At 35.9% G+C, this 72,089-nt stretch overlaps 2 protein-coding genes and 1 non-coding gene across 7 annotated transcripts; 2 read left to right on the forward strand and 1 right to left on the reverse strand.

Annotated features, from left to right (window-relative positions):
- Nucleotides 1-19,473: 19,473 nt before the first annotated feature.
- On the reverse strand, nucleotides 19,474-19,576 carry LOC145110054 (U6 spliceosomal RNA). Its single transcript, XR_013709440.1, has one exon. It is a non-coding gene; the product is annotated as a U6 spliceosomal RNA (small nuclear RNA).
- An 831-nt stretch (nucleotides 19,577-20,407) lies between these two features.
- LOC145106584 (uncharacterized) lies at nucleotides 20,408-21,100 on the forward strand. The gene has a single exon (XM_079043549.1). The coding sequence runs from the start codon at nucleotides 20,408-20,410 to the stop codon at nucleotides 21,098-21,100; it is 693 nt and encodes a 230-aa protein (XP_078899675.1).
- Nucleotides 21,101-31,164: 10,064 nt separating this feature from the next.
- On the forward strand, nucleotides 31,165-55,453 carry LOC145109000 (G-type lectin S-receptor-like serine/threonine-protein kinase LECRK3). 5 transcript variants are annotated; one of them, XR_013708695.1, is made up of 2 exons: nucleotides 31,165-32,912; nucleotides 33,014-34,041. XR_013708695.1 is itself a non-coding variant. In XM_079046101.1 (2 exons), exons 1-2 carry the CDS (start codon nucleotides 31,394-31,396, stop codon nucleotides 55,390-55,392), a joined length of 924 nt encoding a protein of 307 aa, XP_078902227.1. In that variant the 5' UTR covers nucleotides 31,165-31,393; the 3' UTR covers nucleotides 55,393-55,453. The 5 variants fall into 5 exon arrangements, 4 of the variants coding, with proteins under 4 accessions (XP_078902227.1, XP_078902224.1, XP_078902226.1 ...); XM_079046101.1 differs by lacking the exon at nucleotides 33,014-34,041 and adding an exon at nucleotides 55,382-55,453 and having other exon boundaries at nucleotides 31,165-32,306; XM_079046098.1 differs by having other exon boundaries at nucleotides 31,165-33,518; nucleotides 33,873-34,041.
- Nucleotides 55,454-72,089: the final 16,636 nt, after the last annotated feature.

A 72,089-nucleotide genomic window follows, 5' to 3' on the forward strand; every position in this document is an offset into this window, starting at 1 on the left:
TCTGTCAGAATGATAGAATTTTAACCATAAACTAGTAAATATATTTTTCGATTTTATTCTGTCAGAATGACAGAATGTCAACCATAAACTAGTAAATATATTCTGAAAGAATACACAAAATCGATTCTTGAACTAATAATATATCAAATAATTACATTGTATGATTGTGATTCATTGAATAATAACAAACATTCTGAAAGAATAACAAGTATAATTCTTAAAAAATAACAACATTCTTAAACAATGAGTGTGATCATTATTTAATTCATTCTTCAAGTCTTTCCCATCAGGTCTTCAAGCCATTCTTCAAGCCATTTCTATCAGAAATTCATTGCCAAGTAATTTGTAGTGATACACTTGTGTTTGCATTCTGATATGAAAAAAAATAAAGAATAAAATTCGAGTTCATTCTAAGAGAACAGACATTGTAAAATAATAAAATTAAAGCTTCCCTGCCTTTTTTGGTTGTCTAGGTCTGATCAATTTGCAGGATTACATGTGAAGAATATTTCCCTTCTTCATTCTGAAAGAATAGTAGCCTTCTTCAAACTAAAGCCCTCTTTATTCTAAAAGAATATTGCCCTCATTCTGAAAGAATTTTTAGGTTAACATTCATTTGGTAAAGCAAACAAGTTATATTACTGTAGGTGAAAATCAAAAATTATAAAGTTTGAAACCATTTAAAGCTAAAGTTTGCAAACCTTTAAGTATTACTCAATTAACTAAAATATTAAAAAAAAAAAAAAAGAGCATGGAAGGGATTTGCTGCCATATCAGCCAAGCTGATGATGATATTCACATGCAAACAAATAATAAATCATCACAAATCAAGGAATGTGAATGGAATGGAATGGAATGGAATGGAATGGAAATATGGAATGGAGTCAGTCATTACCTTGAAAAGGTGTAGTAACATAATAAGCAAGACCACCAACTGGAACAGATTGACCAGAGTATTCAGATTCCTTCCATTTTCCCAACATATTAAACAAGAAATTCCCACTGTACTTTCTGTGCAACAACTGAAAAGGAACAACAACAACAATATAAGTAATTATTCAATTCAACAAGTAAAGAAATAAAGAATAGATAAAAGTTTACAGGTCAAAACATCAGTAGTAGTTTATTCCTCCTGTGAAACCAATTTGCTCGAACTTTTTGGTGAAATAATCAACATCTTCTTCGGATAACCATGATGGCAAGATGACAGGAGTATCATACAAAGCTCCAAAGGGCTTATCTTTAGGGAAATAAAACGGATCAGGATCACGATGTGTCAAGAATTTCTCAAAAACTTTCTTGGTTCCAAGACTCGCAAACACAACTTCTATTTCCCCTGGTTCCTACAACAAAGTTAAACGGGGAAGAAAAAATCGACCCTTTTGTGTCAATTTATATATATTATACCATGGAAATACTAAATGAAAGCTATTTTAAATATTCTTCGCGCTTGGGTTCATGAATTATACACCAAGATATAGTTCTTAAAATTTCGGTAAGAGTCTTACAGCAGAAATGTTACCTGAAATCGGCAAATGTAGTGATCATCTCTGTATGCAACACGAAAAATCTCTACAATTTTCTGGTGAGGGTTTCTTGGGGCAAAGTGAACGCTCAAATTGACCAAGGCTTTAACTTTGTCAGGTCTAAACAAACAAAGGCTCTAAGCAATCATGGCGCCCCAGTCATGCCCAACCACAAACACCTTATCTACACCAAGAGCGGCGATGAGTGCCACCACGTCGCCGACAACGTGAAGTGTAGTGAACTTGGTAGGATCGTCAATAGGTGCTCCGGTGGTTTCTCCGTAGCCAAGGGGGTCAGGAGCGACTGCTCGGTACCCGTGGGCGGCGAGGTAGAGGATCTGATGGCGCCAGGAGTACCAGAGCTCAGGGAAGCCGTGGAGTAGCAGTACAATTGGGACATGACCCATCTCTGCATTCCTTCTCTCTCTTTTCTTTCTACAATTTTAACAACCATACACATATCATTCGTTTCGTCAATCGATTTAGGGCTTGAATATGGAACAAATAGAGAAGACAGAGAGAAATGGTGAAATCGATCTACAGGGGTGGTGGGAAGCGGTGAAATCGATTTAGGGCTAATGTTATATATTTATCTTTGCTTCTTGCGTGATATAAGGAATTGTTGTTGATCTACCATAATTAACTATGCAAAGATTACTATAATACCCTTAAATGATTTATTTAATTATTTATTTTTTCTTAATTTCCTATTGGTGCATTCATGCACACAATAGTTGCTAGAAACATTTGAACCTAGCTCTCTCTCTCTCTCTCTCTCTCTGTATATATATATATATATATATATATATATATATATATATATATATATATATAATCTTAATTATTTTGAAACAATAATATTCATTGAAATCAACCCACATTCCTCATTAATAGAATTAAATATAATATTATATTTAGTATTATTTTTAACAATTATTATGATTGATCAATTATATTTTTACTTATGCGATCATTTTTTAATTTCAATAATGATGTTCATTTAAAATACAATTTAGTTGTAGCTAAATGTAATTTATAATTTGATGTTATTATCATTTAAAATTATTATTCATTAATTTTAAACCACTTATTATTAATAATAAGTTAAAGAAGACTTTTACGAAACACTTAATATTATTATTAAAATGTGTAACTATACACTAAATAATAAAGTGATAAGATAGACAATCTGCATTTTAAAAGAGACTTGCATGGATAATATGACATATCCATGATTTTTATAATTTGATTTCATTATTTATAATTATTATTCTTTAATTTTAAAACTATTTATTATTATTAATAAGTGAAAGAAACTTTTAAAAATCACTTATTATTATAATAAAATGTTAAACATATACCAAAATATAAAGTGATAAGATAGACAATTTTAATTTTAAAAGAGACTTACATAGATAATATGAATAATATAACATATTCATGATTTTTAATTAATTATTGCTTTGAAGCAACATGAACATACAAACAAATATACGATAGTTAATTAAATATTATATATATCACCTTCCATAACATATGATCGATAACATGAATCTAATCTAATTTATATTAAAATTCCAACCACAATATACAATGATATTCTTAAAAGAATAACTAAACCAAGAAAATATAAAAAATAATTAGTATATAACAAACTTACAAATTAAAAACTTCAACATAACAACATGGCTCGAAAAATGGTTCAAAGCCCTCAACCCAACACAAAAAACTTAAAACTTGTTTTCTTTGTGAATTTTGTATATGATTTGTATTTGTGTGTCTACTCAAAGAGATTGACATTTTTATACTAGAGTGTCCATTAATTGTTTATTAAATATATTATATAAGTTATAAAATCTTTGAATTGTTAATCATTATTAAGAGACTTTTGAGTGGTATTCATTAAAATAGGAAGTTTCAAATGCATGAGGTGTTTGCAAATTTTTGTGGGGGTTTCAAATGCATGAGGTTTAAGGAAAAATGTCTTCTTTATAAGTATAGTATGATAGTATGATAGTATCATAGCATGATAGTATGATATCATATAGATATAGATATAGATATATAGAAAGGAAGCATTTTTTCTTTCACCACATTCATTTGAAACTCCAAACTCTTCATATTTCCATATAATATACTTAATTTATTAACTTAAATATGTTTTTAATTGTAAACATTATCATAAATGAAAGACTTTGTGACATATCAATATGATATATTTAATTTGTTAACTTCAATATATCGTTAAATAAATAATCTATATTAATATATCAAATAAGATTAAAAAATTAGTGTAAAATTTAAAACCTAAAGTAAAATATCAAATAATGTTTAAAAAAATTCAATATATATTTTTTAAACATAATTAAAAGGAAAACATTAAATATAATAAATATAAAACAACCTAAATCTATGAATCGAATTAACTAAAAGGTGTCTGAAAACTATATTTTATAATAACTAAAATTCAATTCAGATGTTTTTAAATTAATTTATAATAATAATAGTTAAAAATAATAGAAACTTAGAAATTAAATTATGTTAGATTACAAACGGTTGTTGATAAATTAAATATTCATCATGATGAAACTAAATACCGTCAATTATTTTTTAAATTAATAAATTCAATTCAGATGTTTTTAAATTAATTTATAATAATAATAATAGTTAAAAATAATATAAACTTAGAAATTAAATTATGTTAGATTACAAACAGATGTTGATAAATTAAATAATCATCATGATGAAACTAAAATACCGTCAATTATTTTTTAAATTAATAAATCATAACAGTAGTAAATTAGTTGACAAATATAACTAAGCGTTATTTGTCAAATACACACATAAAACATGAGTAGAGACCATTAAATGATTTGATTTTAATAAGTGTTATTTTATCTGTTGTTCAAATTAATTATGATTTTATATAAACTAAATGTAATAGTTATTATTTTATAGTTAATATAAATGACATAAATATTTTCAATAACATAAGATTACCAAAAGTTCTAATTTTATTCTGCGCAACGCGCGTATTATATAAAAAATTATAATGATATCTTTAAAAACAAAAACAATGTTCGTTGTCTTAAATAATTGCAATCAAAGAAAATAAAATATTCATCAAATGAATTTTAAAAAGGTTAAAATTTTGAAACCAAATTAAAATAATTGAGTGTTTCCAAATATATTATTTAAAATAACTTACAACAGTAATAATTAAAAGTAAAATTATATATAAAATATATATTGTTATCTTTAAAAACAAAAATAATGTTTGATGTTTTAAATAATTACAAAGATAGATATTAAAATCTTACAAAGATAAACCTTTTAAAATTAATTAATCATAACAATAACTATAAATATTATTACACCATACATTATATTTAATTTTATTCATGAGTAACCTGCAGGTAGAGGTCATTGAGACAATTGTGATTATAGTATTTTTAATGATGTCTATATTATCATATAATTCAAAACAAACAATGTTTATACAAACTCATTATAAGATTTATTACATAAGAGCTAACAACAACGTCATTGATATATTTAAAAAACATATATTTGTAAAGATTTCAAATACAATATTGTATTTCGCGCAATGCCCACGCATTGCGCAGAAAAACCTATATAGTTGAAGTCTTTACAAATATATGTTTTTTAAGATGACAATAACGTTGTTGTTAAATTTGATATAATAGAATACTAAATTGATATAATATATTGATTATTTTGAATTATATATATATATATATATATATATATGTGTGTGTGTATATATATATATATATATATATATATATATATATATATATGTGTGTATATATATATATATATATATATATATATATATATATATGTATATATATATATATATACATTTATATACATCTATTATAACTATATAATTCCGATCGTTTGAATGATTTCTACATATGAGTTACATATGAATAAAATTAAATATAATATATGGTTTAATGTTATTTATAGGTTTTGTTATTGTTGATTAACTTTTTAAAATTATTTGCTTAATGTTTTAATTTCTATCATTATAATTATTTAAAACATCAAACATTGTTTTTTGATTTAAAGGTAACAATATAATTAGTTATATAGACTTTTAATAAATCATAACGGTAGTAAATTAAAATACTTGACAAATATAACTAATGTTATACACATATAAAACATGAGTAGAGACCATTAAATGATTTGATTTTAATAAGCGTTATTTTATGTGTTGTTCAAATTAATTATGATTTTATATAAACTAAATGTAATAGTTATTATTTTATCGTTACTATAAATGACATAAATATTTTCAATATTTACCAAAAGTTTTAATTTTATTTTGCATAACGCGTGTATTATATAAAAAATTATAACGATATCTTTAAAAACAAAAACAATGTTTATTGTTTTAAATAATTACAATCAAAGAAACCAAATGAATTTTAAAAAGGTTGGAATTTTGAAACAAAATTAAAATAATTAAGTGTTTCCGAATATGTTATTTAAAATAACTTAGAACAATAATAGCTAAAATTTAAATTAGATAAAAAATATATATATTGTTATCTTTAAAAACAAAAACAATGTTTGATGTTTTAAATAATTACAATGATAGATATTAAAATCTTAAAAAGATAAACCTTTTAAAATTAATTAATCATAACAATAACTATAAATATTATTAGACCATACATTATATTTAATTTTATTCACGAGTAACCTGCAGGTAGTGGTCATTGAGACAATTGTGATTATAGAATTTTAAATGATGTATATATTATCATATAATTCAAAACAAACAATGTTTATACAAACTCATTATAAGATTTATTATATAAGAGCTAACAACAATGTCATTGATATATTTAAAAAACATATATTTGTAAAGATTTCAAATACACTGTTGTATTGCGCGCAACGCCCACGCGTTGCGCAGAAACACCTATATAGTTGAAGTCTATACAAATATATGTTTTTTTTAAGATGACAATAACGTTGTTGTTAAATTTGATATAATAGTATACTAAATTGATATAATATATTTGATTATTTTGAATTATATTTATGATAATATATACATATATTATAACTGCAAAATCTCGATCGTTTGAATGACTTCTACCTGCGAGTTACATATGAATAAAAGTTAATATAATATATGTTTTAATGTTATTTATATTTGTTGTTATTGTTAATTAATTTTTTTAAAATTATTTGCTTAATGTTTTAATTTCTATAATTATAATTATTTAAAACATCAAACATTATTTTTTTTTATTTAAAGGTAACAATATAATCATTTATATAGAGTTATTTTAACTATTGTTATTATAAATTCTGTTAAGCTACTTATTTGAATTTTTTTAATGATTATAAAAATATATTTAGGAAATATTTTAGTTAAATTGAGATTACAATTTAGTTTTTGCATTTATCACTATAATTTATCACTTTTAACTATTTACAAAATATTCTTTGATTTTTTAAGTGGAACTAAAATTTATATTTAAGTAGACACTATAATGTTATATTTAAATTAACAATTTAAATATTTTGTTCAAACTGTTCAAAAATTATAGCTTTAAACTGATAAGAGTTTACATACGACAACACTTTAAATCTAGTAAGTTAAGTATAATATATTAAAATTTAAAGACATAACTTTATAAGTAGAAGTAAAGATATTATTTTAAAATTGAAATTTAGTTTATTTATGATTACACTTTAGGTTTGATATTTATTTAACTTTATTAACCAACTTATAATCATTATTAGAAATACACTACAGTTTTATCACTTTTAACTATTACAAAATATTTTTTGGGTTGTTTAAGTTAAACTAAAATTTATACTTAAGTTGACCATGTAACGTTATATTCAAATTAGTAATTTAAGTGTTTTATACAAATTGTTCCAAAATTGTATCTTTAAAATGATAATGGTTTACATCCAACAATATATTAAAGACAAAATTGCAAAATGGTCCCTGTGGTATGCAAATTTTTGGGGTTTTAGTCCAAACCTCGAGCTTTTTGGATTCATGGTCCTTTTGGAGTGGTTGGTATGTGAAAGTAGTCCCTCCAAAAATTGAAATGACTATAATACCCTTGGGGTATTTATTTTTCATTTTTCTTTCATTTTTTTTAATTTAATATTTATTTATTCATTTTAACAATTAAAAAAATAACAGAGGACCCACCTCTCTCTCTCTCTCTCTCTCTCGATTTTATAAAAAATACATTGACTCGTCTACTGCAATATCCAGAAGCCTAGACAAGAATCCAATTAAAACAAACACCCGAAAATTTAGAACCGATACTGAATAAAATCATGATCAAGAATCTAGGATAATCCAGATAAGAGAATTATCGGCAATAAGTAGAAGATTGAGTTGATTTAGAGAGCCAATTAACGGAGGAATTGGACCGAAGACTAAGCTAGACATAAGGTCGAACACCTGGAGTGCATGAAGATTTTGTCCTAACCAATCAGGTATTCGCCATGGAAGAGAAAATCCTAAAGAGGTAGCCAATTGAGTACATTTCACCCAAGAATCAATAGAAAAATATGGGAAATACGTCCAACAGGAGTTTGTTGCAAACATCATCTTCTTCCTCTCTTCATAGTCTAACCAACACCACCACCCATCTCCGCCTCCGTCGATAGTTGGGTGCTCTAGAACCCTAGATTTGAGATAATTTGACACGATGTTGTTGAGCCCTTACTACTTGAAGTCGATCATATCTATCACCTTTCTTACTCTGCTTCCCTGTTAATTACAAACATAATCCAGTCAATACAATCAGATTGGAGCACGCTTCTTGCTAACAAGCACCAGTGAGGAGATAAGTTGAAGAATGAGGGAGATGGCGGTGAAGATTGACGTCGCTGCTAAAATGACAGTGGCGTTGGAGGTGGGTTTAAACAAGAAAAGTGGGGGCGGAGCAAGAGAACCACGATGGAGGTGGGGGCTAAGAGTTTCTTGTGGGTTTTTTCTTTGTATGATTCTAAAGAAACGTAATCAACACAAAATTTTCCCAACATCATCATTTCATTCACTATGAAACAGATGGTTTACATCAACAGATTATAACTCAATACTCTCTACAAATCACTCACACTCATATTTCTAAAACTATCACAGATTATACAAGAATATAATGTATGAACAAACCCTAAGATAGAAACCCTAATCTGAAACAGAGAGAAAACTAGTCATACATCTGAAAAATATCTCGACTCTATCTCAAATGACCACATCTAACACAATATATATCTCGGGTCTCTTAGCCATTGGGGTTGATCCGATAACCCGCGTGTTTATCCGATAACCTGCAAACTTATTCACAACACACCCCTACATATATACAGAAATACACATTTTATACAATAATCTATAAATTAATGTTTAAGTTTGTAATAATCAATAATTCTTTTTAACATGGCCCCTCAAACTAAACATTAATTTGAGAGAACATATACTTACTTAATTTTGTTTAAAACATCAATCATATTAAGACGACTCACAATATATTCATGTTGACTACTTCCAAGAGATTTAGTAAGTATATCTGCATTTTGATTTGAAGACAAAATTTTATTTACTTTTAAAACACCATTTTCAATTTTTTCCCTAACAAAATGAAGATCAACTTCAAAATGTTTTGTCTTTTCATGAAATACATGATTTAAAGCTAATTTGATTGCAGATTCATTATCACAAAATACATCCATAGGCAAATTAGGTTTTATTCCCAAATCATGAAGTAATTTTCAAATCCATATTATTTCACATGTTATACTCCCCAATGCTCTGTATTCAGACTCAATGGAGGAGCGAGAAACAATACTCTGTTTCTTGGTCTTCCAAGACACAAGTGAACCTCCCAAGTAAACAAGATAACCAGTTACAGACCTTCGACTAATCAAACAGGTAGCCCAGTCTGCATCAACAAACCCAACCAAACTAAAAGAACTAGATTTAGTCAAATGAACCCCCATACCTGGATTATTTTTCAAATACCTCAACAACCTGAAAGCAATATTAACATGTGACTTATATGGTTTATGCATGTATTGACTCAACAACTAAACAGCATAAGAAATATCAGGTTGTATGACAGTTAGATAAATCAGTTTACCAATAAGTTTCTGATATTCAGTTATATTAACTAAATAATCAGATTTTTCCAAATCATATTCTCTTTTAATGACCAAATTAGGTTCAAGTGGAGTTTTAACAGGCTTACATGCAAGCATTCCAAAATCATGCAACAATTTCATACAATACTTCCTTTGATTAAGACATATGCTTTTTTCAGTTTTTAACACTTCAATACCAAAAAAATATTTTAAATCACCTAAGTCCTTGATTAAAAACTGAGTCTTAAGAAATGCTTTAACATTATTTAATTCAGTTTCATTATCTCCAGTTAAGATAATATCATCCACATAGACAAGAAGCACAACAAAAGTATTTTGAAAATCTCTAACAAATAAGGAATAATCATTGATACTCTGTTTAAACCCAAAACTGGAAAGAGAAGAGCACAATTTCTCATTCCATTTTATTGGGGCATGTTTAAGGCCATAAAGAGACTTTAACAACCTACAAACCCTGATATCATCCTTAGCATGATGTCCTTCAGGTTGACTCATATATACACATTCAGACAAATCCCCATATAAAAAGCATTATTAATGTCCAATTGATAAAGGGGCCAAGAATTATAAACAGCTAAAGAAACAACAATACGAACTGTTACTATTTTAGCAACTAGAGAAAAAGTCTCCTCATAATCTATACCTTCCCTTTGGTTATAACCCTTAGCCACAAGCCTGGCTTTATATCTTTCTATATCACCATTAGATTTATATTTGATTTTATAAATCCAACGACATCCTATGGCTTTTCTTCCTTTAGGAAGATTAGTAATTTCCCAGGTATTGTTCCTATAGAGGGCTTCCATTTCCTCATTCATGGCTTTGATCCAATTTGGATCCAAAGCTGCATCACTATAAGTTTTTGGTTCAACGGATTTATTAAGACTAGAAACAAAACAAAAAGCATCCTTATTAAGAGCTGAATAGTTTACTGTTCTTTCAATTCCATATTTATGTTTACCCTCTACAATATAATCACTAAATCTAATTGGCATGTGAACACTGCGTCCAGATCTAGTAACCCTAGTTGACAAGCTATCAGAAGGATTAGTATTAATTGAATCATTTTCCTCAGTCACAGTAGAAGAACTTGGAAGCATCTCACCAGAAGGAGGCACATATACCTCACCAATCCGGTTGCTGACATTAGAAGGACAAGTCTCATCCAGGTCATGGTCTGCATTAGCACCATCCAACTGATGGTCACTTCTCAAGTTTTCTAACCTAGTGTTATCTAGAACAATACTAGTGTTTAATGACTCATCATAGGAAAACAGGTCATTTGAATCCACAGTGACAGCTGATTTATCAGTCAAAGATGAAGTTTTAAGCTTGAAAGGAAACACTGACTCATAAATTTTACATCCCTGGAAACAAAAATAAGATTGGAATCAAGACTAAGAACCTTATAACCCTTTTTATCAGAAGAATAACCAAGAAAAATACATTTATCAGCTCTTTCAGAAAACTTATCAGAATTATTCAACTTAGTGGCAAAACACAAACACCCAAACACCCTAAGTTTATCAAAAACAGGTGTACTATTATAAACAAGTTCATAGGGAGAAGCACCATTTAAGACTGAAGTAGGAGTTCTATTAATCAGGAACACTGAAGTTAAAATTGCATCTCCCCAGTACTTGATTGGTATACCAGACTGCAACATTAAAGACCTAGCAACATTTAAAATATGTCTGTGTTTTCTCTCCACAACTTCATTCTGTTGTGGAGTATGAACACAAGATGTTTGATGTAAAATTCCTTTTGACTCAATCAAATGTCTCATTTTATTATTCACAAATTCAGTACCATTATCAGATCTAACTACTTTAATTTTAACACAAAACTGATTGAGTAGAATATTAAAGAAAACAAGAACACAATCATAAACTTCATATTTGGACTTTAACCGATAAACCCAAGTTGCCCTTGTATAATCATCCACAATAGTCAAAAAATATCTAAATCCTTCTGTAGTTGTCACTCTATAAGGACCCCAGACATCTAAATGAACTAACTCACCAAGTTTAGAAGTAGTATGTTGACTAACATGAAAGGGTTCTCTGGTTTGTTTAGCTTTATGAAAAATTTCACATGGTGGAAGAGTTTCATTTCCAATTTTAAGTTTATTTTTTAAGGAACTCAAAGCTTGATCAGAAGGATGACCATGTCTATTGTGCCAAGTTAGTTTAGACACACAACAAACAGAAGAAGAAATAGAAGAATTAGACAGATTACCTGAAGGTACACTATTTATATAATAGAGACCTCCAGACTCTCTACCATTCCCCACCATCACCTTTGACTATAAATCCTGAATTTTGCAGTTATGTTCATTAAAAACAACTTCACAATTACTATCTTTGCAAACCTTATGAACAGATAACAAATTAACATTGAAATCAAGAATAGCAAATACATCAAATAGAGTTAAGGAATTAGACAAATTCACATTACCAATTTTTTCAATTTTAGCTGATGTACCATTAGGATGACTAACAAGTAAATCTAATTTAGACACATCTACAGTGTCATGAAGTAATGACTCAGAAGCAATCATATGTTGATTTGCTCCTGAATCAACTATCCATTTTTGACAATTTACAGAAGCATTAAAGGCTTTAAACAAAACAAGTACCTGCCATATTTGCACTAACTGCAGCTTCTTCATTGACTTGCTTATCACCAATAAGTTGTAAAAATTTGATATATTTATCCTTAGTAAGTTGATGAAACTCAGAATCCCCAATAGAATCAGAAAAATTATTACTACTAGTACTTCCAGAGGAAGTGGTAGTTGAGTTTGCAGAAAAGTTTCTAACAAAGGTATTTGAATTATTAGATTCATTTCTTGACTTAAAATCCTTAGGATATCCAATTATTTTGTAACATTTTTCTATGGTATGACCTTTAATACCACAGTTCTTACATTGAACAATTTGATTCTTATTCTTATTACCATTGGGCCTGTTATTAAATCTGCTATTAAAAGCAGAGGACTGAGACTTAGTCACAGATTGAGATGACTGAAGAGAAGACAAAGAACCATTTCTTTGAAGAGATTCTTCTCTTGACACAATAGAAAATGCAGTTTTCACATTAGGTAAGGGATCCATTAACAAAATGTGACTTTTGACTTGACTATATGAGTCATCAAGCCCAGACAAAAACTGCATAAGTTTCATGAGATTAGAGTGATCCTTCAGTTTAATAGAAGCATCACAGGTACATTCAGTTAAGCTAGTAAGACCATCAAACTCTTTCCATAAGGAATCAAGCTTATTGAAGTAATCTGACAGAGAAATACCATTTTGTTTAAAAGAATTAATCTGTTGGTGGATGTTAAAAACAACAGAACCATCAGACTTATTGTAAGTTTCAAAAAGATTCACCCAAATATCCTCTGCAACTTCAGAATAAGCTTGACTCTGATAAATGGATTCAGAAATAGAAGACAACAGCCAAGAACAAACAACAACATTAGCCCTATCCCATTTAGTTTTCTTTGACTCATCAACACTACTCTTTTTGAAAGTACCATCATCAAAAGCTAATTTATTTCTTGCTTTAAGAGCCCTAGAAATGGAACTTCTCCATAACCTAAAATTTTCATTACCAGTTAACTTGGTTGTAATAATAAAGGTAACAACATTATCATAAGGGTGAATGTAGAGAGGATCATCAAAATTGATCTGATCATCCTTCCCACTTCCTCCAGGTGGATCAGTAGAGCCACCCGTCATGAGAAGCAAACGAAAACAATCAAAAACAATAAAAAAAACTAACCAATAAACTTTCCCTTGTACTGATATTTTGTCCAGATGGTCACCACGTATGTTGGGGCCCAAGACAATCATCACAAAGGAAATACAGAACAATATAATCCCAAGAAAACAGATGTACACAAAGACCCCCAGAAAACAATATAATAGCAAGAAACAATAATTGATGTTCACAATACACCAGGATCTCTCAGAACAAATATAGAAGATAAAAGATAAAGGAACAAGAAGATCCTCACAAAGATTTTGAGACGAAACAGAAGGAATCGACTCTCTTTGTCCGTTCCCTACTAGGGTTTACTGGTGATGAAATCCGACCCCTAGAGAGTTATTTCAGACTTAGGAGATTAATCGATTAGGTTTTCAACTGACGAGATTGTACCGCAATCGACTAAATCACCACAGCAGAAACCTGCAAGATCACACACAATCTCGCAGTACCAGGATCTAAAGAAACAAATACAGATATTCGATTTGATTTACAAAAGAAAGAACCCTAAATCGAATCGAACATCCAAGAGAACACAAATTATGAGGAAAGAAATCGGAGTTCAGAAGAACCCTTAGATTACTTCAACAACTGTGTTAATCAAATCAAAAGGAGAAAAAAAACGGGAAGGAAACAGAAGATACCTGAACGATCATGAGACGAACAGAACTCAGCGAACGTCACAAGAACAACAAGGAGCCTAAGCTTTGATACCATCTAAAGAAACGTAATCAATACAAAATCTTCCCAACGTCATCATTTCATTCACTATGAAACAGATGGTTTACATCAACAGATTACAACTCAAAACTCTTTACAAATCACTCACACTCATATTTCTAAAACTATCACACATTATACAAGAACATGATGTATGAACAAACCCTAAGATAGAAACCCTAATCTGAAACAGAGAGAAAACTAGTCATACATCTGAAAAATATCTCGAATCTATCTCAAATGACCACATCTAACACAATATATATCTCGGGTCTCTTAGCCATCGGGTATGATATGGTAACCCGCGTGTTTATCTGATAACCTGCAAACTTATTCACACCACACCCCTACATATATACAGAAATACACATTTTATACAATAATATATAAATTAATGTTTAAGTTTGTAATAATCAATAATTCTTTTTAACAATGGTTTTCCCTATTTGTTCTAAATGGAGATTCAGCATCAAATTCATGGTAAAATTGATTTTGACTTTATAAAATCGAGAGAGAGAGAGAGAGAGAGAGAGAGAGAGGTGGTTCCTTTGTTATTTTTTTAATTGTTAAAATGAATAAATAAATATTAAAGTTTAAAAAAATAAAGAAAAATGAAAAATAAATACCCTAAGGGTACTATAGTCATTTCAATTTTCGGAGGGACTATTTTCACATATAAACCACTCCAAAAGGACCATAGATCCAAAAAACTCGAGTTTTGGATTAAAACCCCAAAAATTTGCATATCACATAGACCATTTTTGCAATTTTGTCTATATTAAAACTAATAAATTAAGTATAATATGTTAAAAGTTAAAAAAACATAAATTTATAAATAGAAGTAAAGATATTATTTTAATATTGAAATTTAGTTTATATATTATTACACTTTAGGTTTGATATTTATTTAACCTTATTAACCAACTTATAATTATTATTAGAAAGAATTGAAAAGTCATGAGAGTTTCAAATGAATGTGGTGACAGAAAAAATACATGGGAGTTTCAAATGAATGTGGTCAAATGAAAAATGTTTCATTTATAAGTATACTAGGCGAATCCTCGCGCGTTGCGCAAGAATAGAATTATATAGTTAAAATAATAACTTTTACCAAATTATTATTTAATATTTCTTATTTGAAACAAAATGTTAGTAGTAAAGCAAACATATAGTTAACATATTAGTTTTATTAAATATTATAGTTTATTTTTTTAGTCATTATGATATATACAATTATTTGATAATTTTATAAACCGTTTAAAATTGTGTAAATTATATATCAAATGAATGATAATATAACGGGTAACAAAACGTATGAACAAAAATATGAACTGCAACTTTTAGTAACATAAAAATAGAAAAACATCTATTATAACATTTGTATTAAAAAAGATATATATACAACGAATAATAAAAAATATGAAAAATAAACACTATAACTTCTAATAACATAAAAACACTAAAACATCTATTATAACATTTATATTAATCTTCATATTTAAATCACAAATTTCTTCAAATACATTAATGTTTTTAATAAGCAAAACTTTACAACCTTATAAAAGAAAGGAAAATAAAAAGTTATTAGTGATTACTAATTAATAATCATAAGTTAAAAACTCTTGAGTTGTAACTAATAAATATACATAAATTAGAAAACTCTTGAGTTGTAGTGTGAGTTTCAAATGAATGCGGTACTTGGAAATGTGTATTTATTATTACTATTATTATTATTATTATTATTATTATTATATCCGTCTAAATAATTGGTTTTGATGCATCATTTTAATCCTTTCAATTATTAAACATAAATATATTTAATTATAAATTTATAACATACATAGGTGCATATACATGTTAAACAAATCACATATAATATATATATGTATATATATATATATATATATATATATATATATATATATTCGTAAATGGCATATGTAATTCTTGTCGTAGTAATATGGATAAATTACTTTCATATGAAGAACATATCATGATAAGTCTATCATAATTACATATCAAATGTTAAAAATTATGTTATCTTTTAAAAATTGACTTTTAAATATGTTGTATAGGATAACCCAACAAAAAAATAATAGAAAATAAACATAATAAAAATAGAAAAACTACAATCAAACAAATAAGAGCATGGGGTGGTTGAATATACAAATAAAGATGTTACATAAACATACATTTAAATCAAAAGAAAAAACTAACATTCGTCAATTTTGCTCAAACAAAAAAATCTATATCCGTTTTCTGAATCTTCTTTCTTCATTTAACACCATTCAACCATAAAAACTTGAGGACAATTCTTCACTAACCTGCAATCAAAATATTTTTCTTGAAAAAGAAGAATCAAAAAGATATTTCAAGCAAAACATTGATGTTTGTAGAGTCACATTCAAGATTGAGTAATACACACAAATCACATATAAATATTAAATGGGAAACTGAATATAAAAAAAGAATAGAAAAGCTTTATTTGTTTTGGTTGAAAGAAAAAATATATTACAATTACCATCGATGTGACATAATCAATTTCTTCAAATCATCATATTTGGATCGTGAATGCTTCAACTATATGAAAACTTTTGAATCACAATATCTTGAACCACATGACGACTTTTTGTAAGAAAAATGTACTAATATAACTACATATATAATAAGAGAATGCAAAAAAATTATTGGAAATTTATAAATACTATAAATGGTTTTAATTAAGGAATATAAAAAGTTATGTAGGTTTCAAATCAATATGGATTGAGAAAACAAAATATATCTAAACATATGATTTTGAATGGTATGGTTTGAGAAAACAAAATATCTCTAAACATATGATTTTGATTGGTCTTATTTATATTACTGGAAAAAAAATATAACACGATCAAATTATGAGTAAAAAATGATACATTCATCCACAACCTTGACTTGTAGCGCTCTTTTAGGGACTTCATCACTGCAAATACGTTCTAAAAGAATTGTGCCTATTGAAATTTTTTTTTTCATTTTCTTATGAAATCCTTCTACATGTAAGATTTTATATAACACAAAAGACACAAAAGATTGGCCTTTTTATAGTAAACTTTTCACTAAATGCTAATTAAACATAATATAAGTTATAAAACTTTTGAGTGTTAAATCATAATTAAGAAAACTTTTGAGTTGCAAAAAAGGGGGTTTCAAATGAATGTGGTTTGAGTAAGTTAAAAAAGGGGGTTTCAAATGCATGAGATTCAAGAAAAAATGCTAGCTTTATAAGTATGTATGATATAAATATATAGATATAGATATAAATGTTATCCTAATGTTTCATTTGATATCTACTTTAAGTTTCACATCGATTCAAGTATCAAAATATACTTCAACTTCATGTTTATATAATAACACTTGAGGTTAGCTAAGGATTCGATTAATGTTTGAGATTTAAACCGAAACCGAACCAGAGAACCCCAAGTACCCTGGAAAAAAAATTGGACTATTCTAAAAAAAAATTAGGATAGCTTACTCCACCACTTAGGGGTGAGCGCGGTGCGGTTCGGTGTGATTATTGGCCAAAACCTCACTACTAACCGCAAATGCGGTTAATCCATTTTCAAAACCGCTTGGTGCGGTTATTTTTGCGGCGCGGTTTTGTTTTTTGTGTTTCGGTTATTAACCGCATGGATTTGGTGCGGTTATTTTTTGTGGTTTTTAACCGCAGTTTAGAGTTCAAACGGTTTTAAGAGTTCAAACATATTACTTGTAATAATAAAAAATCATATGGTATAAGAGAATTAACTTAAATCACAAAAGACTAATATCTTAAAACATCAAATCACTAGTAATTAACAATAAACATTTTAAAATTGTCAAATTTCACCATTTTCCAAAGTTAAACATAACACAAAATCAACACTTTTGTCTCCTAGAATTTTATCCTTATTTCATCCATGAAACTTATCTTATTTTTAATATTTAATATATTAATAATTTATAAAGAAAAAATTAGACAATATATGCGGTGCGGTGCGTTTTTTTTTTGTGGTTTTTAAAAACTAATAACCGCACCGCATCATAAATTTGCGGTTTTTGAAAAACAGAAAACCTCACCATCGGTTTTTATTGCGATTGTGGTTTATCGGTTGCGGTTTATGCTGTTTTTGCGGTTAATTTTAATTGTGGTGCGGTTTTTGCTCACCCCTGCCTCCACTTGCTCAATTACTCGTTCAAAACCGAAAATAAAAATTATTTTTCATCTATTAAATGGATCCTAATTTTTTTTAAAAACATCAGTCGGAGAATCTGAACACATCGATAGATATAGATGGTGATGACATGGATGTGTTGTTTACCAAAGGGATAATGACTTAGGAGGGTAATTAGGTTTCCAGTTTGTCCGTATTAGGTCACTAAGGTTTTTTTTGTACGTATTAGACCAATATGGTTGTTATTACCGTTTAAAATAGTCCTTTTTACCGGTTTCTTCATGTTTAACCGGTAAAAAAGACTATTTCTAAACGGTAATAACAACCATATTGGTCTAATACGCACAAAAAAAACCGTAGTGACCTAATACGGACAAACTGGAAACCTAATTACTCTCCTAGGTCATTAACCCTAATTATTTAGAAAACATGCTTACTAATCAATGTGACTGACTTGTTTGACTGAAAATAGTTGCTTCCATTTAAACTTATCACACAACCCTTCCAGAATTTCCAAGTCCAAAAACTCATATGATTGATGATCTTCATTACATAAATATGCAACATTTTATCAATAACTTTTTTTGTCATTTAAATGTTTACATGAACACATCCATGTGTACAAAAACAATCTCACTTTGATACCTCCCATCAATGTCTACATTTGATAACGAATGGAAATGTAAAACCAATAGGGACTTGCAAATGATGCCTATTATCAATTAATTTATAAACAGCAAAACCACAACATGAACTAAGAAACTGAAGTTGCAAAATGAATAAAAAATAAGCACATAAACAAACACATACATACTATATACAACACATAAACGGAAGTTTATAAAGTATGAAACTTAATGACAGGAAAAGTAAAAAACTTAAAGGAGACTTTATAGAAAGAAAGATCACCCTTACTTGCCACAAATGGTTGAAAACATCAACAAGAAGATCAATCTGACCATGGAATCCACATGTTGTCTGATCATGACTTCAGTAGTTCATCTACTGAAACGTAAGAATTGCAATTGAACTCTATTAGCATTTGAAAAGGGAATTAGGGTTTCAGAGAAGACGACGAAGGGTTTAAAAAAAAATTGGATCATTTCTCGATTTGTGTGTGTCATCCTTGCGCATGGGCTATGTTAATCTTCTCTGTATCGTTCCAAATTTATCGGATGTCCCCGAAGGGGCGACTATAGATGAAGCGCTTCGCCATATAGAAGAGTAGCGGGTTCTTCTTCTCGTCGATATGGGACGACGCGAGTTCTAAACGAACTAGTTTACTGTTGATGGTCATATATTTTCAATGTCTTTAAAATTAGGGTTAATGACTTAGGAGGGTAATTAGGTTTCCAGTTTGTCTGTATTAGGTCACTAAGGTTTTTTTTTGTGCGTATTAGACCAATATGGTTGTTATTACCGTTTAGAAATAGTCATTTTTACCCGTTAAACAGGAAGAAACCGGTAAAAATGACTATTTCTAAACGGTAATAATAACCGTCGACTAAATCATTACCCCTTTACCAAAATAACAAAAACCGTCGACTCCCTTGCCAAATAAAGAAAAAACCGTCACGTCACCAATATAAAAATTGTTAATATGCAAATAAAGGTAAATGATAGAACAACTTAAGATTGAAGATTTTAGTTGAAAAAACAAATGTATTTTTCAATAAACTAGTCAAGAATTAACCCTAATTTTATTATAAACTTATTCGATTTTGGAAATACAATAATTTAAACACTTTGACTCGTTTTTGTGTGCAAATTGACTATATATTTTTCTATATCTTGCGAGTCATCCCTCCCACGTCTCTAAATTCGTACAGACACGAAGAAGTTGGTTGGTTACTTCTTAAAAGGAAGAGCTCTGTTTTCTTCATTATCAAGTGACATAACACCAACCCATCACCCTAAATACTCGATTCATTCGCTCAGAATCTTCTTCATGTTCTCTGATTTTGAAGATCAATCCCTGTAATTTCATCCTCATTAGCAATTCATCAAAAAAGCTTTTTTGAAATGGCGGTAGATCTCTACTCTGATAATTCCGGTGCTACAACGACGAGTCCTCGAATTTCTTTCTCCTATGATCTCTCACAATCTGATACTGTTCCAGTTGAACAGCTTTTCCGATCGTTTTCATCTGCTAGCGTCGATTTCAATTTCTGCGTTCAGGAAAACTCCGACAACCACCACGCGTCAATGGCGGACGAGCTTTTCTCCGACGGGAAAATCCTCCCAGCGCAAATTAAACCAAACACCGACATAAACAAACGTACGCCACCTCCACCGCGTCCGGAAACCCAAAAGCCACGATCTCTTCCGCTGCCTCCGCCGGAAGACGAGGAGTTAAATTTAAAACAACAAAATTCGAAATCGTTTTGGGGGTTTAAGAGGAGTAGCAGTTGCGGGAGTGGATACGCTCGGAGTTTATGTCCAATTACTCTGCTATCTCGAAGCCATTCAACGGGATCTTCAACTAGTTCGAAGCGATCATCGTCTTCAAAAGAAGGGTTTAATCAAAAGCACCAACGAAATATCCAGAAACCTTTGATTGCTCAGAAACCTCCATTGAGGAAAACGAGTTACGGGTATGGAATTGGAAGCAATTCCACCAGTACCACTACCAGCAATGGAATTCGGGTCAGTCCAGTTCTGAATCTGGGATTTGGATCGTTCTTCTCATCTAACAAGAACAAAAACAAGAAGTGACGTCAGATATGATCAATGAAGATGTAGAGGTTAGAACTTTTTGGATTACTGATTTGATTTGATTAGTTAATTAATTGATTAATGATGGAGCATAAAGAAAGGTGTTCGGATTTGAGGGTGGGTAGGGTGGGGTTGTTGTTGAAGAAGAAGATAATACAAAGCACATGCGATTGAGGGCTTTGTAAACAACATGCAACATCGCTTTCATGGTGTTGTCCCTGTTCCATTTTGCTTTACTTTTAGGTACCCTTTTTCCCATGTTAAAAGTTTTCAAACTCAAATCAATATTATAAATCTTTAGGATTTATATATTGTTAATGTCATTGTGTAAGGATTTGTTTGTAATCATCAAACATGGTGTTGTAAAATATATGTTTTGGATGATTTGACTATATAAAACGTACTTTCTTAAAGTTTTCTACATGAATGATTGATAGGTATTTAACCAATTGTGTATAGTTATGATGAAACATGCTCTTGCTTTATGTATCCATTGAGATAGATTTGATTTTCTAATTGATGGTGACGTTTAATTATTCGTGGAAGTATTGTATGAAATTGAATGAGTGTTATATATGTGCTTGTTTGCCTATCATTCTCTATAAATCATAATGTATTTAAAATTTGACGAAATATGAATGTGTTCATAAGACAAATACATTATATATTAATGAAAGTTTATTAAGAGAAAATAATATATAATAAATAACAAATAAGATTCTTTTACCTACAAATAAAAGTGTTATTCGCCAAAATGACATTATTCTAGGTGGTATATCTTATGAAACCAGTTTTTCGGACTTCAATAAATGTGTTATTGTACAATGCTAAATTATATTTGTTATATAGTCACAATTATTTTTTTCTAGTCCATAAGCTTAATATCCTCGGGTACCTCCTAATATTTAGGATGTGGTTCTTTGTTAACATACGAATTCTTATAAAGAATAAACATCATAAAGGCTGTAGAATTCTAATCCACTGTTGTGGGATCATATTTCGCCATTATTAACAATATGTTTGTGAGTTGTAGCGCTTTGTTTATTGGTCAGGGACGGAATGTAATAGGGGCCTTGAGGTCCATGGTATCCCTGTTTTTTTTTGGGATCTAAGGAGAGTTGATCCATACCTTGATCAATTTTTGGTTATTGTCTTATCGAAAATAAGTAGTAATTAGAAAACATAGAAAAATGAAATCAATTTGGGCTAAATGAGAATTGTCATCGCCATGCTTCTCCCTCCTCTCCACAATCCTCACAATGTTGACCCAAGAAGACCAAAAGCGAGCCAAGATATAAACTTCATCGGTTTGTTTAAGTGTTTATTTTTTTGGCTAATGCTATAAGTATTCCCTCTTTTTTTTTTTTTTTCCAATTCCACCGCTCTTAATGTTATTTTATGTTTTTTGTCTTTTGTTTTTTTTGCTATTTTCCCTATTTTGTCTTTTTGTTGTTTTTAATTATTTTTTATTTTTTATTTTAACTTATTATTATTATTATTATTATTATTATTATTGTAAATTTTGATAATCGTATAAAATTCGGACAATATTTTAAAATTTGGATGACATTTTAAAATTCGAACGTTAATGAATTAATTAAAGTATCCCAATCTCTTAAAAATGAATTTCACTCAGCATCTGTTTTGTAACGTCCTCAGCAAGTAGTAAATATATTTTGAGATATGTGTCATCTACAAAGTATGTAAATGGCCGATGAGAATACTTTTTCACATTCATTCATCAATGTTATCTCTTTGTCGGTAACGATCACGCATGGGCTATCATATGTGTCGATTATGGACTTAAGACAATTTTAAGCCCAAATGTAATTGAACTCTTTTTCTTTATCCATGAACCTAAAACCAATGGAAAATTTCGTGTTTGTTGAAGTAACACCAACAATCTCCAAAAAATACATGTTAAACCTATTAATAAAAGAAAAATAATTAGTATAACAAAACATAAAAGGCATGTTACGCCTATTAGTAAATACAAAACGATTAAAAATAAAATATCCGTACTTGTTAGCCTTGTAGGTGGCATCCATCACCATAACATGTAGAAATGCACGCCATATCTCCAATGATGTTGGGTGAACAAATAATAGATCTTCCAAGGCATTAGTTGTATCATTTGCACGATGGTTAAGTATATATCCTTTTGAATGCAAAAATTCGAAGACAACTTGCATTTGACTTCGGTCTCCACACTCATCCATTCGAAATTTGTAACACTGTAACATCCATAAAATTCGAGCCAATTTAAAACTTTTTAAATCATTTAAAACCATTCAGTTATTACAATTTGTTTTCAAAATAGTTTAAACATCAGAATTCCTAGAAATCAAAATTATCAATCGAGGAAGTGTACGGTCACGTCTTCGCCTACCCGTGGCCATCCGCTGAACCTGAAAAAATAAACTTAAACTGTAAGCCCGAAAGCTTAGTGAGTTACCCCCAAAATACCAACCTCATATAACCATAATCATATCATATAAACAAATACAGAACAGCCATGCATCTCGAGTCTACAGTACGACTGGTCCGCCCTCAACGGGCCTTCAGTCCACCTGGTCCGCCCTCTGAGTCTACAGTCTGACTGGACCGCCCACGCCGGGCCTTCAGTCTATCTGGCCCACTCTCCGAGCATCGGCACGTCTGGACCGCCCTCTTGGGGCCTTCAGCCTATCCGGACCGCTCGTCGGGCCTTCGGCCTGACTATGTGCCCTCCCGAGTCTGCAGTCTATCCGGTCCGCCCTGGGTATGTTGGCCTACAACACAAAGCAGGACCCGCCTCAACCCAACCCCAAATCAACAACCATGTGCACATATAACAGATAATCACATAATAGTTTATAGACAAACAAACCGATCTAACAGATCATATAGCATAGCAACATCTTATAACCAGGATACCGACCTAACCGGTCACTAGCATAGCATCATACTAAATACCAGGATACCGACCTAAACCAGGTCACTAAACATAATACCGTCCTAACTACCAGGACACAGATCTAACAGATCAGTAAACATATCATGCAATTACCCGGATATAAATCCGATAAAGAGTCGGCCTTGGTGTCGTAGGCCCTGTTGATATAGTGAGGATAACTCACCTCGCAACTAACACACTGAAGTGATAAGCTCCACTCTCGGATCACAATCACAAACTCCACCACCTATATTCATCATAGAACCATACTCATAATTTCCAATCTCCCAAAATGCTCCCAGAAGTCAACTGGTCAACCCTTGGTCAAAGTCAAAGTCAAAGGTCGAGGTCAACAATCCATGTTGACCTCAACTCATCGAGTACCCTTAGCTACTCGCCGAGTTTCTTGCCTAACTAGTCAACTCACCGAGTCACTCATCTGACTCGTCGAGCCCACGACAATCTTCATCGGACTCGCCGAGTTGACCATGCAACTCGCCGAGTCTCTTCAGTCCTTCATCAATACAGATGCTTTTTAAGCCATGCTAAGGTTCCATGTGGCAGATCCAGCTTCCGAATACCTGTTTATCAAGTAAAGTTGCAAACTTTACGTGCATGCAAAGCTCTAAAGCCTTAAAATGACAAAACCAAGCTTTCAAAGAAGTCTCACATTAGAGGGAAGGTTCATGCTTGCCAAAGCTGAAACTTTATGGACTTAGAGACCAAGGAAAGTCCAGATCTGAAGTTACAACTTCAGATCTTAGCTTATACCCATGAATGGCTTCTTATTATACTAGAAAAGCCCTAAAATCCACCCAAAAGATCTAGAATGAAATGGGGGGTTAAGATAACAGCTTAATACCTTCCCAAAAGATGCCAACCGAAGTAGATCTTGATTCCCACGAGTTCCTTGCTTCAATCCACTTGTTTTCCCCAAGCTCTTCTCACCAAGAATCCTCTTCCAAAGCTTAAAACACACAATGGGGCACACACACACATGTATTAGGGTTTTGCTAAGCTCTCAAGAGACTGTAAAGAGGTTGAAGGAGGCTTATGATTCTTTAAATAGGGTGCAAAACCCTGGAAATTAGGGTTTCATCCTCCAACTCCTACTCGTCGAGTCCCTTCTTGGACTCGGCGAGTAGGTCACTTAAACACGTGGACCAACCCACAGCTACTCGACGAGTCAGGCAACCAACTCGTCGAGTAGAACTTGAAATCATGAAAATTTATAACCATAAATTGATACTCGAGAATCGGGGTGTTACAATTCTCCCCCACTTGAACTAGACTTCGTCCTCGAAGTCTGCTGTGGTGAACATCCTCGGATAGTGCTCCCGCATCTCTGCCTCCGGCTCCCACGTCCACTCGGACCCTTTTTGGTGCACCCACTATACCTTTACCAAAGGTACATCCTTGTTCCGCAGAACCTTCAACCTTCTTCAGAATGGCCACATGCCTCTCAACATAATTCAGGCGCTCACCGACCTGAATGTCATCTAACGATACTACCGCCTCCTGATTCATGACGCACTTTCGCAACTGCGAAACGTGAAAGGTGATGTGAATCCCAATCGAACCTTTTCACAAGGTCTATCCTTCATGCCACTTAGCCAACTTGACAAAATCCTGATGATCCAGAGTATCGGAAATCTGAATTTTCCTCTTCCTAAAGCGAACCCCTTTTGTGCTGACAGGATATTTGTCCCAAAGATATCATACCAAATCGATCCACTAAAACACGAACACACATGCCTGGCCCAATCAGCCTCGGGCTGGAATACCAAACATATCAGGTCCAATCAATCATAGGGTTCGCTCATCCTCATGATGGAATACCCTAGATAGAAATACCTCTATGAACATAACTCGGGTCTACTCATAACTTGACATCCAAGGATCTATCCTTGCGTCTCATCCACCATCCTCAGATTCGTCACAACCGAGTGCAACTCCTCCGAATCTTCAACAATACATCCAATCCGAACGCGCTCCTACGACAGACATAACCAACACAATCTCTATGCCCACAGCCTATGAATGGAATACCCTTACGTGGTCCTTAGCATAGGTCTGGATTGCCTCCGAGCCCACCGCATGAGTCTGGTATGCCCCTTCCAGCCCTCAGCTAATGACTGGAATGCTCCTGATGACCGATCGACACTATTGTCGTCACTTCAGTTGCCCAACACTCCGGCCCTATTGATATCCACCTTCCTCCGCCGCTTGAAGGGCCTAGTCGACGCTCCTCTCATCAACGAACAACATAACGATACAAAAACTACTACTACACATGAATCCCAAGTCATAAACCCATTTCAACTCTTCTTGCTACCATATGACGTTTCTCAAGCGAAGTCGAAACCTCCTTGGTCCCAACTTGTCTGCCCACTACCCGAACATCGGACACCTCACCGATTACTGAACCAAAAGACACACACAAACAGTAGTCCCACGCGTCTCTCGAAAAGAAACCGACTGGCTGGACTTGCTTCCACGCCCTGCCACCAACTCCTGCCAACATAATGAACGTTACATGACCCACGTCAGCCTCACATCCTACCTGGTCTTCAATGACCCATCTTCTCCTTACTTCATACACGTTATGGCCCTTTCGTAGATGAAACCAACCCAAGACACATCACAATAACTCAAACCATCATCACCATACCTACCACTACCGGCCAACCAGCACGACACTCATATCTAACCCATATCACCCCCTTCGGGTTGGAATACCAACATGTCTAATCAATTCAAATATCGAGTTGAAATCCTCAGGATTTGTTGGCCTACTGCCTCAACCCTACCGTTCCCCTTGAGCCTCTGTGCCTACGACTTTCAGTCGGCCCACACCGGGTATCTTGGCCGACCGCATAAAGCAGGACCGCCTCAACCCTATCCAAATGCCATAGACAATCATGAAAAAGATCTAACCCGGTTCCCAGAACCAGAATGACAGGATATTCTAATCCCAAGCCTTCCTAAGGCTGGCGAATACCCAATCGGATCTACTTCCCAGTCCCCAACTGGAGTATTACCCGATCCAAGAAGATTAATCCTTTGAGGCACTCCGAACCAATGAGATCACCAAGATCCTCTGTACTCCATCCGATCTCTAATAACATCTTCCGATCAAACCCAAAAATACACCGGAGTCCTCAGCCTCCTCCAACAACATGCTCAATACCTGGGGACAGACCTGTTGATTGCTATAGCATAGCAGCATACTCAATACTCGCACATAGATCTTCAAACACATACAAAGTCTTCAGCATGTCTGGATCGTTCTATACTGTTGAGCATCTCCCTGGACCACCCCTCCTGGTGATCCTTCCCATACAGATTGTTCTCACCCCACTTGGGGTTCCGAACTCCTGATCTAATCCGTTGACTCTAACCCCGGCCTAACCCTAGGCCTCATGTCGATCGTCCACCTCCTCGGAAATCTGTGGCCTGTTCCCTGACCCGCGTGTCTACCACATACACTAAATCTGTAACATCCCAAATTTCAAGCCCGAAAATTTATTATTTAATTAAGTAACTCACAACATAGTTTACCAAAACATTTCCCATGCCATGTCATTTGTAAAAAGAAACTTAACAATGTGTCTGAAAATCATATCGTTAAAAGTAAAATAAATCAGAATACATGTGACACCAGTCAAATTTTGGTCAAAAATTAATTGATCAATAATCGTAATTAGGATGAACCAAGTGGTAGAGTTTATAACAAGGTTTCCAAAAACATAAAAAACACTGAAATCCGAGTTATAACGAAGAAGTTATGACCAATCGAAAATCCGCGGTAAAACCGGCAAAACACTGTTCAGTGTAAAGCGAATTTTCGATAAAAGGATTTTTAGCCTTAACAATCTAAATGAAACTTGTAGAATATGTTAAACCGAGAATGTTCATAAAAAGAACGTGAAAATCCGACTTCGTATGAGGAAGTTATGATTTTTCGAAGTTTCGGTTTAGCAGTAGACAGCTAAAAATTCGAAATATAAATCGATCAATATTTAGCCGACGCAACTTAAATAAGAATCGAAGGTCTCGTCAAAAGTAGCACAACGGTAAAAAGACAGACGAAAACGGACGTCGGATGAAGAAGTTATGAATTTTTAACGGATTCCCGTCCCGGTCTGTTTAAAATAATAATATTAAAAATAAAATCAAAACCAGCCGACGAAGTCTAAACGAAAGTCGTAGAGTATGATTTTACCTACGCGTGCATATAAAGAACGTCAAAAACGGAGCTCGTATGCGAAAGTTATGATTTTCGCAAGTTTTTGGCACAAAAATCAAGAAAATCTTGAAAACCGGGAAATTTCGCATGTCACCCTTCGGACACGTCATCATCACGTACGAACCTCCACGTGTCATCTTCTGGTTGGACCGCGGTACACGTGTTACCTCCTGAGTGGACCGCAGCCGAGGTCCAATGAGCTTCGGACAGCCTCGCATCGGACACCCCAGAGACACCCCCTTCGCATACGTGTCAGTCTTCTATTGAACCGAAGTCCGGTCCAATCCGAGCCTCCCATCTGCGAGCCTGCGGTCCGAAGTAAGCCAGAAACCTCGCCACCTGTCCGACACGTGTCACCTTCGCACAGCTTCGGGTCCGAACCTTCGGACTATATATAGCATGCGAGGGCTTCCGAAGAAACCCCATTTTTCACCCCAAAATTTCCCCTTTTTCACATTTTAGCCCCGGAAACTTTCTCACGACCCCCGAAGGCCCCGGTATCACGTCTAAAGCCCGAAGCAAGCCCCAGAGCCCCGGAATTCTCAAGAATTCATCTTCTCTCCTATCGAAACTCTGCCCGGTTTGAGCCGGTTTCTCGTTAAATAAACTCTTTACGGGAAACGAAACGCTGCCAAATCACCGCTTATCAAAGTGAGTTCATACCCCTATAATATACCTTTTTAAATGGTTTTATATGCTTTTTAGGGGGGGAATACAAGTTTAACACAATATTAAATTGTATTAATAACTTTATGTGATAATAATCACACAAAGAATTTCCGTATGCTTTTAAGAATTACCAAATACTTTCAAAATAACGTGAAACCATGTTAAATCCTTAAAGTCATGTAAAAACTCCGTTAAATTCTTTGAAAAATGTTTTATAAACTATTTCAAATTATAAATGCCAAAATCATGTTTATATATGTATAAATATATAAATAAGATTTGAAGGGCTTAGGACTAATGAATTATCCTATATCCTTTTCCTTGTTTGGATGTGGAATTAGGGTTGTATTATTTGTCCGAATGTCGTTTCCTTCTTAATTATATATATGTTATACATATATGAGTACAAAAGGTTACTCCTTTTGGTATTACCACCTTTGTATCAGGCTGAGCAAAGGTGTTCATCCATGAGAAACCATGCTAATCAGATAGAACATATAAATTATAATAGGTATAATTTATCATTCAAAACTAAAGATACAAGTATGATTTACAACTGTATACTTTCCAAGGAAATTACCAAAATTCATTCAACTATACCAAGATATGTATAATACCTTTAATATACGAACAACATATTAAAGAAGTAAAGATACATCATACCTAGTTTGCATTAACAAAGGTACGATACAGAGTACCAGGGTTAGCAAACACGTGGTAATGTCGGGTTTGCATTAACAAAGGTACGATATACAGAGTACCAGAGTTAGCAATCAGGGGTAATAATACATCATACCGGGTTTGCATTAACAAAGGTACGATATACAGAGTACCAGAGTTAGCAATCACGGGTAATAATACATTCTGCCGGGTTGGCATTAGCAAAGGTACTATACAGAGTACCCGAGTTAGCAAACTCGAGGTAATAATACATCTTACCGGGTTTGCATTAACCAAGGGTACGATACAAAGTACCAGAGTTAGCATTCATCGGGTAATAATAATAATACATCGGAAATCTCGTTGAAACAATAAATTTATGAGACCCTTCACGGTGTACTTATCTAAGTACGACCTTTTTAAGTCCTGAACTATTAGCCAGAATCTCTTGTAGGGAGAGCGTGAATTTGTGTATAGATCTATATGGGATTGACAATCCCGCACCTTTACTGTTCGCTACAGTTTGGCCGGCAGGCCTAGGGTGTCAAATATCATATCGTTCCGACGCCTGAAGAACGTCGTTGCAGGCATTTCCGTCATATTAGTATGGTTAATTGGACTCACATAGTTAAAACAACGAGTGAATTACAAAGTAATATATTTCTCTTATAACAGTAAGAAAAGTTAATTACATCCCAACCAGACATACCTTCAGTAGCTTTTACTTACAGTAAGAGCTATATATCATGAAATCAAGTATTGTACTTCTGGTTTTGAACATTTAAAACCACAAGGCAGTATTATGGATAATAGAATACTCTCCATGATTAATACTAAGGTTGTTACTGTAGAACAGATATAACTAAGAACACTTTTACCAATGAAACGGTTTATGGGATTAAACGACTTTTACAAATGAAATGGTTTATGGGATTAAACCACTTATACAAAGGAAACGGTTTATGGAATTAAACCACTTATCAAATGAAACTTAGTCACTCAATCTTTGTAAACTAGTATAACATAAAAGACCTTTAATGGTTAATTCTATAATTCCTTAATTATTACATCAGAGTCGTACATAAGTAATGTCCGATTGACAGTGAAATGTGTGACTTCCGCCTTACTTCCTGTTCCTTGTTTGGTTGTGGGCTTATGGCAGATACACACATTTAACTATCAATTCAATATTATGTTATGTATAATCAGTATAAACTAAGTAATTACAGAGGGAAACTATTGAGGTTATCAGTTAATCACCTCAGGAGATATAAGATTTCCTGGAGAAACCAGTGAACTCATTCAAAGAACTTAGGGTATACTTAACAGAACAAAAATACTTATGAACTCATCAGCTTAAATGCTGATCTACTCTTTTCAAATAACTTGTATTCTGATAGGAAATGAGTATTGTTGGACTCAAATACCATTTAAGCAAGAATTTTATAGGTTTTGTCTAGAAGGCCCCGTAAAGGGCAAAACAGGAAATTCACCTAAGTGGGCTAGGATTATAATAAATAGAGAGAAAGGTCACAGTAGAGGGATGTCTAGAAAAGGGATGTCTAGAAATTTGATAGTGTAATACGTTTGTATTGGCTCTTAAGCTTTCTGCTTAAAGAGAGGGAGATTCCCTGGGCAATCTTTTAGATTGTGTTATCATTTAATCAATTAGTATATTTCATCATCTTCTTTCTTTCATTCTGTTTTATCATATTTCATCAAACCCTAATTTCTGTTCTTCATCATTGGTCCGACCTGCCAGGACCTGCCTTTGTTCACCATGTTCGATATCAATGAGTTTCACACAATGATGGCTCGTGAACGGGAAGAAGAAATAGCATTCCGAAAAGCGATGTTTACTTGGATGAAGCAACAGGATTCTGATTTTTTCTCGGATATTAGCAATTTTCCAGATTCGATCGTGCAGTTACTAGAACCGGTGGTTGATGATGCTTCTAGGGATACACATGGCAAGGTTAGCGGTTTACAATCTGAGATTGACAATCTGATGTGTTATATTGGTGCTACTCCTCCCTCACGTGATGTTCCAGTTGCACCAATGGTCATCCCACCTTCAATTGAGGGATTCTCGACTCCAAGGGGGATTTCTGACCAGGGAACGTCGTCGATTGGTGAGCAATTAGAAACCATAAAGCAAACCTATTCACGATCTGATTCTCTAGATGAACTTGCCAATAGCGTAGAGGAAACGTTCCGTCCATCGTCCGACAGTCTATCCCAGACTTATTTCCGTCCTCAGCAAAGTATTGGGCTAAGCCCAGTTGGTGATTCAGATCAGGAACCATCTATGTTGGACAAGATGGACAGTAATGGGTCGAAGGTGTCTAGGCCCGTTGATATGAATCAGGCAATACAAGTCAAGTTGCCCAAATCTTACCCTAATCAATGTTTCTCTGGGTTTCCTTCATCAAAAACTTCTCTAGTATTTCAGCGAGATCGAGGGGTACGCCCGCATACCAGAACGGAATGGGAAGAGAGACATAAAAAGGAAATATGTCGTTGGTGTGGGAATGAGACGACTCACAATTGCTTGGAAGGAATATGTCATGTGTTATTACTGGGGAATGTTGCGGAGGAGGATGAACATTGTCCGATGAAAGAAGACCGTTGTCCTACTAAGACATGTGCTGCTTTGGAATTCTGTGGGGTTTCCACTGAGATCACTTTGAGAGGTAAAATGCTAAACCTAGAAGCACGAATCATTGATATTTCAAAAGTCATAGTCGAAGATAGAGATGTTATTTTTTAATTTCATGTCTCAACAACTGGTGAATTCTCTTTCATTCTGTTTGGTGTTGATGCCGTTGAAGCTGAGGGCAATAAATGGTTGTATTCATGCAAATTTTGTTAAGGGTGCTCAAGTGGAGCATCCATATCCTACAAAGTTATGTATAGCCTTGGAATTGGTTGGGGTGACATTTGATTCATCTTTAGGGGGAATGATTTCAAAGGCGGAGGGAGTAATTTCAGATACACCTGAGATCTTTGACATCAACAGTAAAATGGGTAAGGGTTACAACCATTTTAGCAAGATAATAATAGGAGTAGGCACTTCGGAATTCAGGATTGAAGGGTTGATCTTTGATACGGGTCAGTTGGACATAACAGTGAAGGTGATAGGGTTCAAGTTGTTAGGCATAGTGATTCACTATTGGGACACGTTGGAAAGGCAATTCGTATACAATGGGGAAAAAAGAAAATTTCAAGGGGTGCATACTCTTCTGATGTCTCCGACCTCTATCCCTAATTGGTTATCCTTATTAGACAAATACCGATCAGTAAGCTCTTCCTTATTCTTGATTAATATAGAAAATGCTAGGGAGTTCTCTTTGAAACAATATAAATTCCTATCATTGGTTGCTGACATTAGGCTCTTCAGCCTGCTCACTGAACAAGAAACATATAATGAGGAAGAGCGAGTCATTGGAATTTCAGGGTATCTAGCACCAGGATACTTCAATGGAGAACCAATAACAGAAAAGGTTGACATATATGCTTTTGGGTTAGTATTGCTGGAGCTAATCACATGTATAAGAATCACGGAACTACAATGTTACAAGGCACGTGAATTTTGGCTTGATATTTGTGCATCACAAGAAATGGAATTGGTACATCTTTTATTGCTTAAAAAGGAAAGAAGTTTTTTCTTTGAACAGTTTTTACCCTCAGATTGGATATGGACTACTTCAGATTGGAGGATTCCAATTGCTGTACTTGTTATCTGTTCAATCTTTAATCATTCGATTTTCGATCATTTGGAACAAGTTAAGTGGTGGTTAATCAGGTGGAAAAAAGCGAATGACAAAGCAGCTACAAGAGAGGAAGCATGGGCAATTCAGATCCAATTTCTTGAAACAAGTCTTGAGGACAAGACTTTTTGGAAGGCAAGAGTAATGATAGGAAATGAGTATTGTTGGACCCAAATACCATTTAAGCAAGAATTTTATAGGTTTTGTCTAGAAGGCCCAGTAAAGGCAAAACAGGAAATTCACCTAGGTGGGCTAGGATTATAATAAATAGAGAGAAAGGTTACAGTAGAGGGATGTCTAGAAATTTGATAGTGTAATACGTTTGTATTGGCTCTTAAGCTTTCTGCTTAGAGAGAGGGAGATTCCCTAGGCAATCTTTTAGATTGTGTTATCATTTAATCAATTAGTCTATTTCATCATCTTCTTTCTTTCATTCTGTTTGATCATATTTCATCAAACCCTAATTTCTGTTCTTCATCATATTCTCAGGAATCCAGTAGACAGGTACACTCCAGAAGCTTTTGAGAAGACTACCTAGTACCGTACCGCGACTCTTGTCTTCTATTGTACCTACTTTAGTGTTTGAATATGTAATGTTTAAACACTTATGTAAAACTTATACTTATTAATGCAATGGTTGTTTGTACTTTGATTACTATATTGCATGTGTTGTGATACTTACCTAAAAGTACTCCACCCCCGAACGTTTCCGCCGTTCTGGTTTGGGGGTGCGACAGATTGGTATCAGAGTAGTGTTTATAGTGAACTCAGTATATCAGTCATAAAAGATATACAACTATAAACCCATTGGGATAAAAACACTCTGACCAAGATTTATACTTTAAAAATATATCAATATTTTATAAAAGTATAAGTACATGCAGAGTATATATACCAGAATGAGTATCACAAGAAGAACAAAACTAAAGTATTTGGATGTAGAGTATATATACCAGAATGAGTATCACAAGAAGAACAAAACTAAAGTATTTGGATGTTGGACATTGCAGTTAAACCTAGACAATGACGTAATCATATCTGGGATCAATATAGCCTGATCAACTATATTCATCCGAGATATGACCAAAATGTGTTTGGGAAGTGATTGTAGTGTTGCAACTGGTCTAAAACTTACCTAAGCACCAGAAGAATTCTAGAACCAAAGACTAAAATACTATGGGAGTATTTTAGGATGCTATAACAAGGAAACTGAAAACTTGTTAAGTTCTTGTATCTAGAAGTCCAGGAATCAAACACATAACTAAAATAACATGGAGGTATGTTACATACCTTTGGGATAATGTTAAAAAGATCTTTTCTGATAGGTCTATAATTACTAAGTAGATACGTTAAGGTTATATATAACCGAGATTTTATAGACTTAGAATATGTGATTTTCACTCTACTTCCTTTTCCTTGTTTGGATGTGGTTTTAGAGTAGGATTACTTATTCAAATGTCTATTTGATCTGGATTATATATAATCGGTACACACCATGTGATTATAGAAGGACCAGAAAGAATCACCTTCGTAAAGATTTTCTCATAGATTCTTTAGACATTCCCATTCTCGTATAAACCCGTTAGATAAACATAGTTACTCCAGCAATCAATAGAAGAGTCAAGGAGGATCCAACAAAATTTCATTAAGAGAATCCCAAGAAGATACATAGGAGAAGTAAACGAACTATAGAAATCATTTAGTGCCTTTACCCTATTAAGGACACTAATGAGAGATTCACATGAACTTCCAAGATTCAAAATCTTCATTACAAAGTAATGGGGATCGGTGTCAGAATCGGAAGTAAGACAGCCCGGGAATTCAATATACCTACAGAGGAGAAGGACACCCTATAGATACCAGGAGAGAACAAATCATTACCACCCAGAATAGAACAAAGGGAAACCACACATGATTCATGTGAAGTGTTCGAGCACCTTTTCATCTAAGTAATAACTAGTAAATCGGTTCAACCTAGTGAGTTAGTGATTTCATTACTCAGATTAGGTTTGGAGCTTATCCTCTTTTCCTGTCACGGCTAATAACAATAAATCAGATCACGGAATCTTAATTGATAGTGATTACTTCTCAAGTTCATAAGTCTATTTTATGTAGACACTGTTATGAATTATTTTCGAATATTTTCGAAAATTGGGAAACGATATCCACCAAACAAAGGTAACTTAGTTTGGATAATACTCGGTTCCTAACCATTCTAGAAACTTAACTATGTTCCTTACCAGGACTGCATCATAGGGATGCAGGTCGAATCATTAAGAACAATATAACAAAACGAAAGATTAATACATAGATACAAATGGTTAGAATACATCTAAAGACACGATAGTCGCTCACGAACTCATTTTCTTATCATGTAACAGAATCATGCCTCCAAAGAAGTGTAACCAACCCACCAGCGAAACACCAATCCTTCAGATAGATGCAGCTACGTTTCAAGCTGCGGTCACAGCAGCTGTAGCAGCTGTCATGACACACCTTAATGCTAACAATGCAAATGTTAGTAGTAATGCTATCGGTAACCCCGATCGTGGTGATGGCCAAGTACAGCAACAAGCACCTACCTGTAAGAACACCTCGAACCTTAAGCCTAATATCCTTAAACGAAAGTTCGAGAACAAGGAAGGGAGTTGTTCAACTCAAGAACCTAGCAGAGGGCAACGAACTGGGGCAGTCGATACCCCCATCAGCCCTGTTATTCTAGCACCAACCAAGCCGTACTTAGGAAACCTCCCACACTGCAGCAAGTGCAACTACCATCATCATGGAGTTTGCCGAGAGCTGCATTGCAATAGATGCAACATGAACGGGCATACCGCCCGCATCTGTAGAACTCCGGTCGAGTTCATCACTTCAACTGCCAATGTTGGAACCATTCCCATATGTCACCTTTGTGGCGAAATAGGACATTATAAGAGGGACTGTCCAACAGAGAAGAACGACGGGGGAGCAGGAGGATTTTAATCCCAATACATGGGAAAGCATCAAAGAACCCTACTATATTTTGGTACGCTTCCAAACCCCGATAATTATCTATAATTATGATTACTCTTCCGTTTAAATTAAATCACAACCATTATATAAAATTTGAAACCGTAACAGGTAAGCTATGATGACTTAGTGTATACATAAGGGTCATTTATAATTAAGATTTGTAGACTTAGAGTGAGTAATCCCGCCTCAATTCCTGTTCCTTGTTTAGTTGTGGATTTAGGGCAGGGTTGCTCAGTCAAAGGTCTTACCAATCTTAATTATACATGACTTGTATACACCAAGCGATTATAGAGAGACCTAGTAAGGATCGTTTCATGAAAGTTCATAATTTCAAATTATCAGGACCCTCGTATTGGTAGTACCCGCCAAATTCGAATCAAAAGGGGTTCGTAGTGATAATAACAGAATAAAACCAGAAGCACGGAAAACTTAGGTATATAGGATATCACTGTGACATCCCCATTTTCACGGCCAGAAAAGACCGATTTTTGTTTATGCTTTATAAAAATCAGAGTACTTCTTTTAATAAAAATGTTGCGGAATTTGTTCCCAGTAAAACATGAAAAATACGTTATCAAAGCATTTCCGAAGAAATGTATTTTTATTCAGTTAAAACATTTGGGATGTCATCGTCAATACAGAAACATAAGCATAAACAGAACTTACATTCATTTACACTAGTGATCTACATCTCTTTTAAATCTCTCAGTGCAAAGTAGCTTCGTATCGACACCTGTGATACAAATAAGCTGGAGTGGGTCAGGTTGGGAAACCTGGTGAGTACATAGGGTTTTCAACCCACAATAATATAATTATTATATTTAAACATCAAACAATCAACCCGATTACCCATCCCCGTTATCTTCTTTAATATTCCTTAAAGAATTATCTTAAGGGTCATCTCCTATATCATATTTACCTCTCATCTTTCTACCTCACATTTCCTTATATGCTCGTTCCTAAGGCATGAATACGTAGTTACAACGTCGCATGAACTCGTAATTCATAGTAAGGGTTAGAGTATCATCGCATGAATATACAGTCACCACACCACCTGGACTCGTAATTCATCACCTACAGGTTATAAGTCTGCTGGTGTTTCCACGGGTTGTCTAGAATATTCCGTGGTCGCCATCTATACTCTAGTAGATGACTACATCTCCAAATTGTCGAACAAGGTTATAGTATCTTTCATCCTACATCACCGATTCATCATCACCTATCCATCACCTAATTATCATCACCTTCCTATCATCACCTATCTCTCATCATTTTATTTCATCACACACCAACTATTTCATCTACCCATGTTTTATCCCAACGTATTTGTAGATATAAAATAAATATATATTTAAATCATTTAAAACATGTATAAAATCATTCATCCATCATAGACAGCAAGTATTCAGATAATATGCACACATAGCACGTAATTTATATAAAATACTTCATATCTATGTGTAAGATGAAAGGGACCATGCACTCACCTGTTAAAGTGATGATTCCAAACTCAGACAGCGCTTCGTTATTCTTAAAACAATTTCCTTCGATAAAACCTAGTATCAATACCACTAGGGTTTAGTCTAACGTTAACCGCGACTAATTAATAGTCTAGCTATTATTATTATTATTATTATTATTATATAAGCGTTAAACAACACTCTTATATAACTCATAATAATATCCCAAATAAGTGTTTTAAGGTCCTAATAATGTTACTATAATTAATTAGAAGTGATATTAAAAATAGCGTAGGCGTAGCTCACTTACAGCGAGTTTTTATTAAAAACCAGGCTTCGCTGGAGCAGCGTTTCCGAGCCGAAAGCTTTTCTTCTCGGAGCCGTCGGGCGCTCCGGGGCTTTCTTCTCGTGCTAGGGAGATTCCCTAGACTTGGGAGGGGTTTAGGGAGGTTAGAGAGAAGTTAGAGAGAGAAAGAAAGGTTTGAAGGTGTGAGGAAATTATGAAGAGTTCATCTCTTATTTATAGGAATTGTATAGTAAAGTAGTCTCCAAGCTTCGTCCGTAACTTTCGCATACGAGCTTTGTTTTTGTCTGTCTTTTTACCGTTGAGTTCCTATTAATGAGATCTTCAACTCTCATTTAGACCTCGTTGGCTAATGCTCATTCTATCTCGGATTTACAAAACTGTATCGAATTCGTCGCGCTCGAAAAGTAGAGACTAAGCTTCGTCCATAACTTTCGCATACAAGCTCCGTTTTTGTCTGTCTTTTTACCGTTGAGTTCCTATTAATGAGATCTTCAACTCTCATTTAGATCGCGTATGCCAAAAACCGCTCGAACTAAAATTCGAGTTTCGGGCTGTACACTGCTAAGCTGAAACTTCGAAAAATCATAACTTCCGCATACGAAGTCAGATTTGGGCGTTCTTCTTATGGACGCTCTCGGTTTAACGTTTTCTACGAATTTTGTTTAGATCACTAAGGCTAAAAGTCGCTCCATCGTAAATTCACTATTTACGCTTCCTGGTGTCGTGCCGGTTTTGCCGTAAAACTTCGACGGGCCATAACTTCTTCGTTATAACTCGGATTTCGGAGTTCTTTATATGTACGGAAACCTTGAGAAATATTCTACAACTTGGTTAATATTATTTATTATAAATAATCTTTTGCCGAAAATTCGTTTTCGACACTCATTGCCTCTAAATTGACTAGCCCGGATCTACGGGCGTTACAATTATCTCCCCCTTAGGATGATTACGTCCCGGAATCATCAACGAAACAGGGTTGTATAATGACTCCATACGTTATCTCTTCATCCTAGGTATTAATCGTAACTTCTATGTTCCTTCAAATGTGTATCTAACTCTTGGTCTTCTTGACTGCAAGCGGTGCTCGAACTTGCACCTGCTCGTTAGACTCCAAACTATGACATTCGAGTCACAATCTCGATCCTTGATGGAGACTCCTTCTTCTTCTTAGAAAGCTTAAGATAAGCTCCTCTGTTACTACAACATACCGATGTGTCATATTCTAATGACCTCTCATCGTGTGCTTAAACTCAAATCTCTTAGAGTTAAATTCCAGAACAGACTATACCTTCCTTCATGTTCTAATGTGCCATAATCACATCTTAAAACTTAGTATCTCTAGCTACAAGCCTTTTTAGCGACAATCGCAATACTTCTATTGATCGCTTTGATTTCAATCTTTTGGTTTAAGTCGGACGCTACATCAAACTTGGTTCTCTGAACCACGTAACCTACTTATCGTAGTCGAACTCAATTTGATATGACCACTAGGGTCGGAATAACAATCATCTTCGATGGTAACGACATACTCGAATAAAACGAAATCAATTACTAGCTTCTTGGTAACCTTGTTACTTTCCCTGATCCAAGCGTGAGTCCTGTGCTTCCGGTAGTATAGGCCTCTACTACCATTCACACCTACTCATACTCGTCCCAAGTATTGTCTCGCAGCTTTCCAAGTTACTATCACAAAAACAATTTAACACATAAAAATGTGTCCAAACAATCATAAAATTTCCCATAGACTCTACTATGACTTCTTCCATGCGTATCTTCAATCATCAATTCTGCTTCAACTCAGTTGGTGATGGAAATGTCACACGATGGGATAACTTCATGGATTATACAAAAAATATTTCTTTCTGCTAATCGAAAGTGTACTTCTCCCGTACTAGACGTATTATTTCTTAGACGCGTTCTAAAGGCAAGCTATCTTTCTTACGATATCTTCTGATAGGTACCACTCAGTATCGTAAGCCTTCTCATTTCCTCCATTTACTCAATTCACTACGAGTCTTCACCATGATGTTTTGCACACCAAAGCAGTCGTTTGGTGTATCGAGATGAGAATATAGATAGAGGAAGGTTTATACGCGTATTCCTCCTTATTACTTCAAAAAAAATTATATGTCAGTTCTAATATCGTAATTAAACGTTTAGAAATCTGAACACATAAAATTTCCAGATCCGGTCGGCAACAGACCATAGATCCGATCAAACGATAGCATAAAGCATCACAAATTATTAAGCACATAAAAGCAATTTAGACATCTTCCCTAAATGAGCTAGTGCCCGTGTCTATTCAGGTGTACTTCCTAAAATATATTAGACACACTCCTCACGATCATCACTTAGCATTCTAAGTTTAAGTCTAGAAATAAATCCTTATTCCTAGTTCGCTTAAACTAATGCTCTGATACCAACTGTGACATCCCCATTTTCACGGCCAGAAAAGACCGATTTTTGTTTATGCTTTATAAAAATCAGAGTACTTCTTTTAATAAAAATGTTGCGGAATTTGTTCCCAGTAAAACATGAAAAATACGTTATCAAAGCATTTCCGAAGAAATGTATTTTTATTCAGTTAAAACATTTGGGATGTCATCGTCAATACAGAAACATAAGCATAAACAGAACTTACATTCATTTACACTAGTGATCTACATCTCTTTTAAATCTCTCAGTGCAAAGTAGCTTCGTATCGACACCTGTGATACAAATAAGCTGGAGTGGGTCAGGTTGGGAAACCTGGTGAGTACATAGGGTTTTCAACCCACAATAATATAATTATTATATTTAAACATCAAACAATCAACCCGATTACCCATCCCCGTTATCTTCTTTAATATTCCTTAAAGAATTATCTTAAGGGTCATCTCCTATATCATATTTACCTCTCATCTTTCTACCTCACATTTCCTTATATGCTCGTTCCTAAGGCATGAATACATAGTTACAACGTCGCCTGAACTCGTAATTCATAGTAAGGGTTAGAGTATCATCGCATGAATATACAGTCACCACACCACCTGGACTCGTAATTCATCACCTACAGGTTATAAGTCTGCTGGTGTTTCCACGGGTTGTCTAGAATATTCCGTGGTCGCCATCTATACTCTAGTAGATGACTACATCTCCAAATTGTCGAACAAGGTTATAGTATCTTTCATCCTACATCACCGATTCATCATCACCTATCCATCACCTAATTATCATCACCTATCTCTCATCATTTTATTTCATCACACACCAACTATTTCATCTACCCATGTTTTATCCCAATGTATTTGTAGATATAAAATAAATACATATTTAAATCATTTAAAACATGTATAAAATCATTCATCCATCATAGACAGCAAGTATTCAGATAATATGCACACATAGCACGTAATTTATATAAAATACTTCATATCTATGTGTAAGATGAAAGGGACCATGCACTCACCTGTTAAAGTGATGATTCCAAACTCAGACAGCGCTTCGTTACTCTTAAAACAATTTCCTTCGACAAAACCTAGTATCAATACCACTAGGGTTTAGTCTAACGTTAACCGCGACTAATTAATAGTCTAGCTATTATTATTATTATTATTATTATTATATAAGCGTTAAACAACACTCTTATATAACTCATAATAATATCCCAAATAAGTGTTTTAAGGTCCTAATAATGTTACTATAATTAATTAGAAGTGATATTAAAAATAGCGTAGGCGTAGCTCACTTACAGCGAGTTTTTATTAAAAACCAGGCTTCGCTGGAGCAGCGTTTCCGAGCCGAAAGCTTTTCTTCTCGGAGCCGTCGGGCGCTCCGGGGCTTTCTTCTCGTGCTAGGGAGATTCCCTAGACTTGGGAGGGGTTTAGGGAGGTTAGAGAGAAGTTAGAGAGAGAAAGAAAGGTTTGAAGGTGTGAGGAAATTATGAAGAGTTCATCTCTTATTTATAGGAATTGTATAGTAAAGTAGCCTCCAAGCTTCGTCCGTAACTTTCGCATACGAGCTCTGTTTTTGTCTGTCTTTTTACCGTTGAGTTCCTATTAATGAGATCTTCAACTCTCATTTAGATCTCGTTGGCTAATTCTCATTCTATCTCGGATTTACAAAACTGTATCGAATTCGCCGCGCTCGAAAAGTAGAGACTAAGCTTCGTCCATAACTTTCGCATACATGCTCCGTTTTTGTCTGTCTTTTTACCGTTGAGTTCCTATTAATGATATCTTCAACTCTCATTTAGATCGCGTATGCCAAAAACCGCTCGAACTAAAATTCAAGTTTCGGGTTGTACACTGCTAAGCCGAAACTTCGAAAAATCATAACTTCCGCATACGAAGTCAGATTTGGGCGTTCTTCTTATGGACGCTCTCGGTTTAACGTTTTCTATGACTTTTGTTTAGATCACTAAGGCTAAAAGTCGCTCCATCGTAAATTCACTATTTACGCTTCCCGGTGTCGTGCCGGTTTTGCCGTAAAACTTCGACGAGCCATAACTTCTTCGTTATAACTCGGATTTCGGAGTTCTTTATAAGTACGGAAACCTTGAGAAATATTCTACAACTTGGTTAAGATTATTTATTATAAATAATCTTTTGCCGAAAATTCGTTTTCGACACTCATTGCCTCTAAATTGACTAGCCCGGATCTACGGGCATTACAATCACCCTAGTAATCATTCCTCCCATAACGACTTAATATCTATTTCATCAAGAAAATTCTGACATCCTCGTTCTGTTGGATTAATGTCTAAGTCCATAACTATAATTGGTAAGACTTGACCCGACCCGGCATGGTCCATTTGGGTTGCATGACATCATGCATTTGGATAGACTATAATGAGAGAAATAACACTTAAGGTTGGTTAATATATTATAAGTTCTAATATATTAATAAGGTTATTTAATTAGTATTGATCAAGAATTAATTTGGAATTAATTAAGTGATCAAAAGGAGACTAATTAAATATATGGGTTGATTGTGTAAATCATTCATTCTTATATATGTGGGCTTGTGATCCAAGATTCCTTATGTTGGACTAAGTCCATGGGGTGACCCATGGATACTCCATGGAGGTTAAAATCCATGAAGCATAAGGAATGGGTAAAGTTATGAGTTACATGGTGTAACCCTAATAGCCACCATATAAAAGAATCCCATGGCTCAAGAAATCGTGGACTAATGTGTGAGTGTGAGGGCTAGACGATTTCAAGGAGTGTTCAAGTTTCTCTCAAGTTATTCCAAGTGTATTTGGTGTTGTGTGAACCATTTGAGGTGTCACACTTGGGGCACTAGGCACTCAAGCTTCATGAAGACATTCTACATCAAAGAGGTATGTATTCTATCTTGTTATATTTATTATTTTGTATGCTAGATTAGGATAATACCTTGGATGTTCATAATTGTATGTATAATAGAGAAAACATAGATCCAAGGTATTTAGGGTTGCTTGTACACTTAGGAGTGTTAGAATGCTCATAACCCAACAGTGGTATCAGAGCCTAGGCTTGTTTTCTTGTTATACTTGCAAAAGTAGCTGAAAAATCGAGTTGGATGCATATATTCGATTGTTTTGGCTGGAATTGGACTAGGAACATTACCCTAAGATGTTTTTAGACTTATAAACTTGTTTTTGATGTGGTAATGTTCATGCTAATCCAATTTCTAAGATAATTGTCATAATTTCAAGATTTGTATTAGTTTGTATGTTCATGCTAATTTCTTGAAGATTGATGATTTGAATTATCTTGTTCTTATGAGGTTCTTAGATTAATAGAAAAGTTGTGTGAAATAGTTGTTTTCAATCCATTTTAATCTAAGAGTTGATTCCAAAGTGTGTTTTTGTAACTTGTCCTCAAGTTATATGAAAAGTCACATTTAAGAATCATAAAACTCATAAAAGTTGGCAAAGGTTACAAAATGAAGAGTCTAGTTCTAATTAAATGGTTTTATGACTCCATAACTTGTCCTCAAGTTATGGAGGTTCAAGAGTCTCTTCATTAAATTAAAAAAAAAAGTGTAACCTTAATTAGTTCCATAAGTTACAATAAAAAAAAAGTTATTTTTTTTTATTAATTAGTTTAAAGTCTTCCATAACTTGTCCTCAAGTTATGGAACTTGAAGAGTTTTTTTTAATTAAAACTACTTTAAACTCATAAGTTATGGAATTAATTAGTTTTGAATAGTTTCAAAACTTGCCCTCAAGTTTTGGAATTTGAAAAGTTTTCACTTATGAATACTTTAATTCCAAGTTAGCCCTTAGAATTTTAAAAGTTAAAATTCAACCCTTATACTTTATAATATTATAAGTTAATAATATTTATATATATGTATAAGAGTAAAGTCAGTCTTACCGTTAGTAGGCCTCATTCACGAAGCCGGTCGATAAGGGGGGTATAAGATTACTGCCTATAAAATGGCAGTTTAATGGGTGTCCACTCTCACCCACCGCTTCCTTGACTGGTGGAGGGTCGTTAGCCGAACGGGTAGGACAAGGACTATAATTCTCCTTTCATTAAAAGTATTAATGATAAATACTAAGTAACTAAACTCTTATTAATACCCAATCTTAGTTACTTAGGAAAATGTGAATTTGGTGCTAACCAATGAAATTACACTTTGCACTTTGCTTAAGTCGTTAGTGGAGCGTGTGTGGTTAACCGGCACACTAACCTGGACTTAACAAGGTAGGCAAAGGGTAACTTAATATTTATCATAGTATCGGTGGAGCGTGTGTGGTTAACCGACACACTGATTAAGGGGTAAATATTAAGGGTACCAAGTATATTTGCATGGTTATTCACACCTTGTTTTGTGATCCTCGACATCCCAGTCACAAAACCTGAAGGGCACACTCGAGATTGAAACATGCCTTTGAACAGTTCAATGAATCTCAAAGATCTAGGACTTTCAAATCCAATTAAAACCTAATAAATTATTTCGTTTTTCATGGTGTAAATTGGTGAATCGTCATTCACCTACCTTCAAATATTTTATAGCTTGGATTACGGTATCCCTCTTCTAAGTTATAAAATAGTTTGTTGGGTCCTAGCCTTAATATTTCATATTGGGTGTCATATTAAGGACTTTAAATCAACTATCTTGAATATCTCCCAAAAAGATGTCTGGTCTAGACATTTATGATCTTCCCAAATCTCTTGAAACAAGCTTTCCTAAATGAAGATGATGTCCCATGGATATCATACTTCTTTCACCTCCTCCAATTATTCTCCCTAACCCACAAGTTCCTAAAAAGTTTAAGGTCACTCAAGCCCTATTGGCAAGGCAAGGTCTAGGTGTGATCACATCTTGGAGATGTAGTCACATATTGACAAGCCGGGAGAGTTGGGTGTCAAAATCTTGAGAAAGTTGGTGGCTCAACTACTTTCTAAGTCACATAGTGAGTTCTTTTGGGAATCCTATGAAACAGACTAAGACAAGACCCTTAATGATCTTATCTATTTGCTAAGATCAACTTCCTAAAACGCTATGGACATTGACAATGATGACATTGGATATCCAGTAAAGCTCTCTCTTCCCAATGGAAAGGGATCGGCCATAGTCAACTCGGTTGACCCAATGGTAAAGAGAGAGGCGAAGTTTGAGATAGTCCCATTATCAAGGGTCCATAGGTAACTATTGCCAAAGGAAGGGGCATTGGTTATGAAGCTGCCAAATTTACCTAAGGATGTTAAAGTCAATAAGTTTAGCTCTACTTCAGGTAAAGTCCATTGTCTAACTCTATTAAGTACATGCTGATTCTGAGCGCGAAGATGGATTTCAATCGCATGGTTCGATGATCAGAATTTTGGGCTATTACTTGAGAGTTATGATATTTATATTGCTTAGGAATAGATAACAACAAGGTTTTCATATGGATTGTAAGGATAAGTTTTTCCGCAAAGTTTTAAAATAAAAGAAAAAGGTTTTGATTTTATTTATTTAAGTATCCTTACAATGGCATTTGTGAAAAGTTGTTGCTTATAAGATTCCATTGATAGCAATATTGGAAAAATGGATTTGATTCTTTCGGTTGTGGTAGTGTCTAATATTACCAAATAAGGAAAGATTCTCATCACCCAAGGTTCAATTGGACCAAAACTTGGAATCATGCAAGTTGTATAGTATGATGAATGAGAACTTTCAGCTTGGAAAATTAAGACTAATTCCTTATGTGAATAAGGAAAGGACTAAGGGATCGAGTACACATTCTTGTGCACTGGTCAAGTCCACCACAAAAGATCAAGAAGACTATTCGTCATGATTTACTTAAGTTCAGTAAATATGGTTATACTTATAAGTTTAAGTATAAGTCTGTAGCATTGGAGAAGTTTCAATGTGAGACAGAACGAATAAGAAGAATCAAAGTATGGCAGAAAGATAAAAGTTTCTCAAATCTGAAAAGATGGGAGAGTACTTTAGTATCATGTTTATGATCATCTTAATGATTAAGATACCATATCACAATTGGTCCTCTAAAGTCATCTTAGTGCATTCTTATGACTAAGAAGAGGAGTCATGAATTGTTGAAATGGTTAAATCAAAAAGATGAGTCATACTTCGTTCCAAAACAATTCTTAGAGTCATACTCCAAGATTGTAACTTGAGTGACATATCTTAAAGAGGGTTTGTTAACACTAGTCAAATGTAAGAGTAAAAGGTTATCTACTCTTGTACATTTGAAATTGGTAAGTTGTGATGTTTTGGATAAAACAGAGACCAACTTAGGCCAATTGTGTAAAGTGTTAGTCTTGATAAAGAATCTGCACTATCTCTTGAATATTTGACAAGGGAGTCTTATATGTCAAGAGGACAGTGGGAGTCTTAAAGCTCTTGAAAGTTTCAAGACTTAATCAAGAATAAAACCTAAAGTCCTTTACTAGCACACGACTTGAGGTTTATAACCTATCGAGTTGAAATTTTTGTGCCTATTCAAGTTGGCTTTGCATAGGAGTTCTGAGAGTTCTCAATTGGTTGCACAACTACTTGGAAGCAATGGCATGCACCTGAGCTGCCAAATGGCAAGAATTTAAGATTGCACAAGTTTAATCAATATGAGTTTGGATTTGTCACTAACCTTGTCTTGTGATTATGGTTTTGACAAATTCACATGGATAAGAACACATACACTATTAAATCTAAGTGTCATAAGGTTTCTCTCCGATTCATGAAAATGATGGTGAGGAAACACTTTCACTAAGTAGATTTTAGCTAGATAGCAATTGTGATATTTGCATTCTCAAAGTCGTTAGTGGAGCGTGTGTGGTTTACCGGCACACTAACATGGACTTGTGAGAAGTGGCAACGGTCTAAACAATTGAGACTATGATTACGGCATCCCTTTTCATAGTTCTAAAATTGTTTAGACACACATGTGAGCTATCTAAGAGAGGTGTATGATTTTGATAAAGTTTTATCAAAACAATCTAGTATCAGAAATCTGAACTTTGGTAAGAAAGTCAGTTGATTTCTGAGTACATGTCAAAGCTAGTGGGAGCATAAGTGTTATGCTAATAATCATCATGTTAGTGGGAGCATGATAATTATGACAAAGGTTGCAAGTTAGCAATGTTAATTATAGAAAACAAAAGTTTCAATTCGTGAGGTTGCAGGGGTTGAAAAAGTTGTTTTGCTATAATTAAGGGAGAGGAAATTATACTTCATTTCAATTCTAAAAGCTTAGATTGAGATTTTAATCGTGTTTAATCAAGGATATATATATATATGAATTTCATGTTGGAATGGCTCAACATAAGGAAATTCTATATATGGGTCCATTATTTGCGTTCTAAAATTCGATTATGATTACGGCATCCCTTTTCATAATCTGAATTTTGAGAACTTGGTAAATTGAAATGGAAATATTATAGCAAAAGTTTGGTTTAGTCTTTATGTGAGACATCATGAATCGTGTCCCATATGCTTCGGATATAGGATCGATTACATGTGCTATATTCATCCCTTCTAAAATTTTCCAAATGCCTGGAGCATTATGAAGGGAAAAGGTCTAGAATTGGATATGACTAAAATGATTAAGCAATTGTCGAGGACAATCTAAGGTTTACCAAAGATTGGTTGCTCAAGGACAGTTGGAAGTATAATGTTAATTCTGGAAGGACCATATTGACATAATCTGTAAGGAGGCAACTCTTGTTCAGAAGTGATAGTCAAAATGGAATATGGAAATGTTTCAAAGTTAGAAATTATTCAATCTGTGTAAGATTAGGAAACTTACTGAAAGAAGGATGTTTCCAAGGAGCTGATCTCCTTTGGAATGCTCTGTAATGATTGTTGTCAAGTCTTTCTGACTTCGTGCATAATCATTAAGAGGATCAATGCATATAAGTTTAGAATCTAACAGATTTCAGTAAATGGCATGAATTTGGAATTCTTTCATTTGCAGTAAGGATTTGGGACTGTGAAAAGAGGATCATTGGAGTGATGTTCAATTGATCTATTTTACAAAGTAAAGATCATAGACAAACATAGTATGCATACTTGGTGTATGGCATGACTAGTGTTTAGAAAACATAGTGTACATGCTTGGAGCATGGGACAACTATTGTTTTAAATTCAAGTATAAAGTTGATAAAACCGAAACAATGAATAATGAGTAATCAGTATGGTGATAAATAAAAGTGTTTATTTATATTCATAGGGTTTGATACCATATATTATTCATTTATTCTTGTGTTTCACTTTGCATGTTTTGACTTCCAGAATAACTAAGTCGCTCTTCCTGAATGATTAAGTTATTCAAACCATCCACAGTCGGTCATATGTTGGAAGTAGATATGAATCAAGACTGTTATGGGTTGGTTTGTAGAGGTCCAAGTTGGTGGACAAAAGTGGTGCTACAACACTCATGAGTGCTCATAAGTTCTGAGTATTGGATTCAACCCGCGCTCATTTGAATCACTTCATGGATTTTATCACGGGTGATCATGAGACGATAATATCTTATATTCTTCAAACCTAGAGATATGAGTTGTTACTATGAGTTGGTTATACATTGATTGCACGAAAACGCATTGGTAACTCGATGTTATAAAACGTGCCTTTGTGTATGATTCAACAAGTAGTAGAACAAGCCATATGAGTCGAAGTTTATCCATTCCTTTTACCTTCGGGATAAAAGCGATATCTGTAGGCCCCTCGATGATTTAAAGATGATACATGTGAGTGCTTGGCCAAGCCAGGACTGATTTGATTTGTTCAATCAGTCAGTCATCATGAATTGGAAATCGGGAAACAACAAATGGAGAGAGAGAATGATTGATAATCCATGTCTCAGTCCATATGATATCTAGAATGGAGGAATATATGATCCTTTATCTAATGGACAAGTCATTGCCAAAGGTCAGAGTTCATCGACAAGGTCAGAGTTCGACAGAAGCTTTTGAGAGCTACGATTGCTGATCGGTTCCTGAAGTCATACGCAATAATAGTTTTAGACTTATCCAAGTGGGAGACTGTTGGATTAATGTCTAAGTCCATAACTATAATTGGTAAGACTTGACCCGACCCGACATGGTCCATTTGGGTTGCATGGCATCATGCATTTGGATAGACTATAATGAGAGAAATAACACTTAAGGTTGGTTAATATATTATAAGTTCTAATATATTAATAAGGTTATTTAATTAGTATTGATCAAGAATTAATTTGGAATTAATTAAGTGATCAAAAGGAGACTAATTAAATATATGGGTTGATTGTGTAAATCATTCATTCTTATATATGTGGGCTTGTGATCCAAGATTCCTTATGTTGGACTAAGTCCATGGGGTGACCCATGGATACTCCATGGAGGTTAAAATCCATGAAGCATAAGGAATGTGTAAAGTTATGAGTTACATGGTGTAACCCTAATAGCCACCATATAAAAGAATCCCATGGCTCTAGAAATCGTGGACTAATGTGTGAGTGTGAGGGCTAGACGATTTCAAGGAGTGTTCAAGTTTCTCTCAAGTTATTCCAAGTGTATTTGGTGTTGTGTGAACCATTTGAGGTGTCACACTTGGGGCACTAGGCACTCAAGCTTCATGAAGACATTCTACATCAAAGAGGTATGTATTCTATCTTGTTATATTTATTATTTTGTATGCTAGATTAGGATAATACCTTGGATGTTCATAATTGTATGTATAATAGAGAAAACATAGATCCAAGGTATTTAGGGTTGCATGTACACTTAGGAGTGTTAGAATGCTCATAACCCAACAGGTTTGGCCTGACCCTTACCATGTGAAAATTCTTATGCTGTATAAGAGAACTTTTCCTTAATCAGCCGTAAGATGAAATTCTTTCAATCCATAACACAAAACCCTTAGGTTGTCTCTTGTTTCAAAACTTCAGAAGTACCCATGCGAAGTGTACCCCGTCATTCTAGCCTACTCAGTAGACAGGAAACTTCAAACGAAAAGCACCGAAGAAGTCATAGAAGTCTGTAACTACTGAAGTACCTCAATAGATCTCATAGGAAAATCATTGTACCGCAGGTCAAGTTCAAGAATAGAGACTAAGAACTCATTAAGTTAATCTATCGCTGCTAAGTGTATACACGAGAGTGGTATATATGTTAGACTTAACAAGATTAAGGATGTGTGATTCCGCCCTATCTCCTGTTCCTTGTTTGGTTGTGAACCTGGGGCAGAGTCACGCATCCGAACGTTTTGTGAAATCCAAATTATATACGACTTGTATACACGAGGTTATGGTGGATGAGCCAAGTATGAGTCTGATCATGAACTTCGGAGCAAAATCCAGTATCATGTATTCTACCAGGTAGAATTCAACATGAGACCACGACAGTAGGTCGAGCTACTAAATGACTACGAATTTGAAATTTGTTATCATCTCGACAAAGCCAATATAGTAGTTGACACCCTAAGTAGGAAAGAGTACCCAGGTCATAGTGCCAATCATGGACTATGATAACCCATTCAAATCTCTCCACATAGAGTAAGGAGGCTCAACAGGAAGCCTTGAAACCTGAAAATGTGGCAAGTAGAGAAAATAACTAGAACATGTGAGTGCACGGTATGCCAATATCTGTTATCTCCACTGAGATAATAGAATCATCTCCCAGTTCAGGCCGTCACTCAAAAATCTCTAGGAACTAGAGTAGTCATGATACTATGGGATTGACTATGGAAAAGAATGGGATACCCATTTACCAATTAGTCGAGTCCTTTATCACGCTAGCATTTAAGTTGCTCCATTCGAAACCTTCTGTGGTCATAAGTACAGATTCTATCTGCACTGGACTAAAGTAGGTAATACGCAACTAGCTAGAGATCCAATTTCCACACAGCACCCTCGCTGATCTGGAATTCATCCGAGAAACTACCAAAAACAAAATACGAATCAGGAAGCGCCATAAAGCTTCCAGAGTTAACCAGAGAAGCTACGACTTCGATAAAAGAAAACCCTTGGAATTCCAGGATTGATGACCTTGTCATATGAAGGCCTCACTCAGGAAGGACAAGATGCGCTTGAGAAAGCGTGAAATACAAAACTCAAAGTACATAAGACCATTTAAGGTTATTACCAGAATCGGTCTTGTACTTTTAAACTTAGACTACTACAAAAACTTAATAACATTCATCCCATTTTTCACATATCAAATCTAAAGAGGTGTCTATCCGATAAAACACTTGTTATTTCACTCGATGAAATCATGTTAAATAAAAGTCTACACTCTATAGAAGAAACAATAAAAATCATAGATAGGGAAATCTGAAGAACCACGCTAAGTCTCATCCCGTTAGTGAAGGTTCGCTGGATTACAAACCAGGAACCTGAATTCACTTGGGATAGGAAAGATTAGACCTAGTCCATGAGTATCACTTTAGACTTAATTTCGGGACGAAATTCCCTCTAACGGGGGGATAATGTGACACCAGTCAAATTTTGGTCAAAAATTAATTGATCAATAATCGTAATTGGGATGAACCAAGTGGTAGAGTTTGTAACAAGGTTTCCAAAAACATAAAGAACACTGAAATCCGAGTTATAACGAAGAAGTTATGACCAATCGAAAATCCGCGATAAAACCGGCAAAACACTGTTCAGTGTAAAAAGCGAATTTTCGATAAAACGATTTTTAGCCTTAACAATATAAATGAAACTTGTAGATTATGTTAAACCGAGAACGTTCATAAAAAGAACGTGAAAATCCGACTTCGTATGAGGAAGTTATGATTTTTCGAAGTTTCGGTTTAGCAGTAGACAGCTAAAAATTCAAAATATAAATCGATCGATATTTAGCCGACGCAACTTAAACGAGAATCGAAGGTCTCATCAAAAGTAGCACAACGGTAAAAAGACAAACGAAAACGGACGTCGGATGAAGAAGTTATGAATTTTTAACGGATTCCCGTCCCGGTCTGTTTAAAATAATAATATTAAAAATAAAATCAAAACCAGCCGACGAAGTCTAAACGAAAGTTATAGAGTATGATTTTACATACGCGTGCATATAAAGAACGTCAAAACGGAGCTCGTATGCGAAAGTTATGATTTTCGCAAATTTTTGGCACAAAAATCAAGAAAATCTTGAAAACCGGGAAATTTCGCATGTCACCCTTCGGACACGTCATCATCACGTGCGAACCTCTACGTGTCATCTTCTGGTTGGACCGCGATACACGTGTTACCTGCTGAGTGGACCGCAGCCGAGGTCCAATGAGCTTCGGACAGCCTCGCATCGGACACCCCGGAGACACCCCGGAGACACCCCCTTCGCATACGTGTTAGTCTTCTATTGGACCGAAGTCCGGTCCAATCCGAGCCTCCCATCTGCGAGCCTGCGGTCCGAAGTAATCCAGAAACCTCGCCACCTGTCCGACGCGTGTCACCTTCGCACAGCTTCGGGTCCGAACCTTCGGACTATATATAGCATGCGAGGGCTTCCGAAGAAACCCCATTTTTAACCCCAAAATTTTCCCTTTTCACATTTTAGCCCCGGAAACTTTCTCACGACCCCCGAAGGCCCCGGTATCACGTCTAAAGCCCGAACCAAGCCCCGAAGCCGGAATTCTCAAGAATTCATCCTCTCTCCTATCGAAACTCTGCCCGGTTTGAGCCGGTTTCTCGTTAAATAAACTCTTTACGGGAAACGAAACGCTGTCCAAATCACCGCTTATCAAAGTGAGTTCATACCCCTATAATATACATTTTTAAATGGTTTTATATGCTTTTTGGGGGGGAATACAAGTTTAACACAATATTAAATTGTATTAATTACTGTATGTGATAATAATCACACAAAGAATTTCCGTATGCTTTTAAGAATTACCAAATACTTTCAAACTAACGTGAAACCATGTTAAATCCTTAAAGTCATGTAAAAACTCCGTTAAATTCTTTGAAAAATGTTTTATAAACTATTTCAAATTATAAATGCCAAAATCATGTTTATATATGTATAAATATATAAATAAGATTTGAAGGGCTTAGGACTAATGAATTATCCTATATCCTTTTCCTTGTTTGGATGTGGAATTAGGGTTGTATTATTTGTCCGAATGTCGTTTCCTTCTTAATTATATATATGTTATACATATATGAGTACAAAAGGTTACTCCTTTTAGTATTACCACCTTTGTATCAGGCTGAGCAAAGGTGTTCATCCATGAGAAACCATGCTAATCAGATAGAACATATAAATTATAATAGGTATAATTTATCATTCAAAACTAAAGATACAAGTATGATTTACAACTGTATACTTTCCAAGGAAATTACCAAAATTCATTCAACTATACCAAGATATGTATAATACCTTTAATATACGAACAACATATTAAAGAAGTAAAGATACATCATACCTAGTTTGCATTAACAAAGGTACGATACAGAGTACCAGGGTTAGCAAACACGTGGTAATGCCGGGTTTGCATTAACAAAGGTACGATATACAGAGTACCAGAGTTAGCAATCACGGGTAATAATACATCATACCGGGTTTGCATTAACAAAGGTACGATATACAGAGTACCAGAGTTAGCAATCACGGGTAATAATATATTCTGTCGGGTTGGCATTAGCAAAGGTACTATACAGAGTACCCGAGTTAGCAAACTCGAGGTAATAATACATCTTACCGGGTTTGCATTAACCAAGGGTACGATACAAAGTACCAGAGTTAGCATTCATCGGGTAATAATAATAATACCTCGGAAATCTCGTTGAAACAATAAATTTGTGAGACCCTTCACGGTGTACTTATCTAAGTACGACCTTTTTAAGTCCTGAACTATTAGCCAGAATCTCTTGTAGGGAGAGCGTGAATTTGTGTATAGATCTATATGGGACTGACAATCCCGCACCTTTACTGTTCGCTACAGTTTGGCCGGCAGGCCTAGGGTGTCAAATATCATATCGTTCTGACGCCTGAAGAACGTCGCTGCAGGCATTTCCGTCATATTAGTGTGGTTAATAGGACTCACATGTTTAAAACAACGAGTGAATTACAAATTAATATACTTCTCTTATAACAGTAAGAAAAGTTAATTACATCCCGACCAGATATACCTTCAGTAGCTTTTACTTACAGTAAGAGCTATATATCATGAAATCAAGTATTGTACTTCTGGTTTTGAACATTTAAAACCACAAGGCAATATTATGGATAATAGAATACTCTCCATGATTAATACTAAGGTTGTTACTGTAGAACAGATATAACTAAGAACACTTTTACCAATGAAACGGTTTACGGGATTAAACCACTTTTACAAATGAAACGGTTTATGGGATTAAACCACTTATACAAAGGAAACGGTTTATGGAATTAAACCACTTATCAAATGAAACTTAGTCACTCAATCTTTGTAAACTAGTATAACATAAAAGACCTTTAGTGGTTAATTCTATAATTCCTTAGTTATTACATCAGAGTCGTACATAAGTAATGTCCGATTGACAGTGAAATGTGTGACTTCCGCCTTACTTCCTGTTCCTTGTTTGGATGTGGGCTTAGGGCAGATACACCCATTTAACTATCAATTCAATATTATGTTATGTATAATCAGTATAAACTAAGTAATTACAGAGGGAAACTATTAAGGTTATCAGTTAATCACCTCAGGAGATATAGGATTTCCTAGAGAAACTAGTGAACTCATTCAAAGAACTTAGGGTATACTTAACAGAACTAAAATACTTATGAACTCACCAGCTTAAATGCTGATCTACTCTTTTCAAATACTTGTATTCTCAGGAATCCAGTAGACAGGTACACTCCAGAAGCTTTTGAGAAGACTACCTAGTACCGTACCGCTACTCTTGTCTTCTATTGTTCCTACTTTAGTGTTTGAATATGTAATGTTTAAACACTTATGTAAAACTTATACTTATTAATGCAATGGTTGTTTGTACTTTGATTACTATATTGCATGTGTTGTGATACTTACATAAAAGTCCTCCACCCCCGAACGTTTCCGCTGTTCTGGTTTGGGGGTACGACAGTACATTCCCAAAAAACTCCATGCGGAAACCATGTGTGTGTGTGATGCGCTGCTACACCGCGGGCTCCTTCCCCTTGAACGAAGAGGTACCTGAAACCAAAACTAAAACTGTAAGCACAAAGCTTAGTGAGTTCCCCCATCATACTACATAGCATACAATCACATAATATACATACTGTCGGGCAATTCTGGGGCGCCCGTCCTACCCATGTCAAGCCATTCTGGGGTGCTGACCTACCCATGTCGAGCCATTCTGGGGTGCTGACCTACCCATGTCGAGCCATTCTGGGGTGCTGAACTACCCAAGTCAGGCTATTCTGGGGTGCTGACCTACCCTCCGGTCTTTCAACCGAACACGGGGACTATTTCACCCCCTACTGCTAACACATAATATCATATCTCAATCATGATGTCGGTCATATCTGGGGTGTCCGACCTACCCGTTGGTCCTAACGACCGATTCGGGGACTAGTCCCCTCCTACTGATACTATCTCACATAACATAGTAGACTAGCTTAGTCACATATCAAGCAGACTAGCATACTCGCATATCAAGCCATAGCAGACCAGACAATTATCACAAAGACAATCATCTCGGCTAAACAACTACTAGTGGGCCGGCCTTGGTGCCTTAGACCCACTTCTACTGGAAGGTAACTCACCTCGATGTCGTGTAGTGTCTGAACTGTCCTCGGTGTGAAGGTCGGCTCCCCTGAACCCCTCAATCCCTACACAACAACCCTCAAGTCATTAAACAGAACAAACAACCCTAACCAGGGTCAATACTAAAACCAAGCAAAGTCACCATTGGTCAAAGTCAACACTCAGTTGACCTGACTCACCGAGTTGCTGTACCAACTCGTCGAGTCCATGTTCCATTAACCCGATCCTACCCGGACTCCACTCGTCGAGTCTAGCAAGAATTCGGCGGGTTCTCCTTCATTCAAAACATCGGGACCATCTTCATCCGACTCGTCGAGTTCCTCCTTGAACTCGGCGAGTTCATCTCCCTCATAAGAATGTGTCCGGTCTACGACTCACCGAGTTGTATGAACAACTCGTCGAGTCCATCTTCAAAGATTGGGAGATTGCTTTGGACTCGCCGAGTCTGTTTATCCACTCGTCGAGTCCCATGATTGCCAGGTCCCTTTTGTGACTAAACATCTACGGGACTTTTCCTTCCTAACAACTGTTCCATCCACAGAAAGGATTTGGTGGTCATTACACCGCGACTTGCCGAGTCCCAAGAGCGACTCGTCGAGCTCATCCATGACCATTACTATACAGTCGATTTAAATGGGTCTTAACTCATCAAAACCATAGCTCTGATCCCCTAATGTCCATTTTACACGTAAAGTTTCCAACTTGGTGCACATGCAAGGGGCCTTTGGCTCAAAAGGCCATAAAAAGTGATCCACAAGGTGCATGGGGCTCTCATGGCCATAAAGTTGGCACCTTTATGCCATGAGACCCTTCCAATGACTCAAATCTGAAGTCAAGACCTCATATAACACTCCACAATTCCGAATATGGCTTGGAAAGCCCTAAATGTGCCCAAAACCCAAGTCCAAAGATGAATAAAGACATAGAAGACCAAGACAAGGGCATTTTACCTTGATTGAGCTGAAAATGGAACTAGATCCATGAATCTCTAAGCCCCAACTCGAACTGTCAAGCTTCCTTCTTCTTCTCGAAGCTATACAACCCACCAAATGTACCAAAATGGCCTTAGAACACACAAAAACGGCTAGGGTTTCATTACACAGCTTTCTGGGAGTGATAAGGGTGATGGAGGCCAAGATAAAGTGTTTAAATAGGGTGCAAACCCTAAATATTAGGGTTTTGTCCAGACAGCTCCTACTCGTCAGGTCGGTCTTCCGACTCGTCGAGTTGGTCACTTAAACCCCCGATCAACAGTCGAGTCTACTCGGCGAGTTGGGCCTCCAACTCGCCGAGTCCCAGGGTAAATTGCAATAATCCTTGAATTTAAATACGTACCAGGAATCGGGTGTTACAAAATCACCCGCACACCCGTGCTGAAAGTACTGCCATGCCCTGGTAGCTAACAAAACCCTCAAGCTATCAATCCAATAACCCTCGGAGTCGAGCACACCCTCGACCGAATACTCAAACTGAAGTCAATTCCTGACTAGAACTCCAATCTGGTTCCCCAACTTCAGCTATCAAGCACCAAGAAGACGTGTTTCTTATGCTCGGGGGTTTTACCGAACCCCCAATCAACACAACCCTCAAACCAAGCAGCCACTAGGGCCTCCATTCTCCCTGTCGGGTTGTGAAACTTATCCCCGTTTCAAAACCTCTCCCGCTTCCGCATCCCGGGGTAACTCTCCCCCACTTAGATTCAACTTAGCCTTCATAATACATGAAAATTGGAGGATTCCCAATCCTTCTCACTTCTCAACGATTGATTCGATGACAACCAACTCTTTCCCACTAGTGCTCCATCATTAGCCAATCCCAATTGATCGCACACTTCTAAGAACCAGATGAACACTTTCTGAATCCCATTAAAACCGATAGTTGATGTGCATGGAAGTACCCACTAATTTTAATATTTATAACCTAACAAACTTAGACTAACTATGCACTTATAGGCAGTGTACCTAGTCATTTTACAGTATAGTTTGGGTAAGTCGGGTGTCGATCACAGGGAACGGTGTTATTAATTAATCTATTTACTACTAAATTAATCTAATTATTAACAAGCTAAAAAGGGTTTTTATCTGATTTTGCAAGATCAGACTAACTTAACTCAAATTCAATCAATAATTAAAAACACACTCTTATCCAGTTCGAATCCACTTCGTCCTTATGGCTAGCTAATAATTATGGATTATTAAGTTGGTTGTTATTATATTAGTAATTTAGGTCTAAATTTACCAATAGTTAATTAATTCATGTAAAACTATGTATGGTCACACACAATTAAACACAGAACCAATTATGTTTAAGAATATGCTATGTAAGATTTATCATGTAAACACAATTATAGTCATAATCTATGTTCTCTAGCACATCAAAGTTAATTACTTTAATTACTAACTAAGATTTTGGTTGATCCTAGCTCTAGTAATTCAATGTTCACTAAATTACTAGGTTATCAAGTTCATGCATTTAATGGTCACTAAACTACACATAACATGAATTTAAACAACTAAAGCAACAACATAAGCATGCTAGGTAACAATAAATCAAACACAAGCAATTCACCAACTAAATAAATCCATATAAAACTATGCTATTCATAAGTTAGAAGCTTCATCTAGCTAGATAAGAGTAGCTAGATTCAGCTGCTCATAGTAGCAACTAACACATAAACACAACTCAAATAAGAAAACATGTTCATAAGGATCAAACAAATAACTTAATTATGAACTTTTACTCTTTTGGTGTTGAAAACCCTTTTTCCAGAGCCTTACTTCTGCTGTAAATCGTCTCCCGGAACCTCTTCCTTCAGCCAAAAGTCTCCCAAATCGTAATGGACAAAGGTATTTATAATATCTTTAAATTTCCTGTTCACGTCGTGAGAATTTAAGACTCACGTCGTGAACTTCGAGATAATCGTGTTCGGCAAGGATTCCTTCACCCGGATGCTTATCTTCTAAAACTCTCTACTCACGTCGTGAACCATGAACTGTTCACGTCGTGAGTACGTCTTTTGGGTGTTTTTTCGTTCTCCTTTTCTTCAAGCCCCCCAAAGTTCCAAGTATTGTTACTTCTGGTCCCTTTCTTTGAAAATACTTCTATTTGGCTGCACATAACAATTTATCCTTATAAGTACCATAATTCTGTGCAAATAACCAAAATATTTAATAAAATGTAGATCAATATTGCCTAAAACTATGTATAAATATGGCAATATCAATAGTCACTAATGCTTGAATGATCTCACACTCAAGTCCTGAAGACCACAAGATAGATGCTCCAAGTAATACCCCGGTGACGAGCTACTTCCCTTGGCACTTTAGTCCGTCAATCACTAACGGTTGCTAAAACCACTAAATCATGACAATGCTGAATAACTCATCTGTGGGACCCTATCCGCAGACCTCCCACCTAATACCCCTTTTCCAAAGATGTTCCAAACAAGTTTCCCGCTCTCGGGCTCTAGGAATCATTCTCTTCAGGGTTCGCACCCTGACTCACTTACCAGCTCAAACGTCCACAGCTGAACTGCAGCAGCTGAAACAATCTCTACCCTAAACCGGGCTACAACTACTCCCAAGACATAGTCTACAATCCTAAAAGTGCAATAGGTCTCACAATCAATCCTTACCGTCCTATACAAGAGATCCAAGGTAAACCGGACCTCACAATTACTTATGCCACGTCGACCCACCTGCACTCACCGGTGTTGAAATAATGTTGTCAATCCCTGTAACCAGCTGACCTCGAACTGGAATACAACCTGATCCTAGGTTACAAGCCTGCTCACTCCTTCGAGCTCGAAAACTGAAAGAGCGCAATCCTTGCCCTATAAAACGACAATCCAATCCATCAATCAACCATTCCACTTCTAGCTGCAAAACCCCAGCTGAACATAATCATCACTCCCTTCCGTAATCCCCGCGACTCACATTCCGACCTCGAGCAAACCTCTGAAACCTCAAATCCATACACTCCTGTGATAGCCACTCCCGCTCAGCCCGCAGAAAATAACGAGTACAGATCATTTCCCTAATCTCAGATAACTACAGCCCTCTGCTCATCAGAATATGTACCCGAACAAGTCCCAATACTGTAAAGCTCGACTAGCTCCTCCCCCTGCCATCGTTACAGCTGTTGTAGTTGCCGCGGCAACTGTCTCGGCAATGGCTGCATAACGCTTGTCGAAATACTCAACCATGGCGGTGTTAATAGACCCGGCATCTTCAGAAACCGCCCTCGGACAATATCGATCACCTCCTCCCGGATGATCTCAGTAACACGATCCCCTGAAAAAGCTGGCCTATCCTGGCTGCCCGCTCCCGACCCTATCCTGGATCCGGTCTCAAGTCGTCTTGTAATCACCATTTTGGTAAAGCACTAGGAAGATCTCTGATAACCCATATAATGACAGGGGACCAACTCCCAACCCAACCCTAGGGGTTGTGACTTCCTTGCTACGCGTATGGGTCCTGTGCTTTCAGTAGTACGGGCCCATACTACCTTCCACACCTACCCATATTTGTCTCAAGTATCATCACAACGCCCTAACAATATCCATAATCATAGCGAGCGCTCAATCCTCACTCCTAGAGGAATGCTAAATATCTCGTAACTGGCCTCCCGGCCTCATACAACCCACCCATCCATGAAACTTCCACCAACCCTACAGCACTAGTGTATGCTAACCATACAGAACGATGGACCCTATAGACTTTCGAATATCTGATCCTACCCTAAGCCCTAATCAATAAGAACAAAACATAAGGCCAAATCAAACATTCTCGGGCTATAAGATCTTAATTATGTACAACCGCAATACATACACAAGTAACTACAGTAATGATGTCAATCTCATATAAAGAAAACCTTAGGCTAGCAGGCATCATGAAATCAGACAATTCTATCATGCAATTCCTGAAGATCTCTAGCCTAGTACTAGCATCCTTTTCTAACATATCACAATATCAAATAACTGTATGGTATTTTGGGGTCTACTTACTGGCTCCGGCTAATCGTACACTCTGCATCCTCTTTTACTTATTTTGAAAACCATTTAAAATCATTTCGAAAATCTTTTTCCATAGTTTGAGACTGGATTCACACTAATGTTCCTCGAATTCGCTCAAACCAAGGCTCTGATACCAACTTGTAACATCCATAAAATTCGAGCCAATTTAAAACTTTTTAAATCATTTAAAACCATTCAGTTATTATAATTTGTTTTCAAATTAGTTTAAACATCAGAGTTCCCAGAAATCAAAATCATCAATCGAGGAAGTGTACGGTCACGCCTTCGCCTTCCCGCGGCCATCCGCTGAACCTGAAAAAATAAATTGAAACTGTAAGCCCGAAAGCTTAGTGAGTTACCCCCAAAATACCAACCTCATATAACCATAATCATATCATATCAACAAATACAGAACATCCATGCATCTCGAGTCTACAGTACGACTGGTCCGCCCTCACCGGGCCTTCAGTGCACCTGGTCCACCCTTTGAGTCTACAGTCTGACTGGACCGCCCATGTCGGGCCTTCAGTCTATCTGGCCCACTCTCCGAGCCTCGGCACGTCTGGACCGCCCTCTCGGGGCCTTCATCCTATCCGGACCGCTCGTCGGGCCTTCGGCCTAACTATGTGCCCTCTCGGGTCTACAATCTATCCGGTCCGCCCTGGTATCTTGGCCTACAGCACAAAGCAGGACCCGCCTAAACCCAACCCCCAATCAACAACCATGTGCACATATAACGGATAATCACATAGCAGTCTATAGACAAACAAACCGATCAAACAGATCATATAGCATAGCAACATCCTATAACCAGGATACCGACCTAACCGGTCACTAACATAGCATCATACTATATACCAGGATACCGACCTAAACCAGGTCACTAAACATAATACCGTCCTAACTACCAGGACACAGATCTAATAGATCACTAAACATATCATGCAATTACCCGGATACAAATCCGATAAAGAGCCGACCTTGGTGCCGTAGACCCTGTTGATATAGTGAGGATAACTCACCTCGCAACTAACACGCTGAAGTGATAAGCTCCACTCTCAGATCACAATCACAAACTCCACCACCTATATTCACCATAGAACCATACTCATAATTTCCAATCTCCCAAAATGCTCCCAGAAGTCAACTGGTCAACCTTTGGTCAAAGTCAAAGTCAAAGGTCGAGGTCAACAATCCATGTTGACCTCAACTCGTCGAGTACCCTTAGCTACTCGCCGAGTTCCTTTCATAACTAGTCAACTCGCCAAGTCACTCATCTGACTCTCGGAGCCCACGGCAATCTTCATCGGACTCGCCGAGTTGACTATGCAACTCGCCGAGTCTCTTCAGTCCTTCATCCATACAGATGCTTTTTAAGCCATGCTAAGGTTCCATATGGCAGATCCAGCTTCCAAAGTCCTGTTTATCACGTAAAGTTGCAAACTTTACGTGCATGCAAAGCTCTAAAGCCTTAAAATGACAAAACCAAGCTTTCAAAGAAGTCTCACACTAGAGGGAAGGTTCATGCTTGCCAAAGCTGAAACTTTATGGACTTAGAGATCAAGGAAAGTCCAGATCTGAAGTTACAACTTCAGATCTTAGCTTATACCCATGAATGGCTTCTTATTATACTAGAAAAGCCCTAAAATCCACCCAAAAGATCTAGAATGAAATGGGGGGTTAAGATAACAGCTTAATACCTTCCCAAAAGATGCCAACTGAAGTAGATCTTGATTCCCACGAGTTCCTTGCTTCAATCCACTTGTTTTCCCCAAGCTCTTCTCACCAAGAATCCTCTTCCAAAGCTTAAAACACACAATGGGGCACACACACACGTATTAGGGTTTTGCTGAGCTCTCAAGGGACTGTATAGAGACTGAAGGAGGCTTATGATTCTTTAAACACGTGGACCAACCCGCAGCTACTCGACGAGTCAGGCAACCAACTCGTCGAGTAGACCTTGAAATCATGAGAATTTATAACCATAAATTGATACTCGAGAATCGGGGCGTTACAAACGCTCATTATAAATTGTTTTAATTGTAGAAACATTTTTGGAATTTTTTCTCTTTGATAGAATATCCCGTGAGGGGGCATTGTTTATCTTCATTTCTTCAACCATTTTTTATTCATTTTGGGTTAACCGCCTTGCATATGGGTGACCCTCCATATAAATTGCAGGTTCATGATGATTATGTCATCGTTTTTAACCTTTAAACTCCAAACATCATCCGACTTATAGTAACAAGCAAAAATTTCGAATGGACGATTTGTTTTTCTTGAACCTGTATTTTTGGTGGACGTCTCCGAACCTCTAGGTACACCGCCCCGATCACACATAAAAATAATTTTTGAAACATATCCAATTCTTTTTGACTTTGTTCTTTTGCACTCACTCTGTTAAATTTTCGCGATTGCTAAACTCCTAACAAATATAAATATAAACTTGGTTAGTTTAAAAAAATTCCACTACAAATATAACTTATAACAACTTACGAATAAACTAAAATTATCCATCAAAAATACATACCAAGTTAGTTTGAAAACTTGTGATAAGAATGTCGATCGACAATTTCGTGAATGTTGTTATGAATGGAACAAATATTGAATTGAATTGAGTCGAACGAATCGTTTATATAACATATAAAGTTAAAGTTATGTCAAATCAGTGTTTTTATTATTAAAGAAAAAGATAATGATTATTCAAATCAAATCAAAAATTTTGACTTTAAGTCTTTTATCTACGCCACTTACTTTGACTTTTTTTCACTTTTGAGTTACTTTGGCTTTTTTTTTCACTTTTGTGTTACTTTGATTTTATCGACGAGTAATGAGTTTTATTTTTTTATAATAATAATAATAATAACTTTTAATTTTTGAATAATAAGGATAATGTAATAAATAAAAGAAAAAAAACAACAACGAGTAATGAGTTTTATTTTTTTATAATAATAATAATAATAACTTTTAATTTTTGAATAATAAGGATAATGTAATAAATAAAAGAAAAAAAACAACAAAAAAACAAAAAGGAAAAAAAGATGTCAAATTAAAAAATAAATGGTTGATTAGATTAAGTTTAGGACGGATAAAAAAGAAAAAGATACTTATTGCGCAATCCTATTATTTTATTTTATTTTTATTTTCAAGTGTGCCAAACATAGTAGCGTTTTACCTTTTTTTTCATTGTTCGGTGTTTTGTTGTATTTTTTATTTTAAATTTCAACTTTATTAAGTTTGTTTGGTGAATTGGTGTCAGTTATGGGGTTGTTGTTCACTTTTCATTCGTTTATTTTTCTTAAATTTTTTAAGACCATTAACAAAATTATTATTATTGTTCGGTACAATAAGGTAGATTATTATGATTTCTTTGTTCTTTGTTCGGTAAGGTAGGATTTATTGTCTCAATTGATTTGGTAATTGCAAGTTAATTTGGTAATTGCAAGTTCTATTGATTGTTTATTTTCTTAACCTTTAGTTAATCTCTTAATAGTTAGTTATTTTTGGCCCCCATAGTTATTGTATTCACGTTCGGTCCCTATTATTGGTGTAATTAATCATTTATAATTCATGTAATTGTATTAAGGGAAAATGACACATTAGCCTAACAATTTTTTTGAAATTTGTCAAATTAATCCCTAAAGTTTTTTGACACTTTATGGGGACATAAAGTTTATTTTATCGGGTCTAAAAAATCATTTTGAACATTCTGAAGTGGTAACCCGGTTACCCATTGCCACATAGACACTGGGTTCTGACCCTCAAGCTATAGCTTAAATCCCTCTTCATCCCCTCAATCGACCCCCAAAAAATCCACACTAAGTTGACATCACATATACCACTCACTTCGTCGTATCCTCAAGCTCCAACAATCATCCTTTTTTTCTCTGCTCCATCGGAGACTTGCTTTGGGTTTATCAACTCGTAGATTTGTGTTTGCATGCCTTTGGCATTATTCGCCCATAAGAACTTCATCGGAACTCGGCCTCAACCGCATTGTACTCTTCGTACAACATGGAAACCAAACACACCGGCTATGAAAACAGTTTAGACTCCAAGTTCATGTAACGTTCGTCAAATCAGATATTTTTTGCGATACTTGTCTTTCCAAACGGCAAACTATTAATGGCGAAAGTCAGTTCTTCGATCAAGGTCTTCACATGTTGGCCTTTCTCTTTTGAAATTTCATGTGTGTAGCTAACAGATCTGATCATAGCATCCTTCGCCTTTTTCAGTTTTTCCAGGGACGAGATATGACCGAAAGAGTTTATCATTCGAAGACCGACTATTATCAGAGGAAAAGGAAAGAATGAAATGAAACTTCTTCTTACTTCATTAAGCTTCAAAACAATAAAATATATACAAAGTGATTAAGCTATACAGTCTATACTAACGTACGCCATCCTAAACAACATTAGTTAACTTAACAAAATCTTTACTAAACTAATTAACCATGGTACCAACTAACTAACTCTGATGAACAGAATATGCTACTCCAATATCCCCCTTAAGATGAACTTTAAAAAATGTTTTTCAAAGCCATCTTGGACATAATTGGTAAAAGTTTATGTCTTGGTAATGGTTTCGTGAAAATGTCTGCTAGTTGATGTGTTGTGCGGATGGGCATAAGCTTGATGGTGTTATCCAAAATTCTATCACGAATAACGTGAAGGTCGATTTCGATGTGCTTTGTATGCTCGTGAAATGTGGGATTCGATGCTAATTTGATAGCAAATTTGTTTTCACAAAAAACCAAAGTGGGTTATGTATGATGAATTCCAAAATTGCTCAAAAGATAATGAAGCCGTATGATTTATGTAGTTGCAACAGCAATAGCTTTGTATTATGCCTCAGTGGATGAGCATGAAACAATGCTCTGTTTCTTAGATTTCCATGATATCAAGGAGTCTCCAATGAAAATGAAAAAACCGGTGACTGATCGATGAGTATCAGGGTACCCAGCCCAATTAGAATGTGTAAATGCTCGGATTTTTAAAGATGGAGTTGATGATAAAAATCATCCTTGACCAGGATTAAGATTTAGATATTTCAACAAATGATTAGCCACATGAAGATGAGGTAATTTGGGAGCAGTAACAAATTGACTCAATCGATTTACTGCATAAGTAATATCGGGACAAGTGATATTGAGATACATTAAGCAACCAATGAGTCTTCGATAATGAGTGGGATTACTCAAAAAAATTATCAAGAGATTTATTAAAGTGCAAACTAGTGTTGAGATGCTTCAACTTCTCTATTCCAGGATGTCCAAACCTCTAGTGCCATTGATTAAGAGAAACAACAGCATGAACCTTGACTTGTTCTTCATGTATATCTTGAAACAAATATAATCCCCCTCAATTTTAGCAGTGCCAATCTGCTTCTTGGTCGAGATCTGCTTAATAATGGCATGATCATGATAAAAAGAAGCTTTAATGGTTTTTATAAAAGCCAACTTTGAGATTGATATCAAATTGAGTTCAAACTGAGGAACAAATAGAACATCTGTAACATCCCAAAAATACAGATAAAATTTTGTTTTTAAATTCATTCAAAACATACGATACTTATATCAAAACAGTCGAAAGTGTATCATAGCAACATATTAACAAAGTACAAATTCCAAAAATCACAAAATGTAGAAACCGTAAGGTGATGCGGTACGATCAGGTCGGGCTGTTCCCCTTCAAACTGGAAGTACCTGAAACATAAACTGAAAACTGTAAGCACAAAGCTTAGTGAGTTCCCCCAAAATAACCCACCCCATACAAACATACAACCAAGCATATATGGGTGCTTGCATTCCCCTTCGGTCGGATTCAACCGGATACAGTCAAACATATATGGTTGCTTGCAATCCCCTTCGGTCTATTTCAACCGGATATTATCTCTATATCATGGTCTCAAATGCTGCTTGATGCTTAGGCCCCCAGTGAAAAGTGGCAGCCTTCTTCGTCAGTCAAGCTAAAGGAACCACTATCATGGAGAAATCCTGAGTAAATCTTCGGTAATAACCTACCAAACCAAGGAAACTCCAAATCTCAAATGGAGATCTCGGAACTTCCCACCTCATCACGGCCTCGACATTGGCTGAATTGACCAGAATACCATTATGGTTGACAAGGTGCCCCAGAAACTGCACCTCGCGCAACCAGAACTCACACTTGGAGAACTTCACATACAGTCTCTCCCTCCTCAGGGTCTCCAATTGTAACGACCTGTTCTGAATCAATTTCCTAATTCGGGACTGTGGCCTGAGGATAGATTATCATAAGGTTTTGGGCCTTTGGAATAGAGATATCTAAACCCATTTACGTATAGATAATGTAAATGAGGTGATTCGGGAGATGGGTCGTGTCTTGAAGCCAAAGGGGTATATCGGTAAAGTGGCAGTTCGAGCCCTTTATGGGTTTTGGGTTTTATTCGGAAGGCTGTAAAGCTTGGGCGCATTGTTAAGAGCGTAGGGATTCTCGCCACCTTTTCGTGGATATAAAGTTCGTTGGAAACGGACTTAGAATGAAGTAGTTATATCACTTGGAAGTTTTTGTCAATATTGGTCCCTAATGGAGAAAAGTGGCAAGAAGGTACCATGCATACAAGGTGGCCAGCGCGGAAGTACGCCCATCATAAGTTAGGGGTACGCCCAGCATAGTGCTGGATAACTGAAACGCGGGTGCAAAATACGTACGCCCAACATACAGGTTGTACGCCCAGCGTACGTCCAAGATCTCCAAAACCCTAATTTTTAGGGTTAGCTCACTATTTAAAGCACCTTAAGTCCAAGGGGGTGCGCCTCTCTTTCATTCTCAGAGCCTTAAACCCTAATTTCGAGTGACAGCTTCATCCAAGAGTGTTGTAAGCTTTGTTGGTGCATTTTGGGTGGTTTTTGGTACATTTCAAGAAGTGGAACCTCAATACAAGTTGGTGGTTTGAGGGAGGGCTTGTAGATCGGGACTTCTTGCTACATTTTCAGCTCAAGGAATGTAAAAAGTTCTGAGCTTGATCACTAGGTGTTGTTATTTATGAATATGTGGGTTTTTGGTCCCTTTTTGGCCTCATGAGCAAGATCTAGTGGGTAAACACCACTTCGGGAGCTTTAAGTTGCTACTCTTAGCATTTTAGGGGTTATAAGCCCATAAAGTTGCAATCTTTGAGGCTAGAAACCATTCATGCATGTCCTAGATGAGTATTATTGGGTTAAGTTGGTCATTAAGACCCTTTAAGCCATGCAAAGGCAAAGCTCTTAACGGATTAGGTCACAAAAGTAGTTTGGAATTTCTACGAGTATGCCCGGCGTACAGAGTCAACCATCCCGTTGATGGTCAATGTGAGGCGAGGGTACGCCCAGCGTACAAAATGGGTACGCCCCGCGTACGCCTCTGTTTGGGATTTCGGACTTTGGGCTTCGGTTTTTGGTCATCTGTTGGGACTTGATTCTTGGACCCTAATAGACTATCTGGTTGGTTGTGTTCTCGGATAATTGAATGATTGGATCATAGGATAAGGCCCAATAAGGGGGTTTGGGCCTAATTTGGAAAATTGGGCCATTAGTGGGCCTTTATGGATTTTGGATTTTTGGACTTGATTAGTTTTGGACTTGGGACTTATTTAAGTATCTCGTGGGCCAGGGGTAAAATGGTCATTTTACCCAAGTATGGATTATGGATCATGGTATAGAACCCAATTGCTAATTGGGTGATATTTTGGTATTGATAGTTCAGGGAGTGGACATGGCAACAGCTAAGGATTTCTTGGAGGAAGCTTCTACATTCGAGGTGAGTCTCCTCACCATACCAATGGGTCTAAGGCACCAAGGTCGGCCCATTTAGTTAGTTGTAGTGATTATTGTAGATTCACTACTGATATGTCTGGTATGCATGTATATGCGGTATGCTAGTGACTATGTGGTATGCTATTTGACTATGTGGTATGTGGTATGCTAGTTGTCTATGTGATACTTGCATGAAATGCCATGGGGGAGCCCATGTCACTTGGATGTAAGACCATATGGGGGAGCCCATGGCTTCCCAGGTAAAGACCATGGGGGAGCCCATGACACTTGGGTGTAAGACCATGTGGGGGAGCCCATGGCTTTTCAAGTAAAGACCATGGGAGGAGCACATGGCTTTCCAGCTAAAGACCATGGGGGAGCCCATGGCACTTAGGTGTAAGACCATGTGGGGGAGCCCATGACATCATGGAGTAAGACCTTTGGAGGAGCCTACAACATCCCTATATGTTTATATGCATGACTTATGTGATTGATATGGTTTATGTAGCTGTTATAGCTAGTATGGATTATGTGGTTATGTGGATTGTGTGGGGTATGCTCTGGGGAACTCACTAAGCTTTGTGCTTAAGGTTTATAGTTTTGGTTTCAGGTATCATCGATTGGAAAAGAAGGGCCCGGCTTGATCGTAGAGCACACACCTATGTTTTCCGCAATAAGTGATTTTGAGATGAACTCTGATAAAAGTTTTAATTAATGATGTTTTGGAATACCAGGATTAAATGATATATGTGTTTTGACTAAAATAAAAATGACATTTTTACCCTTGATTTTTGGGTCGTTACACTAATACATCCCTCAATTGCTCCTCACACATCTCCTGGGTCTTGGAATATAACAGGATGTCGTCGATGAATACAATCACAGACCAATCCAACATCGGTCGGCACACGCGGTTCATGAGGTCCATGAACGCGGCTGGAGCAATGGTGAGCCCAAAGGGCATCACCACGAACCTCATTTGATGATAACCCGAACGAAGATCAATCTTGCAAAACTGGGATGCGCCCTGAAGTTGGTCAAACAAATCATCAATCCTTGGGAGTGGATAACGGTTCTTCACCGTTAGCTTATTCAGCTCCCGGTAGTCAATATACATCCGATGTGACCCATCCTTATTCTTTAAAAACAAGATCGACTCTCCCCAAGGAGAACTACTCGGTCGAAGGAACCCCTTGTCTAACAGCTCCTGCAGCTATGTAGACAACTCTTGCATCTCCATAGGAGCTAACCCATATGGTGCTTTGGCTATCACAGCTGCACCAGGAACCAAGTCAATTCGGAACTCCACTTGCCTCTCTGGAGGCACTCTAGGAAAATCCTCTGGAAACACATCCGGGTACTCTTGTACAATCGGCACATCATCTACAGTCGCCTTACCCTTCTCCCGACTATCCATAACATAGGTGACAAAACTGAAACAACCCTGATGAAGATAACATCTGGCCCTAGCGGCTGAGCATAGAACCGGCCCGCGATGAACGCCCTCTCCATGTACCACCAACTCTCCCCCACCTAGGATTTGTTGTAACATGTTGGAGAGGATTGAGTTGGAACCGTAGGGGAGGTTTGTGCAAGTATCTTCTCCTGTTATCACAGTGCAAAAGAGAGAGCTGACCGTTAGTCGACGTCCATGAAGAGTTCCCGGAAAGAGAGAATTTTGTCCCCTTATTCGTGAGGAAGAATGATCCTTTTATACCTGTTTAAGGGGCGTGTCCCTCAACTGATTCTGTTGAGGATTCCCTCATGAGATACAACGTAGCGGACCCATATTGGAGGGTCCTCTGTCACGTCTTTTGCCTTATTCCCTCATTGGCTGGAAGGAGATCTTCTAAACGCTTACGAAGATCGTGACTATTGTCTAATAGGCGACTTGGACTCTCTGATTGGTCTCACGTTTACCGGGATGTAACTTCCTGGAGAAGAGGTTAAGGCGCGAATCTGCACCTTAGCCGCCATATCAGTGATCTTCGCATTGGCAAAGACCCGGTCTTGGCTTCAGACAGGGTTTGAATAGGTTCTGACCAGGCTAAGCCTGGCGTTAGTTTGAATTTTCCTTTTTCGATGTTCTCCCTGAGGGATACGTTAACAGGGTCCGAATACGCACCATCTGATGCTCACAATCAATCACCGCCCCATTGGGGCTCAGCTAATCCATCTCCACTATAACCTTGTTCCCGCATAAAGGAATAGGAATCAAATCGATCGGATACTGCTCGCTGAATATCTCTCGAATACAATCCCGATGAACCCTCGATGCCCAAACAGATTGATCATCCGCAATATCAGCCTCTAATGGACAATCCAGCTCTCCCAGAGTTCCGAAAAACCTCTTGCTGAGCGCAAAAGACACAAAAGATCGGGTAGCCCCCGAATCAAACAATATCACAGCATAGATACCGTTCACAAGGAATGATCACGTCACCACATCTAGTGCAGCACGTGCCTCCTCGGCTGTTAGCTGGAAATCCCTGCTCCTCACAAAAAACGTATCCCCCTTGCCCTGGCGGCCATCAATAATCCGTAGGGTCACTGGAGCAGGTGCTACTATTGGTCCTCCTAATGCTAAGCTCGGAAATTTGGCCTTCTTTTGTCCCCTCTGGTTGCATTGGAAGCAAATCAGATCTGATGTCTGGGTGGTGATGGTAGCAGCAGTGTAATCCTTGCTAAAGTGCCCTGTCTTACCGTAATTATAGCAACCCAAACCACCCGCTCTGCAAACCCCATCATGCGACATGCTGCATTTGCCACAGCGGCTACCAGAGTCGAAACCCTTAGGTTTCTTTGCTGACACCCAAACCTTCTGCCCATGCTCCGCCTTCCTCTTCCATATGTGCTCCAAATCAATCTCTCGTTCCTGCGCCATGGATATCATGTCATCCAGAGTCGGGCATGCAGAAAAACTTACGAACTCCCTGATGTTAGATCTGTGCATATCATGGTATAAGGTCTTCCTCATGTCCTTATCTGCTGCATACCGGAGTACCAACAA

This window comes from Lactuca virosa, chromosome 4 (assembly GCF_052849685.1).
Source record: "Lactuca virosa cultivar CGN04683 chromosome 4, Lactuca_virosa_CGN04683_v6, whole genome shotgun sequence".
NCBI lineage: Eukaryota > Viridiplantae > Streptophyta > Magnoliopsida > Asterales > Asteraceae > Lactuca > Lactuca virosa.

What these genes read in the sequence shown, in the direction of transcription:
- LOC145106584 (XM_079043549.1), top strand. Translation starts at nt 20,408, where the DNA reads ATGGCGGTAGATCTCTACTCTGATAATTCCGGTGCTACAACGACGAGT.
- LOC145109000 (XM_079046098.1), top strand. Translation starts at nt 32,370, where the DNA reads ATGTTATTTTTTAATTTCATGTCTCAACAACTGGTGAATTCTCTTTCA. An exon ending in AGGACAAGACTTTTTGGAAG is followed by an intron (nt 33,519 to 33,872) that starts GCAAGAGTAATG and finishes TCATATTCTCAG; the next exon opens with GAATCCAGTAGACAGGTACA.